The sequence below is a fragment of the Dendropsophus ebraccatus genome, chromosome 15 (assembly GCF_027789765.1).
Source record: "Dendropsophus ebraccatus isolate aDenEbr1 chromosome 15, aDenEbr1.pat, whole genome shotgun sequence".
In the NCBI taxonomy this organism is placed as follows: domain Eukaryota; kingdom Metazoa; phylum Chordata; class Amphibia; order Anura; family Hylidae; genus Dendropsophus; species Dendropsophus ebraccatus.
The window spans coordinates 54,505,494-54,577,582 of NC_091468.1; the positions used below are offsets into that span (position 1 = coordinate 54,505,494).

The 72,089-nt window shown below is 42.4% G+C and overlaps 2 protein-coding genes across 2 annotated transcripts; both read right to left on the reverse strand.

Annotated features, from left to right (window-relative positions):
- Positions 1–2,273: 2,273 nt before the first annotated feature.
- PLEK (pleckstrin) lies at positions 2,274–34,378 on the reverse strand. The gene is made up of 9 exons (XM_069954537.1): positions 34,268–34,378; positions 20,497–20,649; positions 19,492–19,673; positions 16,239–16,330; positions 12,791–12,975; positions 11,479–11,580; positions 4,951–5,034; positions 3,669–3,732; positions 2,274–3,384 (listed from the first exon to the last, which is right to left on the reverse strand). The coding sequence occupies exons 1-9, from the start codon at positions 34,313–34,315 to the stop codon at positions 3,245–3,247; spliced, it is 1,050 nt and encodes a 349-aa protein (XP_069810638.1). The 5' UTR covers positions 34,316–34,378; the 3' UTR covers positions 2,274–3,244.
- A 14,532-nt stretch (positions 34,379–48,910) lies between these two features.
- CNRIP1 (cannabinoid receptor interacting protein 1) lies at positions 48,911–67,045 on the reverse strand. The gene is made up of 3 exons (XM_069954825.1): positions 66,855–67,045; positions 61,930–62,074; positions 48,911–50,401 (listed from the first exon to the last, which is right to left on the reverse strand). The coding sequence occupies exons 1-3, from the start codon at positions 67,031–67,033 to the stop codon at positions 50,237–50,239; spliced, it is 489 nt and encodes a 162-aa protein (XP_069810926.1). The 5' UTR covers positions 67,034–67,045; the 3' UTR covers positions 48,911–50,236.
- Between the last annotated feature and the right edge of the window lie 5,044 nt (positions 67,046–72,089).

Here is a 72,089-nt window from a genome sequence, read left to right on the forward strand (position 1 = left end):
TTATTGTCCTAAAAAACAACTTTTAAACTTGCAGCCCTGTGCCAAGCTGGCGTGGCCTAGAGTGTCTGTGTTTTAGGCTGGCACAACCTCTCTGTCCCTCCTCCCCGCCCTCTTCATCATTAGGAATGCCCCTGGCAGATTGTCTCCTTTTCAACAGTTGTGAGAATACGGCACATGGGCTGGATCGTTAAGGCACCTGTGCAGTGTTCATTGCAGAAGAATAGGAAAAATCCTGCCAGTGGCATTCCTAATGATGGGGAGGAGGGACGGAGGGGTGGTGCAAAGTTAGGGCACCCACGCTTTAGGCTACGGCAGTTTTACACAAGGCTGCAGGTTTAAAAGTAGTTTTTTAGGACAATAACTGCATCACCTGCTCAATGGACCCCAGATCTTGATTAAAAGCAGCTATCCGAAGGTACAAGCGGTTTGGGGGGGGGGGCAGATTGTGGGTACAGAGTCACTTTAAAGCCTCTCAGAAGATATTGTTTCTCTTTGTGGAGATCCAGCTGGGGTGTGGTGGAGAGAGGTGGGGCATGGCAGGAGGGCCCGGTTGGAGAAAAAGGACATTCTTAGCATGCATTGCAAAGACTACTGTGAAATGTAGCCTGACAGTAGTGCAAGGGAAGAAGAGGAAAAAGTGATGTGGAGCAGGCAGAAAACTGCATTAGAGGAGCGGGACTACTGTAAAACCACATAAAGTGAGTGTCAGGGGGAAACATAGGTAAGAACCCTGCATTGTTTGGAAGTTGTTTTTTTTTTTTTTTTTTTTAACAAAGGCGGTCCAGTGGTCCCCTTTAGGCTTCTTTCTCTGTTTTGAGTGGGAACATCTCTATTTTTGGATGCATTCATACCACGATTGCGCCTTCTAAAGCACCCTGCGAAAATAGGGAGCCAACATATCTGCGCACAGAATGGCATGGACTCCACTTACTTCTACGGCTCCATCATAGTAGCTAGTTACTAGATTCATATATATATATAATTACTTATAATAGTTTTCACTTGGACTCAAACGTGTGGTTTGCTATGCAGGTCGAAATGAAAACCTGTATATACAGTATGTGGGAAATGACCGACCCAAGTCACTAGTGAACTACATTCAGGCTATAGAAGTTAATGAGACCAGTGCCACTCCATGCACAGATACACTGGCACTAGGGATGGTCCGAACCTGGTTCGGACGGGGTTCGGACAAACCCTCCAGAATGATTACCGCTGTCTGCCCACTCCGTGCAGCGGGAGGATCCAGCGGGAGGAACGCCTGGAAAACTGGGATATAGCCATAGGCTGTATCCCAGTTTTCCAGGCGGTCCTCACGCTGTATCCGCCTGCTGCACGGAGCGGGCAGACAGCGGGAATCCGATGCCAAGTGTTCGGGTTCGGACCATCCCTAACTGGCACTTAATTTTAAGAGGGTGCTGACATATCCAGGCCTTGGAAGGCACAAAGGTAGTGAGAACTCTGCCTTATATTCAGCTATGACTATGAAGAAAAGTTTTTCTCCATATTAAAAACCATGGTATAACAAATGATCATGTTCCATCTTTGTTTTTATCACTTTTTTCCTAGTGTTGTGCTCCTATGTTTTGTTGCCATCAAGTTTCTCACCTCTCCCTGTAACCCTGGCCTTCCTGTATGGAGCGGACAAATCTGTGGCTTGTACAAACCATACCTTTATCATGTAGTTTGAGAGTCTGAGTTGCCTGACATCACTAATGGATGGGGTCCTTCTAAAGGCCCCTTTACATAGGTAGATTATGGGCAAGGAGCTTTTCTAGAAAAACGCCTTCAGCTGATAATCAGCCCATGTAAAAGTGTCAGCCATCAGCCAGGGAGCTGGAAAATGGCTACCTGTCCACTGATCACATCTTTTGTGTGGCTTTAAAAATTTATCGTTGTTCCTCTGTATATAGTATTTAAATGGCTGCACAAATGATAGTGATCATTTGTGCGGCCCATTCGTACGGTTAGTAAGATACCATGAAGTAACTGACCCATTAATAATATTTAGTTATGTCTTCTAGCTTTGGAGGACCTGCCATGTCCATGAATAACACAGACTGCCAATTCATTGTAACAAACATTGTGAAATACTAAATTTCTCTAGTGGGAGACTGAATTCTTAACATATTGCAGTCGATCACTAGGAATCTGACTTTTGTAAATAAAAAAAAATATTTATAAACTACTTGAAGCTCATAAAGATACTTCTTGGCTACAAATACAGAACTGTCGCATACGGATAAAATGTACAATACTACTAGTATGCCGCTTTATGTCAATTTTATTTGCTGTATTCTGTGTCTTTATTGCTTTTTTGTGAGCAATGTCTAGGTAATAAGTGTAAAATTATATTAACAACATTTGCACAGAATTTATTATTATGTTTTCCTTCAACATATACCAAGAGCATGTATTATACTGCTCATAAAGTACTTTACATTTAAATTAAATGGTAACAAATTTTTCATCAATAGATCAAGTGAATATAACAAAAAATACAGGGGGACATTTATCAAGAAAGCCCCGCCCTCTCTTAGTAAAGCCGTCTGGACTTTTTCTGAGCGCAGTCATTGCCCTGGAAAAGCTGTAGATTTTTGCTTGGTTTACGCCTGTTTCCAGGTGTAAACCTTGATAAAATAGGCGCGGAGGAAGGCCAAGCCACTTTGCTCGCCTGAAAGGCGGCTGGGGCACACAGGAGAAGTCAACAATCTGCGCCCTCTCTTTGGCATGCGCCAGGGACACAACCTTAATAAATCTCCCCCAAAAATCTTAATGAAAAAAAAAAAGCATTTTTCCCATTTAAAATTCTAGTTTACTTCTTTTCCCTCCTAAACTCACACTAAATAAGTAAGGGCCCTTTTACACAGAAAGATTATTTGACAGATTATCTGCCAAAGATTTGAAGCCAAAACCAGGAACAGACTATAAACAGTGATCAGGTCATACAGGAAAGCCTGAGATTTCTCCTCTTTTCAAATCCAGTCCTGGCTTTGGCTTCAAATCTTTGGCAGATAATCTTTCTGTGTAAAAGGGCCCTAAGAGATCAGGTTACAGCTACCAAAAGAAGTCTGTGGAGAAGGAAGAGGGAGAAGCAGTTAATAAATACTTGAAATACATTTTAAATTAATTTATCTCTTTCCTTTATATGCTAATTAATCTAACATCTCTAATAGTGATGATATGCATTTATTCCAGTGGTTTAATAGAGAATGTAGTCTCCATCGTTGGTCTTTGAGACACATTACTTTCCGATTTTGGAGACAGTCTGAATAGCTTTAATCCACTCTTTTCGCTCATCTGCTGACGCAGCCTGTAGCAAGTAATGAATTTCAGATGCTGTGATGATTTCAAAAAGATTTCCATCAACATCTTGTTTCCTCCCTGGAAAAAGCAATGGTAAAAGAAAGGACATGTTATCCAAAATAGCAGCTTTAAAAGTGCACTCAATTTTTAGTGCACTTTGTCTGTTGTAGCGTTTTGTGTCTGTTTTGACACTACTTCTTTTGTATTTTTGGTGCAAATTTTCACTTAATAGAAAAACATAGTAATAGAAGATAAAAGGCAATAAAAAAAACACTTTCTTCAGAGCCCTGTTTTGTCAAAGCATTTTATACCTGGGTCTTTTTATATCTTATGCCCCAATTTAGACCTCACCAACTTCTTACCTTCTTCTACTGCAGTCACAACACAGCCCCGCAGATGTATAGATCCCAGTGGTTCTTCATCTCCCTGTAAAGAAACATTACACTGCTTAACGGGAAATGTATGCTATATCCATGTGGACAGGCAGCTATAGGGTTTTCAACCCTGTACATTTCTATTAAACAGTGCCACCCTTCTCCCTGCTGCAATGGGGTTAATCTTTTCTGCCATGTGAGGCCAAAACTGAAACGGCAAAGTAGGAAAGGTTTGTATCCAAAAAAATTGCAGCGAACAGTAGCAGCAAAGTGTACTGTATACTTCTATATAATGGTAATCAAGTTGCCAAATATTTACTGAATTCCGAGTCCTGACTGCCTTGCGATCCAGTAGCTATTTGTACATCATTGAGTCGATGGAAGTGGGTATAGCTGAAGATGCTGGACAGTATGATTATGGCAACTCCATGGAACATACGGCCCATCAAGGACTCTGTCATCTGCCGCCTAAGGCAAGATATAAGTCTTTGTTGTAAGAGATAAAGCCCTATGACCAGAGCTAGGCCTGCCTGTACCCGGCATGGGATGGGATGGCCTGGGACATTTTAGATTTTTGAGATCCTCTTTACTATATACTTTATTATAAAAATAATTCTCTCTGATCAAGTAACTTTGTCTATATAAAAAATAACCAGCTATAATTCAGTCTCCCTATCATCAAGAGAAAAGTATAAATTGTGTGGTTTATGATATTATCTAGGGAATTTTAGTTAAAAAAAAATTGTATAATATCATAAACTCTGCCTCCTGGGCTTCGTGTCGAGAATATTCCATGAGGTTTATCTCGGACATATGCCATTGTATAGGCCTACTGAGACTGGGAATGGATAGTTAATGGGTGCCAAACTGCTCCAAAATAAGGTTTATGAGTAGAGATGAGCGAACCCGAACGATCGGCATTTGATTAGCCGGGGCTGCTGAACTTGGATAAAGCTCTAAGGTTGTTTGGAAAACATGGATACAGCCAATGACTATATCCATGTTTTCCACACAACCTTAGGGTTTTATCCAACTTCAGCAGCCACCGCTAATCAAATGCTGAAAGTTCGGGTTCGGATCGACTCGAGCATGCTCCAGGTTCGCTCATCTCTATTTGTGAGGTGTTCCTGGGTGGATTGTGGGAGAGTTCTATAAATGGGGAGTTGTATGTCGGGAGGTATGCTTTTTGTTTGATGCTTTTGAGTATTTGCATTATCACTGGAGGCAAAGTAAATCTATAGAGAAAAAAAAATCCAAAAAGTAATCTTACAGAGGCAGGATCATAGTAGTGCAGGTAGGCAGGATCTTCTCTGAGAACAAATTTCCTTACTTTCCAGTTTTTCCTTCTATGCCCCTGTGAGTTTGTAAGAAATTTGGTTAAAATGTTTAGAAGAAGAAAATAATTATAATGACGTCACAGAATTACTGGAAATGTAATTGTTCTCCTAATATGTCCAGTGCGAGTCAGAAGGAGCTGCCCAATAGCAAGAATCACTCAGCCACCTGTGTAAAGAAGAATCTGTACTACTGAGCATGTGTGACCACTGGAACTGACCACACCATATGTGTTCTTATGTGGAATCAAAGGAGCACAAGGAGGCGCCATAACCGTAAAACACAAATATCTATCTAGTTCAAATTTAAGTAAACTTATTTTGTTATTTTGGCTATGTTGCCACTTTGGGAACATATCGGGCAAAGGCGGCCATTTCTTATATAGACGACCACTAATCATGATCTTTATTAGCAGCCATTTATATAATGAGATGGCTGCCTTCCCCCACTATGTTCCTAACATATCTGCATCAGTACATTTACACTAAGCTCACACCTGCTTTTAATGCAGTTTACACTATAGACCTAAAGAGGTTATCCCACAAAATTGAAATAAATTAAAGGTGAACTATGACCAGGTTAGATGAATCTAACCTACTGATAGCCTCCTATTTCACACAGGGCGCTGAGGATGAAGGTATGTCTCTTACCTTCATCCTCGGCGCTGTTCCTGTGCATTTTTAATGTGAACCTCTGTCGGGTAAAGCCATTTGGAGCACTGCTCCGCCCCGGCTGGCCTGCATCGTCTAATGATTATCAGCGGAGTGGGCCAGATTGGCACTCTGGCGGCACTCCGAATGGCCTTACTGGACAGAGGACTATGTTAAAATTGCAAAGGAATGGCGCCAAAGATTAAAGTAAGAGAAATACCTTTTATCTTCTGCGTCCTGTGTGCGATAGGAAGCTATCAGAAGGTTAGGAAAGGTTAACCCTTTCATAACCTGGGGTCATTGATGCCTCAATGCCCAGGTCGTGTTTGGACATCAGCTTATGGAATCATAATAATCCCATAAGCTGATGTCCGTATCTCTGCCCCCTCTCCAGTGTCCCCTGCCGCTGTTACTATCTTGTCTTTCCTCCCAACCCCCGATGGCTTCCATAGACAGGAAGCCTGAGGCTTCTGGTTTCCATGGCTACCAACGGGGCTTTGCGATCACTTCGCAGAGCCCCGATGGACACCGGAGAGAATTCTTCCTCTGTAGAAGGAGAATTCTCTATCTGGAGCCCTATAGATGCTGCAGTCGTGCTGACCGCAGTATCTGTAGGGTTAACTGTCAGCACCGGAGCGGCGGGTCCCCGGCTATCACTGATAGCCGGGACCCGCCACGGATGACACAGGCGCAGCTCTTGTGCCTGCGTCATCCTGGATCGTTAATTAACGTCGCTGCAGCGTTGGGCATAGGCTGCAGCGACGTTAATTAACTGCGGCGGCGGGAGGAGGTTAACCTGCTGATAGTTCCCCTTTAAGCTCTTAAGTAATATACACCACTACTCTAAGGCTACGTTCACACAGAGCAAAAGGGGCGGATTACGCGAGGAAATATTTCCGCCTGAAATCAACTGCTGCTGAATTCCAAGCAGAATGCAAGCAGAATCCCTACGTATTCAGCTAGGAAAGTGTTCAGCTCGTAATCAGCTCTTGACAAATTCAGCGCGGAATACTCGAGGAATCCGCGCTGAATCCGCATGCATTCAGCGCTAAAATTCAGCGAGTATTTGGCGAGTAAACTAGACTATACCAGAATATAGTGTACTAGAGAAAACAGGATGGGTACCACCAGGTAAAAGAAAAATAATATGTAGAGCTGGGTGCAGACCACTACCCTAGGCACAATGCAATGTGTGAAAAAAAGAAGGACAGAGAGAAACTAGGGTAACTGAATCAGGCGCACACCAAAATAATTAGAAAAAAAAAATAACACTTTATTGAATACCAGCTAAACAAACAAATAAAAACATCTAAAATCCCCGTGAACGGGGAAACAAACTGCAGTACCTGTAAATAAAGGTAGGACTGCACTGCTACAATTATCTGGGCCAAAAAAATGCCCAACAAGCATGGGACTCAAAAGGGAAAAAGAAAAAAGTGTATATACAACCGTGTAGTCAAGGGATCATAGAAAAAATATGTCAAAGTATCACAGAACAATCATAAGAGTCATACCCTTGAAATATATCAGGTCCCCATGTAGCAGAAAGAAATACCCCACGCGTATCACCGCTACATTGCGGCTTCGTCAGGAGTCAATGCAATAACAGGGAGAGCCAGTATATATACCTGTGATCCATTCAATTCCCCATGATTGACATGGCGCCACGTGCTTAAACTTCTGGTCACGTGGTTCGCGCAGCCGCAGACTCCATTTCCGCCCGCCACTCACCCCGGCACCACTGCGTCACCACGTCGCGCACCGGATTGGTTGGGAGCGCGGCGAGTGCAGACGCAGACGTCAGTTCCGCCTGCCTCATTCCCTGGCGCCATGTCAATCATGGGGAATTGAATGGATCACAGGTATATATACCGGCTCTCCCTGTTATTGCATTGACTCCTGACGAAGCCGCAATGTAGCGGCGATACGCGTGGGGTATTTCTTTCTGCTACATGGGGACCTGATATATTTCAAGGGTATGACTCTTATGATTGTTCTGTGATACTTTGACATATTTTTTCTATGATCCCTTGACTACACGGTTGTATATACACTTTTTTCTTTTTCCCTTTTGAGTCCCATGCTTGTTGGGCATTTTTTTGGCCCAGATAATTGTAGCAGTGCAGTCCTACCTTTATTCACAGGTACTGCAGTTTGTTTCCCCGTTCACGGGGATTTTAGATGTTTTTATTTGTTTGTTTAGCTGGTATTCAATAAAGTGTTATTTTTTTTTTTCTAATTATTTTGGTGTGCGCCTGATTCAGTTACCCTAGTTTCTCTCTGTCCTTCTTTTTTTCACACATATACCAGAATATATACTAGAATCCTCCTCCCCCCCCCCCCTTTTTTCCCCATTTCCGCGCTGATTCAGGGCGTAATTTCCGCTTGTATTATGCTTGTATTCCGCACTGAAACAGAAAATTAGAGCCCCCAGCTGCTTTTGCTCTGTGTGAACGAGCCCTAACACTATCCATGAGAAAACAGTCGCTCTCCAGTGTCATTTTTACCCTTCTTATTTCTTTCCCTCCCTGCAACTCTGATCACTTTCTGCGGGTGGTGTCAATGTGATTAAAGCGACTCTACCCACAATCTGCCCCACAGAAAGCACTTGTACCTTCAGATAGCTGCTTTTAATCCAAGATCTGTCCTGGGGTCCGCTCGGCAGATGATGCAGTTATTGTCCTAAAAAACAACTTTAAAACTTGCAGCCCTGTATCAAATTGGTGTGGCATGGAGTGTCTGTGCATTAGACTTGCACCGCCCTTCTGTCCCTCCCCGCCCTCTTCACCATTAGCAATTCCCCAGGCATGTCTGAACACTGCACATGGGCTGGATCGTTAAGGCACCTGTGCAGTGTTCTGACAAGTGATGAATAGAGAAAATCTTGCCCAGGAGCGTTCCTATGAGGAGGAGGGACAGAGAAGCGGTGCAGGCCTAGGGCACAGGTACTCTAGGCCACGCCAATTTGACACAGGGCTACAAGTTTAACCTCTTAAGGACATATGACGTACCGGTACGTCATATGTCCGCACTTGCACTTCAAAGCAGGGCCGCGCGGCGATCCCGGGTGCCGCGAGTAGCCCGGGACCGCTGCTATTAGCGGGCACGGTCTGATCGCCGCGCCCGCTAATTAGCTAATCGGAGGCAGCTGTCAAAGTTGACAGCTGCCTCCGATTACCGGAGGCAACGTTTCCCTGGTGTCTAGTGGGGGAGATCGCTCCTCCGGGACCTCGTCCTCGGCTCGGCACTCGTTCGTTTTCGGCTGCAGCAGCCGAAAGCAAACGAGTGCCGATCTCATGGATCTCTGCAGCATATCTATGCTGCAGAGATCTCAATGAGAGATCACAGTGTATATACTAGAAGTCCCCCAGGGGGGCTTCTATTATATGTGTAAAAAAAAAAAATAAAGTGTTGTTTATAGTAAAAAGCCCCCTCCCCTAATAAAAGTCTGAATCACCCCCCTTTTCCCAGGTTTTAAATAAAAGTAAACAAATAAATAAATAAACATGTTTGGTATCGCCGCGTGCGTAATCGCCCGAACTATTAATTAATCACATTCCTGATCTCGTACGGTAAACGGCGTCAGCGCAAAAAAATCCCAAAGTGCAAAATTGCGCATTTTTGGTCGCATCAAATCCAGAAAAAATGTAATAAAAAGCGATCAAAAAGACGTATATGGGCAATCAAGGTACCGATAGAAAGATCACATCATGGCGCAAAAAATTACACCTCGCACAGCCCCATAGACCAAAGGATAAAAGCGCTATAAGCCTGGGAATGGAGCGATTTTAAGGAACGTATATTGGTTAACAACGGTTTGAATTTTTTACAGGCCATCAGATACAATATAAGTTATACATGTTATATATCGTTTTAATCGTAACAACTTGAGGAACATGCATAACAAGTCAGTTTTACCCCAGGGCGAATGGCGTAAAAACACATTTCCCCCAAATAAAAGAAATGCGTTTTTTTTTTCAATTTCACCACACTTTGAATTTTTTTCTGGTTTCGCAGTGTACTTTATGCAAAAATTCAGCCTGTAATTGCAAAGTACAATTAGTGACGCAAAAAATAAGGGGTCATGTGGGTTTCTAGGTGGAAAAATGCAAGTGCTATGACCTTTTAAACACAAGGAGGAAAAACTGAAAACGTAAAAACGAAAATGGGCCATGTCCTTAAAGGGTTAAAAGTTGATTTTTAGCACAACAACTGCATCACCTGCCGAACGGACCCCAGGACAGATCTTGGATTAAATGCAGCTATGAGAAGGTACAAGTGGTTTGGGGGAGGGGGACAGATTGTGGGTACAGAGTCAGTTTAAGTGACCAGGAGACTGCTGTATTTCCCAAGAAGCATTGCAGCTTCTCTCTCTATACATATTTTCTCTTTTTTGAAGTTCTATGTTGTCTTTTTCTCTCTTTACATCTCCAGACTTGTTGAGCAAAGTATATCATATAGGAACAGCAAGGGGCAGTATCTTTGTGTTAATTAATTGTATTTCCAAAGCCAGGCTTTAATCTAAGCCCTAATGGATACATTGGCACTATACAAATAAAAGCATTATTAGGAGCTTCCCTTTTGATAAGACATAGAGGTGTAAGCGGCGGTCTATCAGGGGAATACAGCAGTATAAATATTATTATAAAATGTCACAGAAAGAGGAAGTGAATGTGTGCGACAGCGGAGGGTCCCTCGTCCCCCTGAGGAAACGCCTCTCTATCATTATCTGTGAAACCATGAGTCACTTCTGGTGTTGGGTGAACCACATGGTGATTATCAAGAAAACGTCCAAAGGTCAAGCAACTAAACGATGCACTCATATATATATATATATATATATATATATATATATATATATATATATATATGATATTAACATTGCTAAATTTGAACAAATCTACACCAGAATTGTTTATACTACTTGTTTTCAAAATAAAAAAAAAATTATTCTGTATATATTAGAATAGCTATTAAACAATGGTAAAAGGGTAAATATAATATGCAGATGCCTGGGCTTTAAACAGAGCCCTCTACCCCTTACTAACCATGTGTCAGGTGCTGAAAACTAAGTGCTCTACTACACGGGACGATTATTGTGAAAATCGTTATATCGTTTGAATTTAAATTATAATTGTTCCATTTGAATGTGGGCAACAATCGAAAAATCGCTTATGTGGCGTTGATGGCATCTTTTGAGCTGAACCTAAAATCATTGCTAATCATTCACTGTAATTCCACATTTGTTCGCTGATCGTTCACTAATCATTCAGTGTAATCCAAATTGTTTATTCATTTGCTGGGATCAGATGGAGCAAACGATCGTAGTATCGATCATAGTAACAGACAGGTCCTGTCTCAGAAAGCACAGAGAGCACTGTGTCAGACTGAAAAGAAAACAATTTCCTGTAGGACATACAGCAGCTGATAAGTATAGGAAGACTTGAGATTTTTAAATAGAAGTAAATTACAAATCTATATAATTTTTTGAAACCAGTTGATGTGAAAGGAAAATAATTTTCGCTGGACAACCCCTTTCGGGGTTGTCGTTCTCCCGCACCTGCCTGAAACTTTTGCATAGTACTTTGATGCTGATTTCACACATGGCAGTTTTTGGGAAAAAGAGCTAGTGTCGCCAAATTCAGCAAAACATTTTTGTAGACCAGTGCTTTGTGCTAAGGAGCTGTTATACTAAAATAGTATCAATGATCCCTCCTCAAGCACTAAGGTGGTGGCTAGGCTACAGAAGGTCTGGCAACCAAGGCTAGCATCTGCTTCTAAAATAAGTGGATAATGTGCTATCTCAAACATACCTGCTTCAACAAACAGCCTTGCTTCACAATAATTCCTCGAAATTGTTCTTTGACAATTTCATCATCGCTAGAGTTGTCTTCACAAAAGAATCCACTGTCTGGCTGTATAGGGGAAACCACAGAAGATACTGAGAATATCACTTAAAAAAATTACTTAATGTACCAATAGTTTTTGACATGAACAGACCGGCTTGGGGATGTCAGCGCCATGGTCCTCTTTTTGAAACACCGTCTGGTTCCCGACATGGCGACGGTCTATTACCAAGCACTGAAGGCAGGTCGGTCCCCTGTATGACGATCTCCCCTCCCCCTCTGTGATGCAGCTCCATTAAAATCAATGGAGACGCGTCTTAGAGGGAAGGGCAGATCGTCACACTGGGGGCCGCCTTCATGGCTTCATGCCCAGTCGATGCTCGGTAATAGACCGGCAACATGTGCGGGAACCGGGCAGCGGGTCAAAAAAAGGACAGCAGCATTGGCACCCTGCTCCAGTCTGTTCATTAAAAAAATCTAGTGGTATATTCGCTTGAAAAAGTACTGTCACATACTGGTTTGAATGAGACTTACGTTACATTTTTAGATTTTTAGGACTATTTCAGAAAGTCAGTAGTATACACAAAATTGTAATAGGTTATATATTGTATGGTTCAGATAGAATTCAGTTTTCATTGATTACATTGAACCTTTTTGACCAGATTTTTATGTTGTTTAGTTGCTTAGTAATACAACAAAGGGATATACTTGCCCATTCTGACAAAAAAATAAATATATACAGTATGTGAATGGATAGATAGATAGATAGATAGATAGATAGATAGATAGATAGATAGATAGATACTCAATGTACTGAGTTTGGTCCTGCAATACTACTTTTCCCCGGCAGTAGGCAGCACTTTAAAAGCTGGAAACACATCAATCAGCTGATCATTGGGGGTGTCTATGTCTATGTCTTCATTTTTAGGCTATGTTCACACACAGTATTTTTGCTCATTATTTTGCCACCAAAACCAGGAGTGGATTGAAAACACAGAAAGGCTCTGTTCACACACACTGTTGAAATTGAGTGGCTGGCCACCATTTAATAACATATAACAGCCGTTGTTTTAGAATAAGCAATTATTTGCCATTAAATGACGGCCATCTACTTAATTTCAACAGCGTGTGTTGTGTTTTTAATACACTCCTGGTTTTGGTTACGAAATACCGAGCAAAAATACTGTGTGGGAACATGGCCTAAAAAGGGATTTTAGTATTGGAGCCAGGAACAGGATGCCTATTGGCATATAAGAAAACATGAGTTATAACCACTTACAAAGTAATATAAGGCCTCAGTACTATCGAGAAATGTTGTTTCCGCTAAGCCTTCGGCAGCGCTCTTTGATACATCTCCGGCAGGCTGCAGGTGACCTTCAGTGAGTAAAGCAGAAGCCAAGACAAGTCCCTCTTGGCGGTTTCTGACTGATCTGCTAGCTTCTAACCAATCGATAACACAAGTACCTGTAATGACACGGGAGATACCGGCACATTAATACGAAATACATACGAGTCTACAGTATAAACTATATGAGACCATCGGGGCAAGACACTATATCATCTAGTGGAAAAGGCTGACAAACAGCTGCTTAAAAAAGCACTCAGTCCAACATATGTTTTACACTAGAAAATGTACCCGACACTGCCCGGGTATAAAGTGTCAGTGTGTATAAGGGGTCCTGTATACCTGTAGTATAGAGTTGGTGGAGGTGCTGTATACCTGTAGTATAGAGTTGGTGGAGGTCTTGTATACCTGAAGTATATAGTTCGGGGGTCCTGTATACCTGTAGTGTATAGTTTGAGGGTCCTGTATACCTTTAGTATATAGTTGGTGGAGTTCCTGTATACCTGTAGTGTATAGTTTTGGGGTCCTATATACCTGTAGTGTATAGTTTGGGGTTCTGTATACCTGTAGTATAGAGTTGGTGGAGGTGCTGTGGCAGTGTTATCCAGTCACAATATGATGGTATTGGTCAGGTCTGGTATGGCAGTGTTATCCAGTCACAGTATGGTGGTATTGGTCAGGTGTGTTATGGCAGATTCATCCAGTAACAGTATGGCGGTATTGGAAAGGTCTGGTATAGCAGTGTTATCCAGTCACAGTATGGCGGTATTGGTCAGGTCTGGTATGGCAGATTCATCCAGTCACAGTATGGCGGTATTGGTAAGGTCTGGTATAGCGGTGTTATCTAGTCACAGTATGGCGGTATTGGTCAGGTCTGGTATGGCGGTGTTATTCAGTCACAGTGTGTCAGTATTGGTCAGGTCTGGTATGGCGGTGTTCTCCAGTCACAGTATGGCGGTATTGGTCAGGTCTGGTGTGGCGGTGTTACCCAGTCACAGTATGGTGGTATTGGTCAGGTCTGGTATGGCAGTGTTATCCAGTCACAGTATGGTGGTATTGGTCAGGCGTGTTATGGCATTGTTATCCAGTCACAGTATGGCGGTATTGGTCAGGTCTGGTGTGGCAGTGTTATCCAGTCACAGTATGGTGGTATTGGTCAGGTCTGGTATGGCAGTGTTATCCAGTCACAGTATTGTGGTATTGGTCAGGTGTGTTATGACAGTGTTATACAGTCACAGTATGGCAGTATTGGTCAGGTCTGGTATGGCGGTGTTATCCAGTCACAGTATGGCGGTATTGGTCAGGCTTGATGCTAATTGGTGAGTGAGGATGGGGCATCTTCAGGTTTAGTGCTTAGGGCAGCAGCAGCTGGTAATACTGTCCTGTATACATGTACTGTATAGTAGGAGTAGGGGGTCCTGTATACCTGTAATGTCCTGTATACATGTACTGTATAGATTGAGTAGGGGGTCCTGTATACATGTACTGTATAGATGGAGTAGGGGGTCCTGTATACATGTACAGTATAGTAGGAGTAGGGGGTCCTGTATACCTGTACTGTATAGATGGAGTAGGGGGTCTACCACTTATTTCTGTGGATCTGTTGTGAGGCAGCTTCCCTAGCAACCACAACTCCCTGTGAAAATGAAAGTAGTAATCCTATAGGCTCCCAACTGCCGTTTTCTCTGGGCAGCTGCAGCTATTTATGTGTGAGCAGTAAGGAGATTTTCCAATTCATCTCTATGGGGCGCCGCTCTTCCCCCTCCCCCTCCCCTCCTGTACATCTGGCGGGGACGGGACCTTCGCTGTAACCTGCCCGGGAACCCAATGTATCTGTGGGCCAAATTTGGGGTCAAACGGTTCAGGCGTTTGGAAGTCTATGTGGGACAGACAGACAGACAGACTTTGATTTTTATGATATAGATAGATGGTACAAATACACAAAACAATACAATAATAAAGCATGATCATAGTTAAGTAAATATCTTCTGACTCCCAAGTGTGGCAAATTGAATCATTGGCTTAGTTACCCATTTCCAGAATCTATTGACCATAATTTATAATTTTGGAAAAAAAAAGCATAAGAAACTATGCACATCACACAATAAGTAATGTAAAAATATGAATTTCATTAGACATAAAAAGCTGAAACCAGCGCTGTATACAAAAATAAAACTACTGAAGAGGGATTAGAATCCATCCCACCCTCAAGCCAGGTACACTCACAGACAGACACCATACAATATATTGGTCTGCTGTCCCTACTCCCACCAAAAAAGACAATACAAAAAATGTCCCTAAATGGCAAACAAGTTATTCAGAAGGTATAAACGTGTGAACAATGAACATGTAATAAGCACTATGCCCAGTAAATGATAATACCACGATATTGGAGAAGGAGTGGTCCCTGCACCAAGCCCTGCCCCTTACATTCCATTATCTATCTGCTGACTTCCTCAGGGGTTCATCAGTTCATCAGTTTTTCTGACCTAGTTCTCTGCACTCTCTTACAATTAGTAAATGTGCACTCATTTTGTTTTTTGATTTTCATAATTTACATTTTTACGACTTTAAAGAAAGGCATTCAGATTTAAATGTCTTCTATCTAACAGAATATTTATAGTAAATAATCCCCTGCTATGTTGATATATCTTCTTTATTCTAGATCAACCTCTATATAGATATAATCTAAGGTTTATACATAGTTATCTGATAAAGTCAGTTGTGTATGGGCAAATAGACAACTCACCTTTTGTGAAGAGGACGTGACATAAAGCTTTTGGCTGACAGGATATGATGTTGTAATGTATGTTGCAATATCATTACTATCCAGTTTGATTGTTTTACTATCAAGGGTTAGTAATATGTTATGTTAAGTACAACCTAAGGCTAAGTTCACACTACGTAAAATTTCAGTTTTGCAACCACTGCCGTTATTTAATGAAATTGTCGATCACATTTATCTTAATGGAATCCCGGCCGGAGTGTATACATGCTGTATACATCCGAGATACATCTGAGATTCTTTGCGGCCACAGAAAACACTGACATGTCAGTTTTGTGCGCCCGCTATTCATTGAATAGCGGCTGCACAACACTGACAGTTCAGACAATGTAAAGTGCGGCTCCGTCGGGGTATTGGGATGCGGGCACACCGGTATGCAATTCTAAAAAAAATAAAGTTCATCTGGCCGGTACCGCAGTACCGTCCGGGATAACCTTCACTGACCACAGAACGGCCACTATCTTACATAGTATAAACCTGGCCTAATACAATACTCATATCTAATACAATACAATCTAATATAATAGACTCATATCTAAAAAAAATAAGCGCAGCCCTATTCTAGGTTATCTGTATCCCCACCTCATATTTACATACCTGTAAAACAGTTATTGAACACTTTTTTGTCCTTCTCCAACTTAATTTCTTTAATTCCTTGGTTTGGATCTTTCATGGTGTTACATAACTCACTATGAATAGGAAGATGATTTGATTAGGAAAAAAAAATAACTTATCACCCCTTCTGCCCCAGAAAACAATTCACTTTATATTATATATCTTATATTCTTATTTATCTTATATAATATATTATATTATCTGCGGATCCAGATCAACACCTGTAAAGATTATGAACAATTTCTAATCATTTCATGTCTACAGCGCCTGAGCATGTCCATATGTTTCCGTGGTAACAGACAACCAACAGGCCATGTATGTAGTCTGATCCTGAAGTCACACGTTTTTCCCTTCCTCATCTTTTTCAATATATATTTTAAAAAAAATGCAGGTAGTATTGCTGCAGGGTCAGATGACACAATCACAAAAGATTAGGGCCACTTTCACATAATGTATTTTTTTCAATATATAACAACCGTTGTTGCAGATTGCAACAAAGGCCGCTGTTTATTGACACTGCTTTACATTAGTTTCTACACAACAAAAGCTGCAGTGTATACACACCGTATACCCAGCGGCCGCCATGCTATGTGGCCGCACAAAAAACTGACATGTCTATTTTGTGCGGCCGCTATTCAGTTAACAGCGGTCGCATGTAATAGACTGAGCAAACAATGTAAAGTACGGCTCCCGGACGTACTTTACATTGCCTGCTATGGCTATTTGAGAACAGGCATACCCGAATATGCCCATATTCCAGTTAAGATGAAGTGATGTTCACCCAGCCGATACTGCAGTATTGGCCGGGTAAACATCTTAGACAGCGGCCATTCTGTGGCCCTTGTTTTCACATCATGTGAACATGGCCTAAGATTGTAAACCCTATAACTAGCTGTATTTCAAGCAGTACTGTCATGTGCAGTTAACTTTTAACATTTTCTCACTCTCAAGACCCACTGTGTTCCCTATATACAGCTGTGGGAAAAGCGTCAGAGCGCTTCACTCCTCAACTGTCGATCAAATCTGACTCATTTGCTTCATAATAGTCTTAGGACTGAGTCGGGTGCTCCTGCCAGTTCCTGTGGACCTATGTGTTTCCATGGTTACAGAAAAAAATCTGCTGTTCTTGCACGCTGAGGCACAGTGTCCTGTTCACAATGCCAAGTCTGTGAGTGTTAACCTCAGCGTTATTTACTATGTTCTTCATATCACCCAAAGGAAATGTCTCATGTTCAGTAGCAAATACATTCTCACCCTCAGAGCTAAGCCAACAGAGTGTAAACTACCTCCTCAATATGTAGGTGTCAAACCACGTGTTAAAGGGGTATTCTGCTTAAACTAGCAACTTTTCATATGTTGCTGCCCATGGTGAAACTAACAATTCATTCCATATATGTTATTATCTATTCAGTCTCCTTCCCCCAGTTCTGAGCTGCTGCTTTCTCCTGAAGACACAAAAAACTGTTTGAGCTTTTCTGTCTCACCCCCCTCCCTTCTGAGAAGACTGATGTAAACAAGTCCCTGACTGGCTTTATTTGCTAATTTGTAGCATCTTTGTAATGTCAGGAGGGTTAATCTGAGATCAAATTGCTGATGATTGTTGTCATCAGCTGATTGTTGTCTCTATTACACAGAGCGATAATTGAACGAATTGGCCGATTTAACGGATTATCGATCTGTGTAATAGGGTCTTTATTCATGCAACATTAATAATCAGTGGGTGGGATTATTATAAGTACAAGGAGCTAGTAAGTATAATAGAGACAACAATCAGCCGATGTAACGATCATCAGCTGGCCGTTTCTTTAGGCCCTGACCTAAAATCATTGGCCACTGACCACGCATATGCGATGGGGTGACCCGCTGGGGGTAGTAGTTGTTGGTAGTGGTAGGTAGGACCCGGGTTGCCACTTGCCAGATGTTATGGTCACGGTTATGGCACGAGGGGAGGTGACTAACCCACGGGAACCTGACCATGCGGGACCCCAGCAATTCTTCGTTGCCCTTAGTCAAGGCACCAATAACTAGACCAATGCCAGGGTTCAGAAACAACAGGAGTTGTGTTTTTATTAACACGGAATTTGTCAATAACAACAGTCTCTGGATGCAACGAGTGATAGGCAAACTTGTATACAACTGAGGAGTCTTAACGGAGGATGGGAGTAGTAGTTCCCTGAGAATGATGCTGGGTATGACGATACCGAGGAGAATACTTGCTGTTATTGATGAGATGAAGATAGCGACTTGAGATCTGTACCCAGATCTTGAGGTGAAGTAAGGGTCTTGAGGATGAGACTGGTCTGGACTGGACCGGAATACGTCTCAGAGGTAGTTAGGTGGATCACACTGAATTTCGGCCTTCTCCCTGAGAAGCAGCAGAGAACACGTCCTTCCCTCTTGAAAGTAGAGGGAGAACACACACTAGAGGGGGGGAAGTGACTAACTGACCCCGGCCAAAAGCTCGACGGCTATAGGGGTTGCTATGGCAGCCGGGAAAGTCACGTGATACTAGGCCGTTTGCATCACCACACCATGTGACCAACATATGAAAATCAATAAACATAGCAGAATAGGGATTATACAAGACGTAATACCAGACTTGAACATTGGGGGGGCAACATAACACAGCCCTTTGCAGTGGCCACTAACCCTTCCAGCACCATACTAAATAGGATATAGGTAAAGAGAAAAACCTTTTGTGCTGGGACACTGCACATACATGTAATAGCAATGTGCGGCCGACAGCTGATGATTCAACAAACATTTTACACCAGCTCTCCAAGCTGCCAGTCGCCTCTTGCGCTCTTTATCCATCCCAGCACCGCACACTGCGGCTTCAGAGCAGCCTGTCTGAGCTGTGATCTGTGATTGACTGAGAAGCCTGTCAGCTCAGACAGGCTGCTCTAAAGCTGCAGCGCACAGGAGTGCAGAGTGCAGGAGGAGACCGGAAACGTGATAAGGTAATGTAAACTGTTTGGGCAAAGGCTGCACGGACATCACAAACGATGTCTGTGCAGCCCTTGCTAAACGATTATCAGGGCTGTGTAAAAGGCCCAATAAACGAGCACCGATCTAGCAGATTGCACCTGTTTACAGCATTGATCGGGCCGTCATCAGATCCTGAGTCTAGCATACCCATAGTCATCTCTGGCCAACAGAATGTAAACTTATGGGGATATAACATATAGAGTAAAGTAGAAGAGCCTTGTATATGCATAGTATAGCTTCACCTTACCTTAAATTAATTGTATCTGGTAATCTGATTGATTTTCTGGTGGATTTCCTTGCAAACCTCTGACCATCCGCAATGCATTTCGCTGCTCTCTTTATGTCCTTAACCCAAGCGTCGCGCTCTTCTTGGTGAGATGCTTGGAAATAGTGATCCTGAACTTTGGCCGTGGTGAGCTTAAACACAAACTACACAGAAGAAGCAATTATCTTTGTTAATAAAACTGAACGTTGCCTTTAGTGTGATTATCGGTGTCTCTTCAGTGTTAGGGTATGTTCATGTCTCGTTTTTAGCCGCACGTTGGGCTACACGGCAGAAATCAGCGAAAAAAAGAATGCTGCCGTGTAGCCCGACGTGCGGCCGACGGCCACATTGACTTTAATGAGCAGGACGGAGTCATTATGTGACTGTGCAGGACGTACACGGCTTTTGTGCAGGACTCAAAAGCGTGGTCGACTACGTTTTTGAGTCCTGCACAAAAGCCGCGTACGTCCCGCAAATGAGCAGAACACAGTCACGTAATGACTCCGTCCTGCTCATTAAAGTCAATGTGGCCGTCGGGCTGCACGGCAGCATCCTTTTTTCTCTTATTTCTGCCGTGTAGCCCGACGTGCGGCTAAAAACTAGATATGAACATACCCTTAGGGATATCTACGTCCATCATAAGACTTCTATAGAGTAATACTGCAACATTCAAAAATTTCTGTTCTTTATTTTATTTTATTTTTGTTGATGTTGTGTTTCCCTTTTCCATAGTGATACTTATGTTTGCTATTTTTCTGTATCATTTATGTGATACTCAGATATGTATGAATCCTTTGCATTGTTCATATACTTTGATTCATATATTACAAAAAATTTAAAAAAAAATAATATTGGGGAAAAAAATACTGCAACATTGCATTGTTTTAGGGTTTCATACATAGTGATAATAAACATCCAGCCATCCAGCCAGTATCTAAACCAACCCAGATATAAGTACCACCATGTAATATGAACACTGAAACTCACCATTCTTTTACCAAAATCCTGACAGTGATTTGTGACAACCGCTCCTTTTAGCGGTATCATCCCCTTTGGGCTGCTGTCACTTTTCTTCTTGTAGAATTCAATGCCGTCCTCCAGCAGTGTTACCCACATAGGCTTCCAGTTATTAAACATGGCCTAAAATGGGAGATCAAGAATTGACCAACATTGTGAATTCAACTTTTTACATGTTTTCTACTACTGTACATATAACTGAACAAGATCATAGTTTTCATCATTGGTGTCATTATATGGATAGAATTCAGTCAAAAACTTGTGTCATATGTATGGAGTCCCTGTCAGGCGTTTAACTTCTAAGATCAGGGCTAGAGAGCAGACATCAGTGATATTTGAACAGTATCCCTCAGTGATCTGCTATACAGAATCCTATCAACAGGGGCGGATTAACTTTACCATAGGCCCCGGGCTGCTCACCAAGCCTAGGCCCCCCACCCCACTGTAACTATGGCCGCACTAGCGTGGTGCTCATACTACAGTATAGATAATGTCATAATGCCCTGATTTGTCCAAAATTCCAGTGAAAAAGCAGCGATTTTTTGAAAATCGTGGCAGAACAATGCCAGAAAACAATAGACCCCTGAAAACGGACCTATTATAATCCGCTACTGCCTATCAATGAAACAACCACCATAACATTGCCCCTGATAAATGTATGTGCATACAGGAAACACGTAGGGCATAGTTAACCTCTAACACATACCCCCTGTCTCTTATGTTGAAGCTTGATCTCAGCCCTAAGGCTGAACCCCCCCCCCCCCCCCAACTGTCCCTACCTTCTTGCCTCAAACGGCCCTAGGTAGCCGTGGACAACCACGAAGGAAGCGGTCCCTGCTCTGGTATAATTGTAACACAGAACAAAACAGACAAACAAACACAAAAGGAGAGTCAACAAGCCAAAGTCAGAACCAAACGGGCAATGCAGTACAAAATCAGTAAACAATCGGATAGTCAAAGGTCAGGCGGTAGGTCGGGTAACAAGTCGAGCAAGCAGAGGAATTAGGAACTGGGATCGCAGGAATAGTTAGGGGGAGCTGGGATCAGGAAATGAACCTAAATAGCCAATGCTGAGAGACTGGCTCAGCTTTCTTTTATGAGGATCAAGAGCCCGGACCAGATCCCCATTGGACCGACGCTCTGATCCTCAAGGTTCCAGACAAGCAGAGGAAAAAGAAAATCAAAAAGACACTGCTCAGCTGCAGCAATCAAGTCTAGCAGAGCTCAGTGTAACTCCTGCATTGCCGGTAGCTAAGAAGTAATCGGGTGTGTCACACAAAAGCAAAAACCAGGCCCAGTTCACACCAGGCTACTGCACATTCCTGACACTGGACATCAATTGCTCCCCTAAATTGGCCAGATGTGTAGGGCGACAGGTTGTGGGGTATTATAGGGTTCAATGAGGTTCTGGGCTGGGCTGAGAAGATGCTGGGTACCAGCATGGAGGGGGGGTGGGAAGCTTTCCCCTGATATGCATTGCATGGAAAAATATACAGAGTGCACTGCTAAGCATCACTACACAGTAGGCAGTGGTAGAGACCCTCTCTGGTACCACCACCATGTAAGTGAGCAAGGAGGCTAGAAATGTGCCAGAAAAAAATTATTTGCCTGTTGATTGATTGTACATGAGTTTATATAGTGTGGTGTGGCAGCCATGTGCATTAGTTCCGTATGTATATGCTCACTTGTCTTTGATTGTGTTCATTTGTCTTCCAATTTCTGTCTGTACCAATAGCATTTAGATATATGGTCCATGTATTATATGTATTAGGCTGCGTTCACACTACGTATATTTCAGTCAGTATTGCAACCAAAACCAGGAGTGGATTAAAGACACAGAAAGGCTATGTTCACACAAATTGAGTGGATGGCCGCCATATAAATGTCCCCCTATGGCTTTAATAAACCTAAGGGAAATGTAATACATATGGCCGCCCATGTAATACATGAACTGTTCAAGTTTGCCATAGTGGGAATGACTGCTTGAGAGTGGCATCCTCCATGACATCTATGTAACTTCAGAGGGCATATAGACAGGGCATGCCTAGATAGACCCTCTTATGGTTAAAGAGGTTGTTCACCTTAAACTAACTTGTCCCCTACCCACAGGATAGGGGTCAAGTAAGAGATTGTGGGAGGTCCGACCTCTGTACCTGGCGCTGATCTCCAGAATGGCCCCCTGCCTTCTTTGTTATGAATACAGCCGCAGGTTCGAAACGTGACTCACGCTCTTTTTATTCCTATTGAGCCGCCAGAAAGAGCTGAGTGCTGTAGGCCCCCTTAATCTCTTACTTGTCCCCTAGCCTTTGGAGTAGTTTAATTCGGACAACCTCTTTAAGGCTGAACGACAATTTAATTTCCGAATTCCCCAAGCGAGGCGGTCTACATGATGCACATGATGTAATGGTTGCGTGTTGCACAATCTCTTTCTTCCTGAGTCACTCTTGCCGTCCTAATGTCACAGTCATGATCAAGCATGACACTGTTTTTCAATGACTGTGTCTACTGAGTAAGGCTGGGTTCAGGTTCACACTATCGTTTTTTTTTTCATCCGTTTTAACAAATAATGGATGGAAAAACGGATACATTTAATCCGTTATTCCATTGACTTCCATTATAAAAAGAAAAGGATCAAAACGTACACAAAAATTCGATAGTCTGTGTTTTTATAACCAGATGTGCTTTGATCCGTTTTTTTCTTTCTTATGGGAGTCTATGGAAAAACGGAATAAAATGGATGCACCCAAATGTATCCGTTTTTTCATCTGTTTCTTGTAAAAATGGATGAAAAAAAAACGGATTGCAAAAATGTAGTGTGAACCCAGCCTAACTGTTGGGAGGTAAGAATTTTCATCTAGCCCTCAACTTTCAATAGATGGAATAGCTGGAAGCTGAGCCCTGCTTGCAAATATCAGAACATAACTTGTATGTATAGCGCAGGAACAATATTTGGGGGCTGGGGTCGGTGCTGGAAGCTGACTGTCAATCAAGCAAGCAGGTATAGGGATGGTAGACGTAGCCGGCAGGTGTTACAGTCCTTAGCACTGCAGTATGAATGCCTCAATGACACTTTGTGCTGAAGAATAAAAGCATTTTTCTACTTTATGGAAGCACAGACAGATATATGAAAGGTACCCAGTGTCTTCTTGCTTTAACAGCTGTCAGCAGTTCGGAACAAGATTTGCATATTTACTTTATTACCACAGTTGTTAAAGGGGTTGTCCCATTTAGAAAAACCTGCTTTTATTTACCCAATAAAGTAATTCTACGTTTTCTAGAGGGGCTCATCTGTTCAGGACCCTTATAACCTGTTGAGAGTGCTTCTAAAGAGTGTCTCTTACTTTGGAGGACCCACCCTGTCCTGCATTATACAGACTGGCTATTAATTTGGATAACACTTGTTGCTAGATTTCCCAACGTATTTCCCCACATAGTACAGCAGATCATCAGGGGTCTCAGCAGAGGAACACTGTGATGATTATGTTAAAAGGATCCTTCTAAGAAGTTGAGATTTTCTAATGGGATAATCCCATGGGATAGCCAGGGGTGTAACAAATATATGCAGAATTCTGTTTTATGGTATTGCTTGCTAACAAATTCTACTTAATTCCCGGTAGCCCTTTTCATTATGATATACACGAACTCGAGGTTACTCATATGTATACAGCTCACCCAGTTCTGATCATTTAGGGTTATCATGTAAAATGAACCCGAGTGGGTGCAGTTCTTTTTCCCAAAATAAATTAGAGAACAACAAAAAGGAAGTTAAAAGAGGAAACTCATCCGATAGTGTTTCTTTCACATTTTCCCTGTGAATGTAGAACAACAGTTTTTGCTCTTTACACTGATAAGACTGGAAGCAATGGCTTAGGGCTCTATTACTCTGAACGAATATTAGCCTATTACCGACCATTCAGACTGATAATCCTTCTGTATAATAGGACCCGGTTGAAAGGCAATGTGTTGCTCCATGTGATAGGACTTCAATGGGCCACCCAAATGATTAAAGGGTCATTTGGGCTGCCCTTCCCGCTGCTCCCCACTCACTGTCTGTGCATGTAATAGCAGAGTGCAGCTAGCAGGGTACGATGGGGAAGCAAGTGCTGAGCTGATAGGTCTGCACTCACTTCTCTGGCGCATTGGGCCATGTAATTCGGCCCTTACAGAATAATATCGTATTTCTGTGACCTTAAATTATAGTTTGACCTCCATGTACCTGCCCCATGCCCATGTATCCCTGACAGCCTCTGGGACAGACAGCACCGCAGCAAGTGATTGGCTGAGCGGCCTGTCTGTCCTGACATAGGTCCATCTTGGAAGTGGAGACTGGGATCGATTTGGGGTACCCATAAGAGGATGCACTTGCAATGATATAGATAATTTTTACTCTAAATGTTTTCTTAATTCCTTAATAAAAATATAAAAAACCTTTTACAGGGCCTTTGGTAAGGGCCGAAAAAGAGTGTGAAATGACCCCAGTATGTATTCCATACTAGCTGATGATGTAGCAGAGCTGACATGTGCATGGTGTAGCAGAGCTGAGGCACGCATGATGTAGCTATGTGCTGCATAACTGGCATAAGTACATCCATAACACTTACAATAAACAGAGCTGTGACACAAAGACAGTTACATATGCCTGCATTCACTGACAGATAGCAGAGACAGAACTATAGTGTTTTTTATTACAGAAATCTAGGACATATGTAAGGTCTATGGAACTTTCACTAGTGAACAGGTGCAGATATCTCCTGGGTTACCAAGTCAATACACAGCAAACCCGGCCCGCAGAGAGGTGTCTACAAAGGGAGGGGGGAAGAGGGCGCTGAGCGTGGTCAGAGTGGACCCAGAGAAGATGATTTTAGATATCCAGAATGGGTAAATATGAGAAAAAGTAGGGAAAGGGTGTATGATAGGTTATACATATATATTAGACATAAGGTGGTACTGGAAAGGGGGATCATTTAGAATATTATTTTTGTTACCCAGATAACCCCTTTAATGTGTATGGAGAAAGAGGATGTTGTGGTTTGTAGGCTTTTTGGAGGTTCATCTTGTTAACTTAATTCTTTAGAAACAACCCCGCCCATTTGTCAGCTTCTGCTACAATGTAGCAGATCAATGTACGCAATGTAAAGATCTTTTGGTGCTTTCAAAACTCCTTATTTTTTCCTGTGTCAAAAAAATTGAAATGACCGATAGTTATTTTAAAATGACAGGGAAACTGACTATTGGCCAAAGGCATATTGTTTCCTAAAACCCCAGGAAGCTGCCCCCATGAAGGCACACCCCCTTGTCTGGCTCCACATATAAGTATCTAAAAATATTTAAAACTTGTTATAATTGCTGTGAAAATCTTGTAAGGAGTTCACACTGTGTTTTTGCAGTCTGTTTAACGTATACAATTTATTTTTTTTTAAAATTGATAAAATTGTGTGAAATATGTTTGGATCAGTTTTTACACTGAAAAAAAAAGATCAAAAGGGATGCATTTTTTTTCTTTTTTACAAGCTGAAGCTACATAATAAGCAAGCTGAAGCTACATAATAAGCAAGCTGAAGCTACATAATAAGTTGTTATGGTGCATAAAAATAAAGATAAAGACTTTTTAACCATACACAGTGGTGCCTTGGATTATGAGCATATTTCTTTCCGGGATCGCGCTTGTAATCCAAATCCACTCTTAAACCAAAGCTAATTTTTCCATAAGAATAGAAATGCAGGCAATTGATTCCATGCCCCAAAAATAATGATTTATTATTCTGAATAACATGTAAAACAGATGAAACAAACATTCAGAAACAACAGAATATGTGATATTATAAGTTACTGTACAGTAACAGAGAGGATGGGAAACATAATGGCTGACAGAGACTGCAGGGAGCAGGAAGGAATGAGCAGGGCAGATGTGGGCACATACATGCAGCGCTCTCTGTCCGGGGAGAGATACAGCTATGGAGAGATTACCTCCACAGTCCTGTCCTCTGATGTAAGCCCCAGCCTGAAGTGGATCTGCTATGAGTTGGAAGGTGAGGGAGACTTCCTGGGTCAGAGTACAGTGCTGTAGACCCCGCTACGCAGACTATGCTGCTCCCCAACTCGCGCTCCCACCCAGTACAGGGCGCTCTTAAACCAAAGCAATGCTCTTAAACCAAGTCACAATGTTAAAAAACTGAGCTCTTAAACCAAAACGCTCTTAAACCAAGTTACTCTTAAACCAAGGTACAACTGTATAATATTTTCTCTTTACTAAGGAAAGTCTGGTTATATTCGTCACATGATAGGTCTCAAGGGTAGGAAACGAGAGAAAAAAAATAGATTGGTGATCTCTCCCAATAAAAGTAAACTTTGGAATGTCTTATCACAAAAAATAGCATTTCCCAAAATGCAGCTCTAAGAATAAACTTGTAAAATAATTCAGTGAATTGGGGAAAGTTCTAAGATGTGCTAACACCATAATAGCAATTATATAAACTTCCTTATACAAAGTTCCTTATATTGGACTGGCTTTAGATGGGTTCTACAACGCCAGGGAATGTCTGACAGTAACAAGGAAGAAGTGATACTGAAGCTGTCAGTGCAGAACAATGAAGAATTGACACCCACACAATTTCACTTTCAGCCTTTTACATAGACACATAGGGGGATATTGACTAACAAATCTAAAAACACGTTTTTGTCAAAGATGTTTTGGCCTAATTTCCAATCTAATGTGTTTAGTCAAATTTATGTAAATTGTCTAATAGCATAGTAAATGTGTCTTAAAAATAATGGTCTTTTAATTAGTCTAATAAATTTACCTGGTTCGGAGCAGACCTAACGATGCGCCAATATATAATATATGCGACTTTTTAAAAAATTGCGCAGTTAATAAATTTAGCTAAAAAAGAATTCTGCCGCACTTTCGATCTAATTAACAACAAAAAATCTAATTCAAAAAGTCGCATCTAATTTGGATAGTCTTGTCTAAAAAAGCTTCATAAATTCATATTAGATTTATTTTGAGCGCAAACTAGATATATTAGACTAAAAACAGGCGCAATTAGTTTGATAAATGTCCCCCATAGTCCCCTAAGTGAATGGGGCTGCAGTGCGCATGCTTATCCTCCTCTCTGTGCATTGTCCATGGGACTTCTGATTGCCAAGTGCATGTAGCAGTAGCCCAGTGTGCAAAGTGCTGCTCCATCTTCTTAAGGGACTATTGTGGACATAATCAGTTGTGGTCTATATGGTCAGACCCACACCGCTCAGCTGGTTATTACCTGTCTTGTGGATAGAGAACAACTTTTAACCTCTTAATACCATGTGGCTCCCGGCAGCTATCAGCAGTCAGGGAATGCGGCTATTAGCTGGTGCTGGAGATCGCTGCAACACCTAATTAACCATTTAAAACTGTCAAAACTGAGAGCTGCATTTAAATGGCTTGAAAAAGCCATCAACTAGGGTCAAGTAGTGGGATCGCTCCCTCCCGTGATGTGATTACGAATGGGCGATCTGGCAGTGGCTCATTGCCGCAATGTTGCTAATCTCAGCTTGGCACTCGATTACTATGGGCTCAAGCACATCTCCTAGATCAATGCAGTACATATGCAGTGCATTGCAAATAAAAGTCCTCTACGGGGACTACAATTTACAGTAAAATAAATAAATCATATATAAAAACCCTTCCCATATTAAAAGTTTAAATCACCCCCCTTTTTCCATTTTATAAAAAAATTTAAAAAAATATGTGTGATATCAACGCATGCGAAATCGCCAGAACTATTAATTTATCACCTTCCTGATCTTACACAGTAAACAGTGTAAGCGCCAAAAAAATCCAAAGTGCAAAATTGCAGATTTTTGGTCCCATCACATCCACAAAACGTTGAATTAAAAGTTATCAAAAAGTCACATTTACGCAAGTAAGGTACCGATAGAAAGAACAGATCATGGTGCAAAAATTGACACCTCATATAGCTCCATAGACCAAAAAATAAAAGTATTATAAAGTAGGCAATAGAGCAATTGTAAACACTTTTTTTTTTAAGGTTTTAATTTTTTAACCCCTTAGCGACCCATGACGTACCTGGTACGTCATGGTGCCGCGGGGGGAGTTCAGAGAGGGGCCCCGGTCTGAACGGCACCGCTCCCGGCTGCAGATTGCAGCCGGGCAGTGCCTCTACTAGCCGACACGGGTCCCATTGCCGCACCGGCTAATTAAGCACTCCAATGCAGCTGTCAAACCTGACAGCTGCACTAAAGTGCATTACACTTCATATCCCTGGTGTCTAGTGGGACGGATCTCCCCCCAGCGATGCGATCGTGGGGGGGGGGGGGGGGGGGGGAGATCCGTTCTTCTGCCCGTGCCGGTCCTCAGCGTCGCAATGATTGCTGTGGCCTATCACCGATCAAATGGATCTTTGCTGTGTATATACACAGCATTGATCTCTATGAGAGATCAGTGCTGTGCATATACAAGTCCCCCAGGGGGACTTCTAGTTCATATAAAAAAAAAAAAGTGAAAAAGTGTTTTTATTAATAAAAAAAATCCCCTCCCCTAATAAAAGTCCAAATCACCCCCCTTTTCCCATTTTATAAATATAAATTAATAAATAAACAAATAAATAAATATGTTTGGTATCGCCGCGTGCGTAATCGCCCGAAATATTCAATCATCACATTCCTGATCTCGTACGGTAAACAGCGTCAGCGCCCAAAAAAATCTAAAGTGCAAAATTGTGCATTTTTGGTCGCATAAAATCCAGAAAAAATTTAATAAAAAGTGATCAAAAAGTCGTATATGCGCAGTCAAGGTACCGATAGAAAGTAAACATCATGGCGCAAAAAATGACACCTGACACAGCCCCATAGACCCGAGGATAAAAGCGCTATAAGCCTGGGAAGGGAGCGATTTTAAGGAACATATATTTGTTAACAATGGTTCGAATTTTTTAAAAGCCATCAGATAATATAAAAGTTATACATGTTACATATCATTGTAATCGTAGCGAATTGAGGAACATGCATAACCAGTCAGTTTTACCATAGAACGAACGGTGTAAATGCAAAACTTCCCGAAATCAAAACAAATTCCTTTTGTTTTTCAATTTGACAGCGCAAATGATTTTTTTTCCGGTTTCGCAGCATATTTTATAGAAAAATAATGCCTGTCATTGCAAAGTACAATTGGTTTCACAAAAAATAAGCGCTCATATAAGTCTCTAGGTGAAAAAATGCAAGCGCTATGGACTTTTACACATAAAGTGGAAAAAGCAAAAGCGCAAAAACGAAAATTGGCTTTGACCTTAAGGGGTTAAAGGCAGTCAGATGAAAAATTATTGGAAAATTAAGTCTATTATTGCAAAATACAATTGTCGTAGCAAAAGATAAGGGCACATGTGGGCCTTCAGGTGAAAAAAATGCAAGTGCTATGGCCTTTAACCCCTTAAGGTCAAAGCCAATTTTCGTTTTTGCGCTTTTGCTTATTCCATTTTAAGTTTAAAAGTCAACAGCGCTTGCATTTTTTCACCTAGAGACGTATATGAGCGCTTATTTTTTGCGAAACCAATTGTACTTTGTAATGACAGGCATTATTTTTCCATAACATATGCTGCGAAACCGGAAAAAAATCATTTGCGCTGTCAAATTGAAAAAAAAAACTAATTTGTTTTGATTTCGGGGAGTTTTGCATTTACGCCGTTCGTCCCATGGTAAAACTGACTTGTTATGCATGTTCCTCAAGTCGTTATCTGATGGCCTGTAAAAAATTCAAACCGTTGTTAACAAATATACGTTCCTTAAAATCGCTCCATTCCCAGGCTTATAGCGCTTTTATCCTTTGGTCTATGGGGCTGTGTCAGGTGTCATTTTTTGCGCCATGATGCGTTCTTTCTATCGGTACCTTGATTGCGCATATACGACTTTTTGATCACTTTTTATTACATTTTTTCTGGATTTGATGCGACCAAAAAGGCGCAATTTTGCACTTTGGATTTTTTTTGCGCTGACGCCGTTTACCGTGCGAGATCAGGAATGTGATTAATTAATAGTTCGGGCGATTACTTGTGCGGCGATACTAAATAAGTTTATTTATTTGTTTATTTATTAATTTATATTTATAAAATGGGAAAAGGGGGGTGATTTGGACTTTTATTAGGGGAGGGGATTTTTTATTAATAAAAACACTTTTTTACTTTTTTTTTTACATGGACTAGAAGCCCCCTGGGGGGCTTGTATATACATAGCACTGATCTCTCATAGAGATCAATGCTGTGTATATACACAGCAAAGATCCATCAGATCGGTCATAGATTGCTATGGCCTGCTGCAGGCCATAGCAATCTATTGCCGAGCCGGGATCAGCGTCATTCCGACGCTGAGGCCCGGCACGGGCAGAACGGATCTCCCCCCCGCGATGCGATGAGATCCGTCCCAATAGACACCAGGGATAGTGTGCATAAAGCACTTCAATGCAGCTGTCAGGTTTGACAGCTGCATTGAAGTGCTTAATTAGCCGGCGCGGCAACGGGACCCGCGCCGGCTAACAGAGGCACTGCCCGGCTGCACGTGTCAGCCGGGATCAGCGCCGTTCAGAGCGGGGTCCCGCGGCACCATGACGTATCAGATACGTCATGGGTCGCTAAGGGGTTAAAAAACAAGGAGGAAAAAACAAAAATTGGCTGTGTCAGCACTCCAAGGGATGATTAACAGCAAAGAGGCCAATAACGGACCTCTCTGTCTGTGTCACGGCCGCGGCGGCGTCCCGTGTTCCGGGCCGCCGCCGCGACCTCCTCCTGCCCCATGCAGCCGCCGGGGTCCTTGTGCAGGGACCCGGCGCTGCTGCTAGTTCGGCCCCTGGGGGCGCCTCACCTCTCCTCCGCTCCTGTCTCCGTCTGTGCCGGCCGGCGCGCGTTTCCCCGCCTCCTAGGGCGCGCGCGCGCCGGCTGTCTCAGATTTAAAGGGCCAGTCCGCCCTTAATTGGTTAATTGCACCAATCACTCCCTATAAATCCCAGCATGCCCTGTGCCTTGTGTTGGAGCCTCTACATGCTTCCCATAGCGTTTGGCCCAGCTCCCTGTTGTTCCTGTTTCCTATCCGCTACCTGGTCCCTAGTCCCTGTTGCTGATTCCTGTCCGCTACCTGGTCCCTAGTCCTTGTTCCTGGTTCCTGCTCCCCTGTCACTTCATTGCTCCTGTGTTCAGCCTGTCACCTGCGGTTCCGTCTACAGACCTCTGCCAGCACCATCTCCTGCCTACTGCTCCTGCCACGCCTCGCCTGCCGTCACTAGAAACCAATCCAGGGGTAGCAACCTGGGGGTCGCCTGCCGCAGCAAGTCCATCCCTCCTTGCGGCGGGCTCTGGTGAAAACCAGCGGCCCCTTAGACTCCGCTCCCTGGTGAGGTTAGTGCCATCGCTGGTGACGGTCCAGTGGATCCACTGTTCCAGGCGTTCCAGGCGTCTGTCACTCATTTCCCTCGGAGTGCGCTGACAGGCAGAGAGTGGTGACTAGACGAGGGTGGGGAGCCGCCCAGATGACTACCTACCGCCTGTGCCTGTCACACGCCCAGGTGATTAAAGTGCTTTTTTCATGTGTACAGCTCCTGCTGCAGCCGCGGATAGTAGGTGCTGCAGCTGCTGCTGGATCTGTATACAGCGGTTCAGGGGTTCCATATCAGCCGGATTGGGCTGATTGGTTCCCTTTAAGCTCCATTCACTGCAAAGGAACTAAGTTGCAAAACCTGCACCCAAACTGGGGACAAGAGCGGGGCTGTCTCTGGAAAAAAAGTGGCCATGTTTTTGTAGCGCTGGACAACCCCTCCAAAGTCAATCAGTAATCGCCTGGAGGTGCATGCACAGTATATGATAATGGCTGTAATAAAAATTACGGAATAATGAACTTGCTCAATATTTACCGCCTGCTTTTGCAAAATACACGTTCACTTTTTTTTTTTTTCCCCACTCAAAATTATGGCTGTATTTTGGTATGATTTAACAGTATATGAACATAGTCTAAATAATAATTGTGAATGTTTTTCCAATGTTTTTTACACCCTGATTATTGTTCTGATTGTAGTGACTATGAGAGTCCATAACTACATCTGCAGCAGGTAAATTAGGATATTAGATAATTATTCTTAAAAATGGAACCTATGATTCCTATGGACATCTACAGTATTTGGCCATTGGTATCCAATTGGTGGGGATCCAGGTACACTTGTGACCTTTCACTTCTTACCACAGTTCTGTACATTAGACAACTATACCGCTTGCCATTGAAGTGAATGGGATGCGTATAGTACCAGGTATAGATGCTACTGAGTGTACTAATATGTAGGAACTGAACAGAGCTCAGATGAGTTTCGAGGCGCTTCTAATAAACTGATTCATAGGGGTGTCGAGAATTAGACCCCCAATAATTAGATATTGATTGTCTATGCTAAGGGTCCTATTAGACAAAGTGATTTTTAACTATCAGCGATAATGCTACGTTTACACAAAACGATAATTCGCCCGATCGTACGATTAACAATGTCGGAGTAACGATTTTTTTCTCATAACGATCAGCGTTTAGACGGTATGCTATATTGTACGGAAAATTCGTTTTGCGATCGTTTAGTGATCGTTTTGCGATCACTTAAGCCTATCTCACACATTGGTTAAATCGGCAAACGACTGTTCACACAGAACGATCTGCGAATTTTTTGCAAACAATCGACGACCATTTGAGAAGTTGTTGAAAGATCAAAATGAACGATTTCTCGCTCGTCGTTTGATCGTTCGCAGCGTTTACACGTACGATTATCGTTCAAATTCGATCGTTATCGTGCGGATTCACGCGATAATCGTTCCGTGTAAACGCAGCATAAGTGATCGCAAACGAGATCAAATAACCTGAAATCATTCACCACATTACACAGAACGATAGTTGTTAGTTACAATCATTACTACGATCGTTTACTCCATCTGATCCCTGCAAAAGAAGGAACGATTTGAAATTATGCTGCGTTTACACGGAGCGATAATTCGCCCAATCAATCGTTTAACGATTTTGAAGCAACAATTTGGTTTTTATAACGATCAGAAAAATTGTCAATGCAAATGTTTTTGCCCATCTCACACATAGGGTGAATCGGTGAAAGACTGTTTACACAAAGCGATCTGCGAATTTTTAGCCAACGACCAACAACGATTTGAGAACATGTTGAAATATTACAATAAACGATTTCTCGCTTGTTGCTTGATCGTTCTCTGTGTTTACATGAGCCTATTATCGCTCAAATGCGATCGTTATCCTGAAAATTCAAACGATAATCGTTCCGTGCAAACGGACCATAACACTAAACGATAAGTGAACAAATGCGGGATTAGAGCGAACGATTAACGATGATTTTAGGGTTAGATCTAAATCAACGATCAAAGACACACAAATGATTTTTCGATCGAAAACAGTATAATGATTCTCCACACGATAATAGGGTGATAGGGCCCAAAGGCTCAATCAATCGTCCAACCATGTCGCAAGAAGGATCGCTGTAACTTCATCATAGTCGGCAGCACCTACACTGGGTGAAGCCAATTGTGCCCATGTAAAAGAACCCCAAGGATAAGACACTAATAGAAAAAGTTTGGAGAATCCCTTTAAATAGTTCTATTCTAGTCTCTTTATAAGGTAGAATAGGATAATATGGTCCGAAACATTTCTGTTATAAAGCCAGAATTCACATTGTCAGTAATAGGTTCCTTTCTACATAGTAACGTACCTTCTTCACCAGATAACCCTCTCGAATCTTCTGTGGCTCTCTCTCCATCTTTTCGTCGTCCTGCGATGATGAGGAGGATGATGTGAAATGACTGTTTCAGAGGTTGTGACAGAATTAATGTTGGTCACTATCTGCTTCCGTGCAGCTTTCACAACACTAGAGACCAATCACACTGTGTGCTGATGGTTTCCTCATTTAGCAGTCACATAGGGGAAGCACGGCCGTTTTTCCTGTAACCAAGATGTTTAATAACCAGTGATGAATGACGCTGTTTGTCCTGTGCGCTATATGATAGAGGCTGGTTATGTCCAGAAACATCTGCGTCTGGGAAACCTGGACTTTTCCTGGACGGTGCTTTCCCTTTATGTATAAACTGATGCTGGATACTGAAGAGAGTCAACCGTTTAATAAGAAACCGACATGTTTCAGACCTGAATATAATTCTTTATCAGGCCATGTATACTTTACAATGACAGAAGTGAGTATAAAGAGATGCTAATATGGCATCAGGGTCACATAGAGCAGTTTTTCCAGGTGCACGTTACCACACATAAGCTATCTCCAAGTACAGTGGTATCTCGGTTCTGAAACTGCTCGGAACTCAAACAGTAATTTCAAGGAAAGTTTGCTTTGGTTCTCAAACACTTTTCAGGCCCCCAGTCTTGAAGTACAGTAATACCGCAGCATTCGAATAAAAATTAACCTAGAAGTAACGTTCAGAATTTAAACTTTGCTCGGTATCTGAACGTTTTTGCGGGTGTGGATGGTGGGTTGTACCTGGTGAGTTTATCACTGGTGAGGCTTCACTTACAGTACAGTACTGTATAAGATTGCTGGAGTGCATATACAGTACAGTAGTAGTACAGTCAGTGCACCACCATCTCCCATCCTGTACTGTATAAGACTGCTGGAGGGCATATACAGTACAGTAGTAGTACAGTCAGTGCACCACCATCTCCCATCCTGTACTGTATAAGATTGCTGGAGTGCATATACAGTACAGTAGTAGTACAGTCAGTGCACCACCATCTCCCATCCTGTACTGTATAACACTGCTGGAGTGCATATACAGTACAGTAGTAGTACAGTCAGTGCACCACCATTTCCCATCCTGTACTGTATAAAACCTACCATAACACCATCTGCTAGGTGCAACTCCGCTACCATAGTGGAAATTGCTGTTTTGTAGCTCTATAAATACAAACAATATAAATAAGGGTAATAGAAATAATGACAATTATTAAAAGATTTTTAAGGATTTAGGGCAGTGGTCCCCAATGCCATCTTATTGTATTTATCTATCCATTCTCATCCTTATTAACAAAAAGAACTGAGAATAATACACTATGGACTCTATAGCTACAAAAGACTCCCTGATAACTACAATATGCTGTAGCTGGAATAGAACAATGGGAGGTATGGCATGGTTATGTAAGTCAGGCTATAGTGCAATAACTATATGTGCATTCTATAAGGGAAACAGATCTGTTTCTCTTATGGTTCTACTAGGCATTGCTCCCACCTAGCCAGAATCCTGCTCCACACTGATGAGGGGCAACACTCCGAAACAGCTGTATGTGGATGGATACCTGGCCTTGGTTTTTCCCTTGTCATTACATTGACTTATAGGGCCACTTAATATGGTGGTTTTGGTGGTTTCTGTACAGGAGCTGCCCCTTGGCTGGGCCCTTCCCGGAGGGATATCTGGCTAGTCCTGTTTTTCGAGACTCTTTAATGAGGCTCCACGGGCTCTTCTTTTGCATATATATGTGCGTGCTATTATAAATATTGGAAAAAACAAAGGGCGACAGCGCTCCATGGCGAGGATCAGAAGGGCAGGGTGAAAAAGGGATAGGGGTGCACGGCAACCCTCACCTGATGTGGTTGTGCAAAGGGAGGCACAACACTCTGCAGCGTATATATCAAGGACCGCAGCCACTCCCGATATCCAACAGGAAACAATGATGCAAACAACCTCCAACTCCAGACTACACGGATTATGGGGCGCAGGTCCAACTTGAGATCGAGGCACAGTGAGTAATAAAAATATATTTTATTGTGGAGACTCAACGCGTTTCGGAACCGCATCGGTTCCTTTCTCAAGAGTCATGATACTGATAAAACAGAACAGCACTATATATCACAAACCAAGATGACATCAAAAGGGGAGGAGGACTCAGAACCTCCCACTTCAATCAACACAGACACCTGTAACACCAATAAAGAAAGGCATATAGCTATATACTACATTGCATTGAAATACAATAATATATAAAAAGAGTATATAAAACGAATATGTATATAAATAAAAATAATATGTGTAGAAAATGTATAAAAAAAATGTATAAAAAAAAAAAAAAATTAAAAATCCAGTACGATTCCCTATTAATGAGCTGCTTGTATCTATTGGGAACATTCTCTCCTATACGTTCCAAAATAGTGAGTCTCAAACTACTAGGGTCAGAATTATGCTTAAGAAAAAAGTGTCGAGAGACACTATGCAATAAAAATGAATTTTTAATATTAGCTCGATGCTTGTTCATGCGGCACCGCACCGTCTGAATGGTGCGTCCCACATACTGCAGGTGACATGGGCATTCTAGGAGATAAATAACATACTGTGATGAACAAGAATACATTTCACGGACAAAAAATATCTCATTGGTGACTATAGAGGTAAATGTTGATGCTGGGGTATCTGTTATCCAATTGCAGCATAAGCACCTCGCTACATTGCAGCGTACGGTGCCCACAGATCTAGTTTTTGTATTATTATTTTTGTTTGTATTATTACTATTTTCCATATCTGAAGTAATTTTACGGAGTTTGCTAGGTGCTAGATGGCTACGTAATGTTTTAGTTCTACGGAAAATAACATTAGGTTGTTTGGGAAGAATTGATTTTAGAATAGGATCACTGAGAATAATACCCCAATGTTTCGTTAAGACCCTTTTAATTTCCTGTGTACAACAATTATATTCTGTAACCATAGAAATGCCATATTTATTGAGATCTTCAGAAGTAGTTTCATGTTTGTGGTTATTAGTCATCTTATCTAAAATCTTTTTTTGTGTGGTACATTTATTTTTACTGTAAGCATTGGATAGTAATCGTTTGGGATAGCCTTTGTTGGTGAAACGATCATATAAAATTTTTGATTGTTCCTGGTAATCAGTATCCAAAGTACAATTTTTTCTTATACGTTGGTATTGCCCGTATGGTATATTTTTTAGCCAATTCGGAAGATGGCAACTCTTATAATCTAGGAAGCTGTTAACGTCCACTTTTTAAAAAAAATTAGAGGTGATGATACTGTTAGATGGAATATCTTTCTTAAAGGAGAAGTCCGGCCAAAATAAATTTTTGATATGTTGTTACTTATGAAAAGTTATACAAATTTCTAATGTACATTAATTATGGGAAATGCACATATACTGCTATTTCCCTTAATTTAGTAGATCAGGAAGTGTTAGAAATATCTCTGAAGAAGTGACGTCACGACCCAGGGTGTAATTCCTATGGAGTGTCCAGCAGGGGGCGCTCTCTATATAGAAGTCTATGGGACTTTATTGTTTCTATGGGTTTCTATGTAATGTAATGTAATGTAATGTAGTGTACAGTGCTTTATTGAATGAATACATCTATGGAATACTTTGGGGAGCAAGTGTCCTTGCTCCCCAAAGTATTGCATAAATGTATTCATTCAATACATTCAATACACAGTAAGCCCGCCGATCCGCCGCATTTCCGCCGATCCGCCACACGCTGATCCGCCGCATTCCCGCCGATCCGGACCATATACATTGAACTACAGCTCCCATCATCTGCTTCTAGTATGAACAGGTGATGGGAGCTGTAGCTGGGTAAGGGATATGACATGCCGCCGGGCGCTGGGGGGAGCCGCTCAGTACACAGGAGCGCTCCCCCCCCCTCCTCCTCCTTCCGTGATAACTTCCGCCTATACCAATGCTGACTCCCTGCCTGGCCGCTGCTCTCCGCTCACATATACCGGCTCCCGGCATCAGCGCGGACACCAGGATGCATCGGGAGCCGGTATGTATGGGGGGGAGAGCGGAGAGCGGCGGCCAGGCAGGGAGTCAGCATTGGTATAGGCGGAAGTTATCCCGGAAGGAGGAGGAGGAGGAGGGGGGAGAGCTCCTGTGTACTGAGCGGCTCCCCCCTGCGCCCGGCGGCATGTCATATCCATTACCCAACTACAGCTCCCATCACCTGTTCATACTAGAAGCAGATGATGGGAGCTGTAGTTCAATGTATATGGTCCGGATCGGCGGGAATGCGGCGGATCAGCGTGTGGCGGATCGGCGGGAATGCGGCGGATCGGCGGGCTTACTGTGTATTGAATGTATTGAATGAATACATTTATGCAATACTTTGGGGAGCAAGGACACTTGCTCCCCAAAGTATTCCATAGATGTATTCATTCAATAAAGCACTGTACACTACATTACATTACATTACATAGAAACCCATAGAAACAATAAAGTCCCATAGACTTCTATATAGAGAGCGCCCCCTGCTGGACACTCCATAGGAATTACACCCTGGGACGTGACGTCACTTCTTCAGAGATATTTCTAACACTTCCTGATCTACTAAATTAAGGGAAATAGCTCTATATGTGCATTTCCCATAATTAATGTACATTAGAAATTTGTATAACTTTTCATAAGTAACAACATATCAAAAATTAATTTTGGCCGGACTTCTCCTTTAATTAAAAGATCCAAAAACTCTATACTAGTGTCACTATAGTTAAGGGTAAATTTAATGCCCCATTCATTCTGGTTTAGAAGATGCACAAACAGAAGCGCATCATCATTAGTCTCCGTCCACACCATGAATAAATCGTCGATATAACGACGGTAAAAAAACACAAATTTACTGTACAATTCAGAGACTTGGGACTGTGCGATATGCTCTGCCTCAAAACGACCCATGAAAAGGTTGGCAAAACTTGGGGAGAAACGAGAGCCCATCGCACAGCGATTTTTTTTTTTTTTTTTTTTTTAAAGTTTTTTTTTTTTTTTTTTTAATACATTTTTTTTATACATTTTCTACACATATTATTTTTATTTATATACATATTCGTTTTATATACTCTTTTTATATATTATTGTATTTCAATGCAATGTAGTATATAGCTATATGCCTTTCTTTATTGGTGTTACAGGTGTCTGTGTTGATTGAAGTGGGAGGTTCTGAGTCCTCCTCCCCTTTTGATGTCATCTTGGTTTGTGATATATAGTGCTGTTCTGTTTTATCAGTATCATGACTCTTGAGAAAGGAACCGGTGCGGTTCCGAAACGCGTTGAGTCTCCACAATAAAATATATTTTTATTACTCACTGTGCCTCGATCTCAAGTTGGACCTGCGCCCCATAATCCGTGTAGTCTGGAGTTGGAGGTTGTTTGCATCATTATAAATATTGGGGGAGATTTATCAAACATGGTGTAAAGTGAAGCTGGCTCAGTCGCCCCTAGCAACCAATCAGATTCCACCTTTCATTCCTCACAGACTCTTTGGAAAATGAAAGGTGGAATCTGATTGGTTGCTAGGGACAACTGAGCCAGTTTCACTTTACACCATGATTCATAAATTTCCCCCATTATTATTAATAAAATTGTGCGTAATTTGCAACAGTAACTGCTTCTTGGCACAGGTACCTGTCATGGCTGCCTACTAGATCACTAGGGCTGGGTTCACACTGCAAGTTTTGCATTCCATTTAACGGATTAGTTTTAAATGGTTATTTTTAACACAAGGAAAAATGTGGCCAATGTGGTTTTTGTGTATGCTAAAAAAAAATATATACATTCAATCCGTTTTTTTTTTTTTATAATGGAAGTCAATAAGAAAACAGATCCAAATGGATGCACAGAATTTTTGCATCCATTATATTTCATAATACAGATTAGTATTAACTGCAAAAACACAGTGAACGGCTGTTGTTTAACATTTTTTATGGGCGGAATTAATGAACATGATCATTGATTCTGGCCGTAGATAGTATTAAACAATGGCCGTTCACGTGGTTATACAGCATGGAAACATAGCCTTAAGGAAAAATCCCATGAAAATAAAATCATAATAAAGAATGTATACTTACCTGTCAGAATGCCCTGCAGTGCCGCTCTCACCGTTCTCTGACAGCCGCTGGATGCCATTTTCTCCCAGCCTCCTAGTACGTTGCAACCCGGCTGATGGACTGCCCTTTCAGCCGGTGGACTAGTGTTTTTTGGCTTCGTAAAATAATATGTGGCCAAAAGTAAAAAAAAAAAAAAAAAAAAGCACAAATTGACCCACAAAATATGAGAAGGAAGAAAACATATGCCGAAAGTTGAAATTCAGGCAGTCAGTAAAGTGTTAACACAGCAGGTGATTGTGTTCTTCTGTATTGTTTTAGCTCCTACGCAGTGCCCAGTTTTCTATTAGGCAATTTCTTTAGGTATGTTACTATAACTAATGTTCTGTTTGTATAACAAAGACCTTTCTATTCTGTCATTTGAAAAGAACGAAATCAATCATACAATTACTAGTAGAAACCACAAAATTAAATATAAAAGGAGTAAAGTATTGCTTGGACAATGCAACATTTATCAGTGTACATTGAGTGTGACTCATAGGAAACAGAGGCCTAATGGAATTACACGTGGTCGTGCTGCTTCCCTATTCGGATATAGACTGGATATTTAATATTAGGTCACTCTAAAAATAGTTACGACAGACAAAAATATAGCAAAAATGTAACATTTTCAATATGACCTAATTTCCTATTTCTCATTGATTTACGTCTTTTACACTTGGTGCGCTGTAATAGTTTACTTGAAGGGGTGTTCTCACCATAGAAATTTATGACATGTCCACAGCTGAGTCTTAGTGGTTGGAACCAATTTTAGCGACACCCACCATTCAGATATTACTGACATAAGAGTGACATAACGGTCAGTCACTGCTCGCTCTGCTACAGGGGGCCACACCTGCAGCGGTCCTGATACAGACGGCTTTCTCAAGTGTAATGTGTATTCTAACATGAATTACATTAGACATCATGGGAAGCTCAGTATATGTAATTGTGCTGGGACCAGGGCTTGAGTAGCCCTGCAGTTCCAATTTATTACCAAAATATAAAAATTAATTATATATATATTATATATATATATATATATATATATATAGATATAGATATATTCATTCTTTTATAGTTATATTACAAAATTATTTACCTTTAAATTATTTTTACACCTGTACTCAATAATAGACACTGATGGTCAATTCCCCATAGGTTTTAATAAAGCGCATATTAGGCTGTGTGCACACTCCTTTTTTTTTTTTTTAAAGAACGGACGCTTATTCAATGCAATGCTGCCTGCTGTGTACCATTGTTATTTTTATTATCTTTAGAATGGGCGTTAAAATAATGAACATGCCTATTATTTATTAAGCCTATTTATTATTTAGAAACAATAGCTGTTCACTCAATGTAAAGTACGGCCTGTGGCCGTACTTTACATTGTAGTGAATGGTTATTTGATTTGCAGGCACACCCGACGGTACCCCCAAGTTAATTGTAAAAAAATAATGTTTGTGAGGTATCGGCTGCAGAAACGAGCCGAACACTGCTGGCAGCCGGCAGTATAACACCGTCCCTTGCTATGCACGATGTGTGAACATAGCCTTACACTAAAAAATACAGCCGCACTTTGCTTTTATTTTACTGTGTGTGAACATAACCGAAACGTTTTTAACGTGGATACATAAATGCTAACCAAAAGCGTCAAATATCTCACTTCAGCCACATAAAGGGGTTACCCAAGAATTAAAAAAATATGGCTGCTTTTTTTCAAAAACAATACCAAACCTTTCCTCTGGTTGTAGGTGGTATTAAACCTCAGTATCCAGTACTAGAATGGACGTGAGCTACAATACCATATACAAACCTAGGACAAGAGTGGTGCTGTGTCTGGAAGAGAGCAGTACTGTTTTTCTACGGCCATGTTCACACAATGCACAAACAACGGCCGTTGTTTGGCACTCAAAAACAACGGCCTTTATTGTACTGACAATTGCACTGAAATCAATGCAGAACAGTCGGAAATAAATGACACGTCAATTATTACCACAGCCATAGCAAACAACGGCCAATGTTCAATACATTATGTGAATGTATTGATAAAAAAAATTGATGCTGCTGCAGTGAGCCCCCAAAAAGTAAGTCATTCACCAATTATACCTTTTTTATTTTTTTTTTTTTACGAAAATGCCTACTGTGATTTCACCCTAAGGCTATGTTCACACACTGTTTAACAATGGGCGTTGTTATACTGGCTGAACACCATCAGGCATTCGGTACAGCGTGAGAACAGAGCGGGTGGCATTGCACTGATTTCAATACAATGCTGCCCAGGCTGAAATGAACGTCCGCTGGTTTTATTGAAACCAGTGGCCGTTTTTTTTTTTTTTTTAAACAGTAGTGTGTGTGAACATACCCTAATAGAGATGGGGGAAAAACTAAAGTATCAATCATACTGACAGATATATGATCTTAGAACTGGCTATTGCCTTAGGTTATCGCTCTCAGCTGTATATACAGTATAGAACATTTGTTTTTGCACAGCACAAGCTGATGTGGTATTGTGGCCTGTGACTATTGTTGTGTCCGATGTAACTCTCCATAAGGGTGGACTGACCTTTTCATGTTTCATTTTATGATAGACGTGTTCATGTGTGCCCAAACCCAAATGCTCTGCATTCTCTCCTGGAGAAGTTGGATGCAGCCTTAGGCCATGTTCCCACTTAGTAAGACACCGGCTCTCCCGTGACCCAGCCGGAGTCAGAGAAGATCATCTCGGCTGGTATTGCAGTACCTGCAGGATGATGTTCACTGCTGCTGAACTCCCAGCTGCACACCATGAAGCATGCGGCCGTAGCCGCACGATCCATTGTGTGCTTTGACATGTCTCCTGCGGAAGCTTTTCAATGAATAGCGGCCTCAGAGAACGGACATGTCAGTTTTTTGCGGTGCCGCTAGGGATCCCGGCTGGAGTGTATACTATGGGGGAGATTTATCAAACATGGTGTAAAGTGAAACTGGCTCAGTTGCTCCTAGCAACCAATCAGATTCCACCTTTCATTTTCCAAAGAGTCTGTGAGGAATGAAAGGTGGAATCTGATTGGTTGCTTGGTAGCCAGTTTCACTTTACACCGTGTTTGATAAATCTCCCTCTAAATGTATACACTCTGGCCGGGATTCTGTGCTTTCATATACGTGTGTGCTGTATTAATCACGGCCATTGTTGCAAATTGCAACAACGGTCATGATTTCTACAACACATACGTTGTGAGAACGTAGCCTTATGGTGCGTTTACACGGAACGATTATCATTCGAATTTTACGATAACGATCGCATTTGAGCGATAATCAGCTCGTGTATACACAGCGAACGATCAAGCGGCGAGCGCGAAATCGTTCATTGTGATCTTTCAACATGTTCTCAAATCGTCGTTGGTCATTCGCTGAAAATTCGCAGATCGCTTCGTCTAAACAGTCTGTCACAGATTCACCCTATGTGTGAGATGGGCTTAAGCGGTCTTAAAACGATCGCAACAACAATTTTTTCTAACGATTTATCTCTTCGTCTAAACGCTGATCAGATTCCACCTTTCATTTTCTAAAGTGTTTTTGAGGAATGAAAGGTGGAATCTGATTGGTTGCTAGGGGCAACTGAGCCAGTTTCACTTTACACCATGTCTGATAAATCTCCCCCAATATTTATTATCATTAGACAATTTCCATAGAGCATAAATAGTGAGCGGTGGGCAGTGAAATACAACTGGCAATACTACTGTTAGGACAGGTCAGGATACACACAGATGAGGCAGAGACAAGTACAATCCTGTCCCACGCCCACTGGCCCTGCCTACTTGTCTCAACGTGTCCTAGGCAACACGGGGCAACTTGGAGCCATTCCCTACGTTAAAGGGGTTGTCCAGCAAAAATATTTTTCTTTAAAATCAACTGATTTGTAATTTACTTCAACTTAAAAATCTCAAGTTTTCTCATACTTATCAGCTGCTGTATGTCCTGCAGGAAGTGGTGTATTCTTTCCAGTCTGACATTGAGCTCTTTGCTGACATCTCTGTCCAGAGCAGTAGCAAATCCCATAGAAAACCTTTCCTGCTCTCAACATTTTTTCTTGGCCAGAGATGTCAGCAGAGAGCGCTGTGTCAGACTGAAAAGAAAACACCACTTCCTGCAGGACATACAGCAGCTGATAAGTATGGAGAGACTTGAGATTTTTCAATAGAAGTAATCTATATAGAAATCTATATAACTTTCTGAAACCAGTTGATATGAAAGAAAAAGATGAAAGCTGAACTGGCCAAATCATCTAATGTATACGGTGGCTTCACAAAGCTCCCGTCATCCTTTGATGAAAATTCATGCATGTTGTATTTCATCTGTCTGATCCTTTCTGTTATCAGGGATATAGTGCAAGTGCTGAATGCAAGAAATGGCTGAAAGTACGTCTGCAATTTCAAACTTTTTTTAAATTTGAAAAAAAAAAAAAATAGAAAAAAAAATAAACAGTTTGTACTGTAAATTTACTACTGATAAAATGTTTGAAGATAGCCTCAAACTGATGGTATAGTTAGTGCATGCCTTCCTGCTCTTTATATATCACTATGAATAGTGAGTATAAGGCTATGTTCACACTACGTAAAAGCCGATGGCAACAACGGCCGTACTTTTCACGTTGTGGAACATTGCCTCTGCTTCTGTGGGATCCCGGCTGGAGCGTACACACATCGTATACGCTCTGGCCGGTATCTCGTGCGGCGCCGCAAAGAACTGACATGTCAGTTTTCTGCAGCTTCACACAATGAAGCGAGCGGCTCCGGCCGCTTGCTTCATTGTGAGCTGCGGGAGGTTCTAATGCGGGCGCGCGCTGATGCGCCCGCATCAGAACACTACGGCCAGAAAGATCACCCGGCCGCAACTTAAGTACCGGCAGGGATGATCCGGGCAGAGACCGGCCATTCAGATTTTTTTTAAGCCAAAGCCAGGAACAGACTATAAACAGGCAACAGGTCATAAAGGAAAGACTGAGCTTTCTCTTCTTCACAAATCCATTCCTGGCTTTGGTTTCCAAAATCTGTCAGATAAATCTGTCTGTGTAAACGCACCCTAAGGCTATGTTCACACTATGTATATTTTTGTAATAATCACGGCCATTGTTGCACTGTGCAACAAAGGCCATAGTTTTACGAAAATATACGTTACCTTGCCGTCTATGGGATCCCGGTCGGAGCGTGTACACATAGTATACGCTCCGGCCAGGATCCCTAGAGGCGCCACAAACAACTGACGTATCAGTTTTCTGTGGCTGCTATTCATTGAATAACAGCGTAGAAAACCCTGTCAGTGCACACAGTGGAGCGAGCAGCTCCGGCTGTACGCTCCATAGTGTGCAGTGGGGAGTTCTGATACTCTGCGGCGCTAAAGATCATCAGGATGATCTTTTCTGAGACCAGTCTTTCTGTGACCCGGCTAGATCACAGAACAGCCGGTCTCTTACTGTGTGTGAATATAGCCTAAGAGTAAGAAATCCCTACAATTCCTTACTTGTATTATCTGCTCAATTAGGGTATGTGCACACTAAGGAATTCAGATGGAACCTCCGTCGCAGAATTCCCAGCTCGCGCCCGCTTGTGGACTGATCAAGTTCATTCTTTGGACAAAGGAAGGAATCCACCTATGCATATAATGGAGTCTATGACATGGGCGGAGACGTGCGCGCTCGCTGCAGTCCGTGAGCGGGCGCGAGCTGGGAATTCCGCAACGGAGGTTCCGTCCGAATTCCTCAATGTGCACATACCCTTAGAGTGCTGATTGTTTCAGACGTACATGATTACAATAGCATGAAAAAAACCACAACACTTAAAATAACCACACCAACACATTTTGCAAAACCTATTAATGTAACTTTACTAAAACAGAAAAAAAATCACAGATATAAAGGGAAACTATCATCTGTTTTATATTTATTCACCTTCGGTACATCACTGCACAGGGGTAGATGATATGACTATTACTATAGCAGTCGATGGTTGAAATCTTTAGAACCACTGTATGTGCTAAAGCGTTGCTGTCAAATACAATAACTTTGCTATCGTGAGATTTAAGGTCCCCATACACTTTATTCTTTTGTCTGCCGTACACGCTGCTCGTGGCAGGTTCAGTCGCTTCAGTATAATGTGTATGGGGCTGCCCCGACTCGCCCACTTTCAAATAACATTGGTGGAGATAAGGGTCGGAATGATGAAAAATGACTTCCCGACCCTTTGTTCTGGGAGAAATAAGCCACAGCCAGAGCTCTTTGGCTGCAGCTTACCCTCCCCATAGAGAATACAGGATGGCTTGGCCATGGACGGGGGAGATAACTGACAACTGACATGGCTTGGCCATCAGTTACTGAAGGTGTATGACCACCTATAGCTAGGTGAAGCATGCGGCTTCCAGGTTGCCTGCAAGATCCGACTGATTCACTCAGACTATAATGAAATGTGTCAGTCAGATCTGATTGACAGCCAGCGAGGGAAGTGCGCTGCAACCAACTATATCTTTTGATCGCAACGGTCTTCGTGGTAAGAACCAATGCGATCTTTAACTTTAAAGTGTCACTGTCATTAAAATTTTTATTAAATTAGTAAATTAGTACAGGCGATTTTAAGAAACTTTGTAATTGGGTTTATTAGGCGAAAAATTTATTTTTTATCATGAAAAAGCAGTTTGAAGCTCTTCCCCCTTGTCTTCATGGTTCTCTATGGAGAGGGGAGGGGTGGATGGAGATGAGGCACCAAAATAGGACAACAAAGAGTTAATTTACAACTACATCACTAGGCTATCTCCTCTGAAGTCAGCACTGACCTCTCTGACCTCTGAATACCGGCTTTCACACAGCTCCCACTGTGAAATCCTTTGTTCTCTGCTGGCCATTAATCTTCCTCCTCCCCCCTCCCCTCTCCATAGGTTACACAGGGCTCGACTGATGTCAAAGAGTTCAGATTTCCTGATAATGAGCAGTGAATGAGAGAGAGGAGGGAGGGGGGACCTGGGGAAAGGCTTTTTGAATGCAGATAATGGCATATTTGCCTAATAAACCCAATTACAAAGTTTCTTAAAATCACCTGCACTATTGATTTTTGCAAAAAGGAAAAGAAAAAACGAAAAAAAACCCACAGTGACACTTTAACTACATGCCAAAAGTAAATGTATCTGACAGTAACGCTATCAACGCAAATGACACAATAATATTTCTAGCACCAAAGCAGAACAACACAGAACTGCAGCAAATGAAACAAAAAAACAATGACCTAGATTCTACGAAACGGACATGATATTCATCAATGCAACCTAAAAAAGAAAGGCACAAAGTAAAAACCTAGTAATGATAGTTTCCCTTTAAACACTTGATAAACAAAGGCAATGACAGCTATTCTCACAGTCTGCAAATATCACCTACCAGGAATTCAATTCCTAAAATACTAATGGCCTAAAGCCGAGGAGCAATGACATTATAGACACAACAGTATATACAAAAATAATACATAGTCACTAATACTATTGTAAACATAAATAGGGTATAAACATAGACTCAGGTCACAAGGAATACTTCATATAGTTTCTTCTGACCTAGGAACTTCGGCTCCATCCCAGGTGAAGAATTGACCTCTAGACTTTAGCTCATCTTTAGGTAAATTACCAACGTCTTCCTATTGTCTTGTGAGGTGTCAGTGATATGTTTTACAAGTGCAGCAAGGAATGAAGGATATGGTACATGGCTATGTTGGTCATTTACATATGGTGCGGGTGAAGGCATGAAGGTCTAATAGTGCAGACCCTGACCCTACTTGTCCCTGTGCTTCTTAAGTAGTAAGTCACTAGTAAGTAAGTCGTCAGTCGCCCTCTTCTGTAAACTATGTTGGATATTACCAAGTTTTTCCAGACTCCTAAACAGAAAATCTGCCTAGTTGTCACATATACTTTCCATTCAAAATGGCCGTCCAAGGTTCTGGAAAGACTTGTCGAAAAGCCGTGGTGGCCATATTGGATAGAAGGCCGTATTATGGCTCTAAGAGGGTGATGTGTATTTCCTACTGTATATCAGTGGAATCTGATTGGTTGCTAGGGGCAACTGAGCCAGTTTCACTTTACACCATGTCTGATAAATCTCCCTCTATATGCGTTTTTATCGTTATAGGACTAATGCTTTTAAAGGGGTACTCCGGAGCCTCAAGATTTTTTTTTTTTTTGCTAATACATTGTGTTATAATTGCTTTGTAATATAACTTTAGTTATAGTTTTTAATGTACATGTATACTACGCTATACACAGCAGGCTCCCGCTTTCCCCCATGTTTCTGACACAAACCTTGGTGGTAGGAGAGGGGGCCAATTCACCCTTAGGGCCAGTTTACACGGAGTAAAATCACCGAGGAATCCCAGCCGCCTTTGTGACACTGTTTCTCTATGGGAAGGCTCGCGCACCTCTGCTTTCCGCGGCTGTTTGCTCAAAGAATTGACATGTCAATTCTTTGAGCGGAGAGCGTCGGAAGTGGAGGCGCACGAGCCTTCCCATAGAGAAACAGTGTCACACTGAAGCAGCTGGGATTCTACGGCGGAGAGTTGCACCACGGAATTCAGCCGATTGTACTTTGTGTGAACTGGCCCTAACTCTTGCCACTAAAAGGAAGTATATATGTGTACATTAAAAAAAAAAACTATACATTCCCTCCAGTTATTACAAGACTACAATCCCCATCATGCCCGGAGAGCCAAAGTTTGGGCTGTCCAGCCACAATGGTAATTGTAATTTTGTAACTGCTACAGGGATGCAGGTTGGATACCCATGCCTTAAAGTGTCAGAGTCATTAAGAAAAAAAAACTATTTGATATGTCATAAAGCCCTGTTTGATCAAGGTTACCGACCCTCACCTATCGCTAGAGTTGGTGTCGAGAAGCACTCAGCTAAGTTCTTCTCTTTCTGTCTCTCAGTTTCTATAGAAGGTCTATTGGTCCCATCTCGTTTAGAAAGAGGAGACGGTGAGAGATGCGCTTAGCCGAGTGCTTCTTCCCGCTCGTTCAAGCAATTGTGGAAGCCAATATTTTTTTTAAATACTATTAACACGTAAAAGGGCTACTCCAATCTCATAATGTTACAGTGTATTTCTTGTTCTGGTAGTGACGTGACCCCTTGGACAAAGGGAGCAAAGTCCATTCATCTTTCTCTCGCCCACCCACTGTTCATTGAACTGCAACACCCCAATGTGGCTACATAGCATATTACTGTACAGCGGGTGTATAGAAATGCTCATATGCACTGATAAAGTGTGAAGAAGCCATAGTACCCCTTTTTAAGGTCTGGTGGGGGTACCGTCAGTCAGCCCCCCCTGTTGATCAGAAAGTGTTGGCATACACGCAAACATTTATAATAGTAATAAAACCCCATAATAAAGTACATATTGCATACACACAGCTGGGGTGACCATTGTGTGCCCTGGATAATATTCACAAGACTTCAGCTGATCAGTTCACCCTGGACCAATGACACGGCTATTCGACAACATATCGATGCTCATGATTTAAGGTCAGATTGTTTAGTAGCTCACATTGTTTTCCCATAGGGAAACACTGATGTCATAAGTATCCAGTGTCTCCATAATATTAGCAGTCCATAGTAAACTAACAAGCAGTATCCTTGTTTTCCTCTTACAAATGGTCACCACCACTGGTGTAGGGGTTTGGTTTATCTCAAGTAAACATTAGCAATGATTTTTATTTATTATTTTAGGCTCATAATGTATTATTTACACGTTGCTTTGTGGTTATTAGGCTCTTTGTGCTGGTCAAGCTGCGTCTTCATCAGAGGATTGTCTAGCTTTGGAGGCTTCAGTGGAACATCTCTTTGTTGATCCACATCAGGCTGCGGGTCTCGTTGGGCTTGCACTCATATTCAATACTGCTGAAGCTGTTGCCCCATTGGCAATGATCTCTTTTATGGTAGTTGTAAAACTTCACTTGCCATACGGTCTCAAAACTTCCGATGTCTTCAAACTGTGAAGATAGTAAAAGATAAAAAGATTATAAGGATTTCTCCAAAGAGTTAACAATTGTAGTGCACGGTAGAAAACTATGCACTATGATATCCAGATCATGTATTGTATCTAGCATGATTATTAATGGTTTTACCTATGGTCCATAATAATTTAAGTAAAGTAAGATTTAGATAAAGTGTAGGGCGTCTTAAATAACTTTGCTTTTATTGTCTTATTTCTTAAAGGGGAACAATCAGCAGGTTAGACACACGTAACTTGCTGATAGATGCCTATTCCACAGGAGGGGCCAAGAATGAAGTTATGTGTCTTACCTTCATTCTCGGCACCGTTTCTGAGCAGTTAGTCGCTTATTCCTTGGTCCGGTAAGACCGTTAGGTGCTCTGCCCCCACAGTGCAAATCCTGCCCACCCCCGGCCAGCCCGCTCCATTGATTATCATTATAAGGGGCGGGCCAGCTGGTGGCGGATCGGCACTATGGGGGCGGGGCAGTGCTCCTAACGGTGCCCCAGTGCTCCTAATGGTCTTACCAGAACGAGGAGTAAAAGACTAACTGCTCAGGAACAGCGCAGAGGATGAAGGTAAGAGACATACCTGCATCATCTGCACCTCCTGCGCAATAGGGAGATATCAGCAGGTTTGTTTAACCCGCTGATAGTTCCTCTTTAATGGATATAATGGCACTTTTTTTAATATACTTGTTAGAGGCAACACTTCTCCCACATTGGATCGGTGTTCAGGGTTCCAGACCTATGTGGTTCACCTCCAGACCATGGACCATTAATAATCCAGTAGATAGTCGTCAGCACCCAAGGAGTGAGTTGCTTGTGTTCTATAATATTTATCATCAATGTAAAGTAAATGTATCACTATGCCAATATGTTTTAAAGCAACGTTTCAGGCTGTACAGGTCATTCCTCAGGGTGTAGTGTAAAAGGAATCTCACATTCTGGAGTGATGGAGAGGCATCTGTTGGGGCTGTGAGAAGCTGAAGACAACGGTCATATAAAAAAAAAAGTATGAAACCATCATAGTCCAGAGACTGTTCAGGTTATGTTCTGTAAAGTTCAAGTATATAATTAACTGCAATAACTATGTTGTACTATCTGATCTGCCATCATTTGTTTAAGGGCAAACGTATCACTTTAACCACCCTCTTAGAAGAAAATCTCCCCCAGCTAGTCCTGTTAGTGTGGTCAGGACCATGGTGACTTCTCAGGTAATAATACAATCCTCTATTGCTATCATGGAAACTCAATCTCCTACTAATTACAGCTAAGATAACTATAATTGAAGTAATTTCCAGTCCTTGGTTTATTTCCATATGTTTGAAGTTTGCGAGGAACAGAAATAGTAATCTCCTACGTTCTATATACTGATATGAGTATAAGGAGAATGAGAGTGTACAAGGGAAATGCATCTCATGTTAGGTTTGTCCAATAAAGATTTTTTTCTCTTTCTTTCTACTCGTAGTATGTGCTTATATAATTTAAATGGCTCCAGTTCTGATGCACACGGTTCATCCATGTACTAGATTCATTCATTCATTTGAATGGCCAGCGTATAATACCATATTTTTCTGGCTGTTGCTTCTTCTAGCAATAATGGCAGATCGCAGGGTTAAAGGAAAAGTCCGGTGAAAATTTTTATTAAAGTATTGTATTGCCCCCCAAAAGTTATACAAATCACCAATATACAATTTTTATGGTAAATGCTTATAAAGTGCTTTTTTTTCTCTGCACTTACTACTGCATCGAGGCTTCACTTCCTGGATAACATGGTGATGTCACTTCCTGGATAACATGGTGATGTCACTTCCTGGATAACATGGTGATGTCACTTTCTGGATAACATGGTGATGTCACCACCCGACTCCCAGAGCTGTGCGGGCTGTGGCTGCTGGAGAGGATGATGGCAGAGGGATGCTCAGTGTCCCTCCAGTGCCCTGTGTCCCTCAGTGTCCCCCGGCCATCATCCTCTCCAGCAGCCACAGCCCGCACAGCTCTGGGAGTCGGGTGGTGACATCACCATGTTATCCAGAAAGTGATATCACCATTTTATCCAGGAAGTGAAGCCTTTCATGCAGTAGTAAGTGTATATTGGTGATTTGTATAACTTTTGTGGGGCGATCTAATAATAATAAATAAAAATTTTCACCGGACTTCCCCTCTAATAGGAGCCAATATTGCAGCAGAACTTTAATTCCTGTGCCGTACCCGAAGCTTTATTCATAATACAGAAGGCGGTGGCCCGATACAGAGATTGGCAGGAGTTCAGAGGTCACCCCCTCGATCTCCTACTTTTCCCCTATTGTGCATAGGGGAAAGTTAATTTTCCTGAAATACCCTTTTAAGGGGTTAAATGCGACTCCTTTAAAGCTAGGTGAGGACAATGGACACATAATACCAAAACAGATTACGTTACTACAACCTTGTTATTACATAATACAACACATTCATGATCTGATTTACTCGGCTCATGCAGGCGCCATCAGTATCTCCTGTGATGGGCAAAAATTTATAAAAAATGTTATGAGCCACAAACCTTATTGTGCTCTCCAGATCCCTGTTCCATCCATTAAATCTCCCCTATTTAACAATGCATTCTCACAAAATGTTATGTTGTTTGGCTACAGTGCATTGCCATTACCCACACTGGCTAGTACTTGGCTACAGTGCATTGCCATTACACACACTGGCTAGTACTTGGCTATAGTATACTGCCATTACACACACTGGCTAGTACTTGGCTACAGTATACTGCCATTACCCACACTGGCTACTACTTGGCTATAGTATACTGCCATTACCCACACTGGCTACTACTTGGCTATAGTATACTGCCATTACCCACACTGGCTACTACTTGGCTATAGTATACTGCCATTACCCACACTGGCTACTACTTGGCTACAATACACTGCCATTACCCACACTGGCTAGTGCTTGGCTACGATACACTGCCATTACCCACACTGGTTAGTACTTGGCTACAGTACATTGCCATTACCCACATTGGCTAGTGCTTGGCTATAGTATTCTGCCATTACCCACACTGGCTAGTACTTGGCTATAGTATACTGCCATTACCCACACGGGCTAGTACTTGGCTATAGTATACTGCCATTACCAACACTGGTTAGTACTTGGCTACAGTACGTTGCCATTACCCACATTGGCTAGTGCTTAGCTATAGTATACTGCCATTACCCACACTGGCTAGTACTTGCCTACAGTATACTGCCATTACCCACACGGGCTAGGACTTGGCTACAGTACATTGCCATTACCCACACTGGCTAGTACTTGCCTACAGTATACTGCCATTACCCACACGGGCTAGGACTTGGCTACAGTACATTGCCATTACCCACACTGGCTAGGACTTGGCTACAGTACATTGCCATTACCCACACTGGCTAGTACTTGGCTACAGTACATTGCCATTACCCACACTGGCTAGTACTTGGCTACAGTATACTGCCATTACCCACACGGGCTAGTACTTGGCTACAGTACATTGCCATTACCCACACTGGCTAGTACTTGGCTACAGTACATTGCCATTACCCACATTGGCTAGTGCTTAGCTATAGTATACTGCCATTACCCACACGGGCTAGGACTTGGCTACAGTACATTGCCATTACCCACACGGGCTAGTACTTGGCTACAGTACATTCCCATTACCCACACTGGCTAGCACTTGGCTACAGTACATTGCCATTACCCACACGGGCTAGTACTTGGCTACAGTACATTCCCATTACCCACACTGGCTAGCACTTGGCTACAGTACATTGCCATTACCAACACTGGCTAGTACTTGGCTATAGTATACTGCCATTACCCACACTGGCTAGTACTTGACTACAGTACATTGCCATTACCCACAATGGCTAGCACTTGGCTACAGAGGAAATAACTAAAATATCCACTGAAGAAGAATGACATGGAATTGCACACCTCTTATTAGCACATTTTTTTTATCCAAGATTTTCACACACGACATATGGAGACTAACAAATCCCTCATCGCTAATTAAGCTAAAAAAAACCTCCCAGATGGTGAGAACCCCGCAGTAGGCTGTGGTTGGAGACTGTGAACATGTACGGCAAACGGAAACTTCTAAAAGCTTCATATAGTCTGGTTTACTGATAGGCAGTCAGACCATTGTGCATATGAAGCATACAAATCATGTGCACTTTAATATTACTAAAACTATTTAAAGGGAATGTGTCATCTGAGTTTTTATGTTAAACAAATTTTCTTAAGAATTTTAGATTTTTTTTTTTAATTTTCATTTTACTATCTGTAATATAAAATAATCCTGAAATTCATTTTGACCACTAGGCTTAAAGGGGCTACCAAGCATTAGAAAAACATGGCCACTTTCTTCCAGAGACCACATAACTCTTGTCTCCAGTTCAGGTGCGGTTTGCAATAAAGCTCCATTCACTTCAATGGAACTGACTTGCAAAACCTGCACCCAAACTGGAGACAAGAGGGGTGCTGTCTGTGGAAGAAAGTGGCCATGTTTTTTTAACGTCGGATAACCCCTTTAAAAGGAAAGGCCCTATTACACGGAATGATTATAGCCCGTATTCGGCCGATAATAGTGCCGTGTAATAGAAGGCAACGATCAGCCGACATGTTGGCTGATCGTTGCTGTAGTTTGTCTTTCAACATGTTGATAGACAAACGACTGTGATAGCAGCGATATGCTGCCGTCGCTCCGTAGAATAGGAGCGGCGGTAGCAGACCGCCACTATCCTCTATGGGCTGCCCGGACGATTTAGCGATCACCTGGGCAGCCCCCCCAAGGAACAAAATACTTCCTGTCCTGTCTTTGATGATAAGCAGGGGTCTGCTGGAAAATGATTTGTACAGTATTGCTGCAAAACGGGACACCGGTGGATCGCTAAGACAATAGCCTCTCTGCTTACTTCTCCCTGTGGAATGACCTTTGCACAGGTCACAGAGGTTACAGAGCATGCTTACAAGTGTGTCCCATACAAAGAATTCTTCAGCACGGATAGAGGCGCCACGCAAGCCTCCCATAGACTGTCATTATGACACTGAGGCTGGCGGCATTGGTCATTCCTCCTCTTTTGCTAAGTGTGAACGTAGTATTCCCTGTGATTGCTGAGAATTTAAAGTTCCCTTTACTTCCTTTCCCTTACCACCTTATTCCCCTAATCATGAAAGAAGAAGGGGGACATAAACCCGCACCCCACAACCTCTCAGTTCTCTCCTTGGCACCTATAGTATCCACCCTACTTAGTAATCTAGATTGATGCTACCTCTCTATAACATACCAGGGACAACAGATGCATTATGGGAAATAAGGCGAGTGACACAGAAAGGCAATGTCCAGACTGTTTCGCCAACAAATAGAAACAATAGATATGTTTTTAGTTAAAGGAATTGACAAATGAGAAGATAGTAAGACAAGGTATAAACACAGCCGCCGCTCACGCCACAATGAAGGCGCCTTTTGTTATCACATCGTTGTAAACCATTCTGCGCCCTATCTGTGTTATAAAGATCTTAATGAAGCATTTCAGGCCTGGACATAGCCTCATTCATGTAGCTGTACTAATATAGGCCTCTATTTATTGGAATTCTTCCAGATCTGGATAGAGTCAGGCTCCTGCCAAATGTTCTATTTTTCTAAAAAACATCCTTTCCTCCAGTACTACTAGTCCTTATCCCGCATCTACTAAAATACAACATAAGGAACACTATAATAATAACACTAGACAATGCAGAAAATGGAAATATCTCTTGCAGATACAGGAAGCCTACATAGCAGAAGATTAACGGAAAATTTCCTGTGCTAAATACCTAGAGCAAAAATTGGCTTATACAGTGGTACCTTGGTTTAAGAGTAACTTGGATTGAGAGCGTTTGGCGAGAAGAGCTCCACAGTTTTCCAAAATTGTAACTTGGTTTAAGAGCATTGCTTTGGTTTTAGAGGTCACCATACTGGATGGGACGGGAGTGGGGGAGGGGCATAGTCTGCATAGCGGTCTACAGCACTGTACTCTGAACCAGGAAGACAGAGAGCGCTGCATTTATGTGCCAACATCTGCCCTGCTTATTCCTTCATGCTCCCTGCAGTCTCTGTCAGCCTTTGTGTTTCCCATCCTCCCCACTCCTGCTATAATGAGCCTGCACTTACACTCAGCTATACACACTGCTGCTATAATGTGCCTGCACTTACACTCAGCTATACTCACTGCTGCTATGTGCCTGCACTTACACTCAGCTATACAGACTGCTGCTATAATGTGCCTGCACTTACACTCAGCCATTCACACTGTTGTATAGAAAAGTTTCTGTCACTGTCCTCCTGCACAGCTCTGATTCTCACTTCCTGACTGTTCCATGCTGAGCACACACCCCTTCCCCATTGCTGTCATGTGACCACACAGACCCCTGACACCAACCCAGCTTCTCTATTCCAGCCTGTTGTACTATGCTACTGCTTTATGGAAATCCACATACTGCTACTGTTTTTTTTTTCAGGTTAGTGCCGGGATTAAGGTGGATTAAAAGCAGCTATCCGAAGGTACAAGTGGTTTGGGGGGTCAGATTGTGGGTACAGAGTCGCTTTAAGGACTGGAGTACCCCTTTAACCCTACTGTACATCACAACTTTATGAAATAGTATGTTTGTATGCATACAGTAGATGTGGTCTTTGTCACTATGTCCTATATGCCACTTTACTTATCTGCACAACAGTTTCTTAACAAAGCAGCTTAGCAGTTCTTCTGTCCAGCCGTTGTGTCTTCCGTCCACTGCCTCCTCCGGAATGATTGATAGCCGGAGGAGGCGGGGCCTGAAGACACAGAGGCTGGACAGAAGAGCTGGAGAAGAGGATGCCTGATCACAGCAGCAACACACTAGGTAAGTATGCACAGCTGTGTGATCTGGAAGCTGACAGCATGGATATATACATATCTGTGCTATCAGTTTCCATGGCTGCACAAATGATACATGGATCATTCATGAACCTAGCCACTCGATTTCTCGCAAAGGCACTGCATCTTGCCGATTAAACCATTAACTTATTGAAGCTATTCTTAGATTGTCTTATCATGAGCTGTTGTACTTTAGATAAGTGGTAAATTTTTGCTGATATCCTTATAATTTTCTTGTGAAAAACACCCACATTTAAAGCAGAAGACCGACGTGGGACAAAAAAATTATGCTGGGCTGGGGGAGCATAAAAAATAGGTTACATTCACCTGTCCTGGTGCCCGCACAGTGCCATGTCCCGCTGCTGGATCCCTTCTTAGCCCCCTTCCCACTACGTCATGACCCGGTTGACAGATGCCTCGCTCAGCCAGTCAGTGACAGCCACAGTAACAGGAAGCGAAAAGTTGTACAACAGCACAAACCCAGTATAGTTGAGGTGGGTGCCCGTCTCTCCACCCTGGCCCAGGGTGGTGAAAAATCCAGCAATGAAGTAGGAGACAGCACGTCCAGGGATAAAGTTGAAAAAAACGTATTTAATGACACACCAGTGCGCGACGTTTCGGCTGAATAAGCCTTTCTCAAGCAGTGATACAATACAATGCAAGCTAGGTAGTATTTATACACAAGTGAAGTGAATATCAATCAAGTAATTAGTGTCATATAATCATAGCAAATGTACAAATTCAATACAATCGTGAAAACATAATTCATAAATACACACTCAACTGAGTAAAGTGAACATACATACATGTTATACATGAAGTTGATCATGGCACAAATAAGGATCAACCGGTGTAACGTGTACACACAGTGTTAATTGGCACAAAAACCACAGATGTGCAGAGTACCCCAAATAATTAATAAACAAAAAGGAGGAGCAAATACCCATCAACATACCAGGTGGCGGGATTCCGGACCAGAGCGCCAAATGCGGAAGTCGCCCCGACATGGCGTCACATCAGCGCGACTCGAGCCGAATCACGTGACCAAGCCTGCATCACGTGACCCGAGTGACGGGTCGGCAAAGGCATCACGTGACCTAAGCCTACATCACATGATCGGAATCGCCATACCCGCGAGTGCGCATGCGTATGAGCCCGTCGGAACTAGATCCACATCTAGCAGCATTCTAGCCCAAAGTAGCCATATTGAAAATGGGCAAAAACGCCCAAAAGGGAAAATATACATAAACTGATCAAGAGTATATAAAGAAACTGGACTGGAGCTACCAAAATCAAATAAAATAAAATAAATTATCTAATGACTAAGGAAGGGAAAGGATATAAATCAAAATATTCTATCTATAAACTTATAAATAATAAATAAATTAATTAATTAATTAATTAATGGGTAAGAACCTGGGATGGGCTGGAGGAGACTATGCATGGGTCATATATATGTGATGACCGTGGGCTATATCAAGGGGGTATGCGGACCCGAGTCCAACACCCAGTACTGGGACAGACCAATCTGTCATAGACAATATGGTCGCCCCTAACTGGGGTACCCAACCCCAAACGCCCAATACAGTGCTATCTAGGGGGGTAAAATGGTCTCCAGGATCCACCCCTCAGTCCACGTGGTTTGTCAACACTAACCCGCTCCCCCTCTAGAGTAGCCCTTATCCCTGGCAATCAAGAAAAAACATAATGCATGAATGGTAAAGGATTTTATTAATCAAGATAGAATATTGATCAGTTCATGTAGTAACAGTCCCCAGTCTAGTGTACAGAAAAAATGTAAATAAACCACACTAGTTAAGTAAATGGCGAAAAGAATAAAAAGTAAATAAATAAAAAATGCCCGTCATTAAAAATCCCAGCATGTGATGTTTTCATCCTGCCTTTTTCAGATCCAGCAGTCTTTCCTTGGAGGATGAAAACATCACATGCCGGGATTTTTAATGACGGGCATTTTTTATTTATTTACTTTTTATTCTTTTCGCCATTTACTTAACTAGTGTGGTTTATTTACATTTTTTCTGTACACTAGACTGGGGACTGTTACTACATGAACTGATCAATATTCTATCTTGATTAATAAAATCCTTTACCATTCATGCATTATGTTTTTTCTTGATTGCCAGGGATAAGGGCTACTCTAGAGGGGGAGCGGGTTAGTGTTGACAAACCACGTGGACTGAGGGGTGGATCCTGGAGACCATTTTACCCCCCTAGATAGCACTGTATTGGGCGTTTGGGGTTGGGTACCCCAGTTAGGGGCGACCATATTGTCTATAACAGATTGGTCTGTCCCTGTACTGGGTGTTGGACTCGGGTCCGCATACCCCCTTGATATAGCCCACGGTCATCACATATATATGACCCATGCATAGTCTCCTCCAGCCCATCCCAGGTTCTTAACCATTAATTAATTTATTTATTTATTTATTATTTATAAGTTTATAGATAGAATATTTTGATTTATATCCTTTCCCTTCCTTAGTCATTAGATAATTTATTTTATTTGATTTGATTTTGGTAGCTCCAGTCCAGTTTCTTTATATACTCTTGATCAGTTTATGTATATTTTCCCTTTTGGGCGTTTTTGCCCATTTTCAATATGGCTACTTTGGGCTAGAATGCTGCTAGATGTGGATCTAGTTCCGACGGGCTCATACGCATGCGCACTCGCGGGTATGGCGATTCCGATCATGTGATGTAGGCTTAGGTCACGTGATGCGTTCGCCGACCCGTCACTCAGGTCACGTGATGCAGGCTTGGTCACGTGATTCGGCTCGAGTCGCGCTGATGTGACGCCATGTCGGGGCGACTTCCGCATTCGGCGCTCTGGTCCGGGATCCCGCCACCTGGTATGTTGATGGGTATTTGCTCCTCCTTTTTGTTTATTAATTATTTGGGGTACTCTGCACATCTGTGGTTTTTGTGCCAATTAAAGGACAACTCCCGCGGGACCCCAAAAAAAAAAAAAACACAGACACACACAGACACCATACTCACCATCTCTCCGGTGACGATCGCCACTCGATTCGCCCGCCGTCCGCCTCTCCGTCGCCGCCGTCCGCCATCCAGCGATGTCTCCAACTTCCGGGTCCAGGGGATGGAAAAGGCTGCCAGTGCGCTTGCGCACCGGCAGCCTTTTCATTGGCTGGAGCGCATCACATGGCTTCCAGCAAGCTCAGCCAATCAGGGCTGAGCAAGCTGGAAGCCATGTGATGCGCTCCAGCCAATGAAAAGGCTGCTGGTGCGCATGTGCACCAGCAGCCTTTTCATCCCCATTCACTTTGCATGAAGACGCCGAGGAGGAAGAAGACCCGGACCGCCCCTCGGCTCTGACGTCGTCGTCACCAGATGCCGCCCCGGAGAAGAGGACCGTGACGATCGTAATAGGTAATGTATACATTCCTTAACTTCCGGGGTGGGGGGTCGGGGGTCCGAAAGTGGGGGAAGGGGGCCAGGCCGGGTATTTAACCACATTACAAAGTTATATAACTTTGTAATGTGTGTTAAATGAGCAAAAAAAAATTTTTGTGGGAGTTGTCCTTTAACACTGTGTGTACACGTTACACCGGTTGATCCTTATTTGTGCCATGATCAACTTCATGTATTACATGTATGTATGTTCACTTTACTCAGTTGAGTGTGTATTTATGAATTATGTATTCACGATTGTATTGAATTTGTATATTTGCTATGATTATATGACACTAATTACTTGATTGATATTCACTTCACTTGTGTATAAATACTACCTAGCTTGCATTGTATTGTATCACTGCTTGAGAAAGGCTTATTCAGCCAAAACGTCGCGCACTGGTGAGCCACAGTAACAGTCACTGTTTGCTGAGCGGGCTAAATCCCACCCGCTAGTGATGTTCAAACTGGGTCATGATGTACCCGGAAATCGGGAGAAGAGGACACGGTGATGCGGTACAGTGTGGGCATGGGGACAGGTGAGCGTATTGTCTTCTTTATTTTCCCGCCACCCCCTGCCCATAATGATTTTTTGCCCCCATTAGGCATTAGGTGGGTGGTCAGTAAACGTGAGTACGAGTATCTGCTCTACTCCTCTACTACTCTCAGCTACACTATCCCGTCAGAGTACAGTGCTACATTGGACAGGGCTCTCAAGACGCTCCTCTACTCTTTCTTCCAGTTCACAGACTACCACTTCTCCGGTCTCCTACCTGCACCTGCAGTTGTTGAAGCTATACTTTTTATGTACTACACTAAAGCACTAAGTAAACGGACGTTATTCTGGTTAAGTCACTGGACTCAGTCTATCATTTTGCACCAGCACACCAGCGTACACTTGGACTATCAAAACAGGCACCTCATACTATATCCAGACGGGTAATTGGGGCGGGGCCTAATTTAAGACTGGCGTAAGACTGCTGTTTTGGAGGAATTGCTGCAAAATGGTCCTATTTTACAGCAATTGTGCAATTTTCTATAGAATTACGTTCAAAACGCAACAAAAACACCATGTGTGAATATTACCTCAACAATAAGCAACCAATCACAGGCTGCCATCATCAGAAAATACCAAAACATTTCCACAAATTTCTAAGAAAGACTGTTTGTACCTGGATCATGACTTGGAGTGGTTGCCTCTCCCCACTTTTGGTGTGGGTCACCCCCTCTGTGTCATAGAAGGCGGTGTAACAAGCCATCTGGGGGTCTCTGGATTTCTCTTCTAGAGGAATGATCAGCCCCCCTAAATTAATATGCCTGAAAGAAAGTAAAAAATAAATAAATCAATAAACAAAAAGTTGATTCAATCATAATACACAATGTAATAAGACAAGCATTCCTACACTGAATACATTTAGGTAACTATGGGATATTGGATACTTGTTTGCTGAGGGTTTAGCTTTCATTTATAGGTTTTGGGGCCCCTATTTGTCAAGCAAATACTTGGCACGACATGACTGAACTGTGCCATGATAATCCTGCCTGTATTATTACCAGCATATGGTTCCCAGCAGCAATCAATCAATGCAGGATTTTACAACCCATTAGTTCCTTAGTTTGGTAACAGGTGGGACTACACTGATCTGCTCTGAAATGTATAATGCTTCAATGAAATTTAAAGGGGTTGCCAGGGGATTAAAGATTTTTTCGTATAAAGCTGGTGGTATGTGGAAAAATAAAACAGAAGTGATACTCACCTACCCCGATCCTCCACAGTTGTTACTCCAACACTCTTAGTCCGCACTCATCATCACTTCTTTCTGGTTTCTATGACATTTTGTCCCTGTAGAAACCGCCCTACTCAGCCATTCACTGGCCACAGTGGTGTCCCATCTCCTTAGTGGGTAGCTCTCGCTGGGGTGGTGCGTCATTGGAACCAGGAACTAGCAGTATAGAACAAGCACTAGCAGCATCAGAGCTGCAAGTGAGGGGGATCAGGGATCGGTAAGTATCAATTATTTTAAATTTTTACATTTCTGCATTTTAATTTATTCATTGTATAATTTAATTTATATAACCTGCAATGTATTTATATATTTAAATATATCTGTTGGCGCTATACAAATAAATATTAGAAACATGGAAACATAGAAGATTGTCGGCAGAAAAAGACCACTGGGTCCATCTAGTCCGCCCTTTTAGTATTTTCTTTCTTATTATCTTAGGATAGATATATGTCTATCCCAGGCTATTGTCTATTATTATTTACACCAACCCCAGCCTTGTATAAAAAAAAAACCTGGATGTGCTGCACCCCATCCCACTCCTGTAGCCCGCCAGGTGTCCTCCATTTTACGGGTACGTCATGACCCACGTTGAACATCACAAGCGGGTGGGACTTAGCCTGCTCCACCAATCAGTGCCTGCTGTGATGTCCCGCCCCTGACTGGCTGAGCGGGGCATCTCTCAACCGGGTTGTGACATATCCAGAGGGAAGCTCAGAAGACAGCCAGCTGGGAACCAGGAGCAGGACATGGTGCTGCTCGGGCACCAGGACAGCTGAACATGACTTCTTTTTGATGTTCTCCCACCCCCAGCCTGGAATAATTTTTTTGGCCTGGCGCCGCACTTCCCCTTTAAGAGTAAACACATATTTTACAGACAATTGCAACTGTAACTAATTTGTCATCCGTAACTAAATAATAATAAAAAAGAACTTGCTGTTTAGTACAAGGATACACTTGTCCCAGAACCCTGGAAAGATCTATAATTACTGTCTAGAATTAACTTCTTCAAAGAACAACAAACAAAGAATAATGAATATTTTCCTAGAAAGTGCACCCAGCAATGTCCTAGGGGAACGATGAGGGTTTGTAAGCCGCTCGATTATCATTCACACTTCGCTCAGCTCGCAAAATATACTTAATAAAATTATTTTTTTAAATACACTAAAAATGACCGCATCTATTCATCACTATATACCACTAGCTAGTGCCTATTGCTATTATGACATTGCCGATCCTGGCTGCTGTCCTCCATACAATAGCCATACCCTTTCTGACTGCAAATCTGAAAATCCCCATAACATCTGTGCAAGATACGTGGCTTGTGATAAATGTCGCCAAAGCTCTTTCTGTCCTCAAAGAAGGAGAGATCCTCACAGGGGCGGAGCTAAAGTTATATGCAATGATCAGGCTGGGTTCACACCAGTGTCAGGGCTCCTTTCAGTCTGTACTGTTTAAAGTGAATCTGTGAGCCCCTGACTGCCTACTGAGCTGACAACACCACTGGATAGATATCGGTGAGAGCATTCAGAATATACATTTTTTGCTTGAGTCTGTGTTTTTATTTCCATTAAAAAACACCTTTGTTTGGGCTGTGAATGGTGTCAAAGAGGCGGAGCCTAATATTCCCTGAGCTCTAGAACTGCTACACCTCACTGTGCTGTATGCCTGCCCCCTGTATAATCAGCCATCTACACTCTGTATACAGCACAGTGAGGTCAAGCAGTCCTAGGGCCCAGGGAATAATAGGCTCCGCCTCCTTGACACCATTCACAACCCAAATAAAAGTGTTTTTTTTTATGAGAATAAAAACAGACAATAAAGGTATGTTCTGAATGCTTTCATTGATATCTATCCTGCAGTGCCATCAACCTGGTGGACGTCCAGAGGGTTACAGATTCACTTTTAATACCCAAACAAAAAACGCAGCCTGCAGTATTTTTTTGTGTCTTTAAGATCCTACAAAGCTACAAATACCAGACAAAAATCTGACAGACCCCATTAAAGTCAATGAGATTTGTTGGCATCTGTCATGCAGAGGACCTTCTGGCTCTGTTCATGCCTCCTGAATGGAATCTGTGATAAAGCCCTGGAATGGAGCTCCAATGCAAGTGTGAACATAGCCTTACCTTTTTACCCCTATTTGAGCGTTACAATGCAGTTAAAGCACCACAAATTTACTGTGATTTGCACAAACCAAAATCCACAAATTTGACGCAATTTTCTGCAAATCACAGAGACCTGTCTCAGGGCCCAACTGGGCATCCACCTGTTCCCTTATGGGCCAGTCTGGGCCTGCTCCTAAACATGATCACCCCATGTAAATGAACACGTACAGTACCTAAAAGTATTTCTAGAAATACAATCATCATGCCTTGACAGCAGTGTCTTGTAGCTTTGCCACAGCTGGAAAGCCACAAATTGGGAACACTGCTGTAATGTTATATATATGTTGCAGTGAAATGATAGAATCCAGGGATTTGATCAAATCCCAAGAACTGATGGAATGAACGCGCCATCATTTCCCTAGGGATTTGATTAAATGCCTGACCCCTTTCAGGGAAATGACGGAATGAACGTCTGAAGAGTCGCCCGGCTATGTGTTTGGCGTCGAAGGCGGACGGAGGGAGCAGAGCAGCACACCTCCCTGGCAGGCATATGGCGGCGGGGGGTGGAGGGGAACTCCCAGCAGGCATACAGCGGCGGACGAGGGGAGCAGAGCGGCACACCTCCCCGGCAGGCATATGGTGGTAGAGCAGACTGGGTAGCAGAGCGGCACGCCTCCCCGGCAGGCATATGGCGGCGGGGCGGACGGGACCGGAGGCGGACGGGGAGCGAAGCGGCACACCTCCCAGCAGACGTACAGCATTGGGGGGACAGGGAGCAGAGCGGACGGGCTGGGGGAGAAGGAGGCGTGTCGCAGGGCGGGCGGACGGGGAGCGAAGCGGCACACCTCCTGGCAGCCGTACAGTGGCGGACGGGGAGCAGAGCTGACAGGCCGGGGGAGCAGGAGATGTGTCGCAGGGTGGGGAGGACGGGACCGAAGGCGGACGCGAAGCAAAGCTGCACACCTCCCGGCAGGCGTACAGAGGCGGGGTAGGACGGGGAGTGGAGCAGACAGGCCAGGGGTGCAGGAGGCACGTGGCAGGGGAAAACAGCGGAACGCGGAGCAGAGAGGCAGCCGAGGAGGACGAGGAGCAGAGCGGACTGGCCGGGGGAGCAGAGAGGCGATACGGTAAGCAAATTCTTTGTCGCGGGGGGAAATGATAGAGTTCATTCCATCATTTCCCTGAAAGCGGTCAGTGATTTTATCAATTCCCTAGGGAAATGATGGAACGGCGCGGTAATTTTATCATTTCCCAGGATTTGATTGAATCCCTGATTCTATCATTTCACTGCAATATATATATATATATATATATATATATATATATATATATATATATACACACACATCCAAGGGTACATACACAGACAATAAACCAACATGTATCTCCCTAAATCTCACATCTTACGGACCTTCATCCTGATCCTACATCCACGTAATGGCCTATTGGAACCGACAGATTAATGGACTCAAAATAGATGTGAACTGAAAGGCCTAGGGCCCACCCTAAAATTACATGCAAACGTTACCTCTTACCCTTTAGTGACCTTCCAACCACTATAGTGCCACTATGATTTCAGGATTTGTACAGAACCTTTACTAAGGTAGAAAACACAAAGACATCTGTCAGTGCCATCCAAGGGCCCACCTGGGGATTCCCCGGTTTCCCTGCGGGCCAGGCCAAGCTTACACATGATCAATGACATCATGTAAAGGAAAGGATTTGTAACCACAGATATGTTATTTCTGGCATCCTCCAGGCCCCATAACCCATAGTAATAGCCCTTTAAATCTGATGATCATTTCAATAGAATCCTCCTGATCACCGTCAGCTCCATCATAAATGGCTTTAATCTGCAAATTGAAAAAAAAACAAAAACCTCAATATTTATTTTCATAACAATATTCTGGCAACCTCAGCGCCTTCAGACAACCTGGCAAGACATTGTCATAGGCCTCAGTGCATGGCAGGAAGGATGTTACCAATACACAGGAGTAATCCCTGCTGCCTGGCTCTCAGGGATCTGCTGTTTGTGTATTCCTGGATTTTTTATTTTTTTTTATTTTTTTTTGCTGATATGACAGCTCAGGGCAAGGAGGAAGGAAGAAGAAACAGCAATAACAAGCAGAGGGGTGAGAATTAACCCCTCAGTGGCCAGCAGCCGCGCACCAGGGGGGAGAATCTCTGCAGATCTGCAGCACTTACTTGGCTCTTATCGCTCCAGGTTTAAGGACGACCTCGATCTTGTATTTGGCTCCCGTCAGTAATTTGATCGTTCTGTTCTGGCCGAATCTCTGGCCGTCCACCTTAAAATACACCGGGCCGTCATTAGGCTGGATCTTAAGGGCGACCGCGATCTTCACCAGATTAGGGATCTCCCCCATGTTAGTAGAGGACACTGACAGCTCCGGGAGGAGAAGAGGAGGAGGAGGAGGAGGGATCACAGGTTCCCTATGGGAGCAGCACAGACGGATGGAGGAGACAGCAGCAGCAGCAGGGATGGGGCTGAGCCATTCACCGGCACAGACTGCAGCAGCACAAAGCACTGACTCTCTGCTCTCTAATCCTCGGCGATTGCTGCATTATAATCCAATCTGAGGGAAGGGGGAGGGAAGGCGGCATCACCTCCCTGCCAGGAGCCTGAGAGAGAGAGGAGAGCGCCGGCAGCTGCATCTCACCAGCGGTGTCTGCACGGACATCACCATCATATATCTCCCTACAATATCTGCCTATATACCATCTATGTGCAATATCTACCTATATACCATCTATGTACATATATATCTACCATCTATGTACAATATCTACCTATATACCATCTATGTGCATATATATCTACCTATATACCATCTATGTACAATATCTACCTACCATCTATGTACAATATCTACCTATATACCATCTATGTACATATATATCTACCTATATACCATCTATGTGCAATATCTATCTACCTATATACCATCTATGTACAATACCTATATACCATCTATGTACAATATCTACCTATATACCATCTATGTACAATATCTACCTATATACCATCTATGTACAATATCTATCTACCTATATACCATCGATGTACAATATCTATCTTCCTATATACCTTCTATGTACAATATATATCTACCATCTATGTACAATATCTACCTATATACCATCTATGTACAATATCTATCTATATACCATCTATGTACAATATCTATCTATATACCATCTATGTAAAATATCTATCTACCTATATACCATCTATGTACAATATCTATCTACCTATATACCATCTATGTACAATATCTATCTATATACCATCTATGTACAATATCTTCTATCTACCTATATACCATCTATGTATAATATCTATCTATATACCATCTATGTACAACATCTATCTACCTATATACCATCTATGTACAATATCTATCTACCTATATACCATCTATGTACAATATCTTCTATCTACCTATATACCATCTATGTATAATATCTATCTATATACCATCTATGTACAATATCTATCTGCCTATATACCATCTATGTACAATATCTACCTATATACCATCTATGTACAATATCTACCTATATACCATCTATGTACAATATCAACCTATATACCATCTATGTACAATATCAACCTATATACCATCTATGTACAATATCTATCTACCTATATACCATCTATGTACAATATCTATCTACCTATATACCATCTATGTACAATATCTACCTAAATCTATCACTCCTGGGGTTACATGGATCACCCAGGGGAGGTTACACATACATCACATACATCACTTACTGCCAATATATGGGAGAACTCATGTCTCTCTGGGCATCAGCTTAATACCTGTAATAATGGTGCAGGATGCTAGAAATATCTGATGTATGTTCCATTATATCTCTCTCCATCTATCATGTATCTCCCTACAGTATCTACCTACCAATATACCATCTATGTACAATATCTATCTACCAATATACCATCTATGTACAATATCTATCTATATACCATCTATGTACAATATCTATCTACCAATATACCATCTATGTACAATATCTATCTACCAATATACCATCTATGTACAATATCTACCTACCAATATACCATCTATGTACAATATCTACCTATATACCATCTATGTACAATATCTATCTACCTATATACCATCGATGTACAATATCTATCTTCCTATATACCTTCTATGTACAATATATATCTACCATCTATGTACAATATCTACCTATATACCATCTATGTACAATATCTATCTATATACCATCTATGTACAATATCTATCTATATACCATCTATGTAAAATATCTATCTACCTATATACCATCTATGTACAATATCTATCTACCTATATACCATCTATGTACAATATCTATCTATATACCATCTATGTACAATATCTTCTATCTACCTATATACCATCTATGTATAATATCTATCTATATACCATCTATGTACAACATCTATCTACCTATATACCATCTATGTACAACATCTATCTACCTATATACCATCTATGTACAATATCTATCTACCTATATACCATCTATGTACAATATCTTCTATCTACCTATATACCATCTATGTATAATATCTATCTATATACCATCTATGTACAATATCTATCTGCCTATATACCATCTATGTACAATATCTACCTATATACCATCTATGTACAATATCTACCTATATACCATCTATGTACAATATCAACCTATATACCATCTATGTACAATATCAACCTATATACCATCTATGTACAATATCTATCTACCTATATACCATCTATGTACAATATCTATCTACCTATATACCATCTATGTACAATATCTACCTAAATCTATCACTCCTGGGGTTACATGGATCACCCAGGGGAGGTTACACATACATCACATACATCACTTACTGCCAATATATGGGAGAACTCATGTCTCTCTGGGCATCAGCTTAATACCTGTAATAATGGTGCAGGATGCTAGAAATATCTGATGTATGTTCCATTATATCTCTCTCCATCTATCATGTATCTCCCTACAGTATCTACCTACCAATATACCATCTATGTACAATATCTACCTACCAATATACCATCTATGTACAATATCTATCTACAGTATAATTATTTATCTATTATCTATCATGTTTTTACGAAAATAAGTCAGGGTCTTACATAATTTTTTTCTCTGAAAAAGGTGGCTAGCGCTTATTTTCGGGGTAGGTCTTGTTCTTGGAGTATGTCCTTACACTGTAGACCCACAATATACAGTAGTGAGCCGCCATACTGTATGTCCCACTGTTGTTCGGCTCCTATATTGTAAGTTCCCCTGTTAGGTCTCTATACTGTATACCCCCCCCCCCCAGTTGTTTATTCATACTGTATACATCCCCACTCTGCAGGCTGTCCCTATAGTGTATACTTCCCTCCCCTCTACAGTACTTCCCCCCTAGTGTATACTTCCCCCTCTGCAGGTAGTCTCCATATTGTATACCTTCCTCCCCCCTCTGTAGTTGCCCACGTACCCCCCACCTTCCCATAGTCAGTGTCCCCTAGTGGGCATCTTCTTATCCCTCCTGCCCCCCCTGCAGCTTATGATGAGAAGTGGGGGCAGAGCATAACAAGTCTGGCATCAAGTCTGATCCTCGTCCACCCAGTGTCAGGGATCTGGTCAGCTGCCTTAAAGTGAAAGTACCATCAGGTACATCGCTTTAAAGAGGATGTACCACCCGGTACATCCTCTTTAACCTGAACCCACGGATCGATCGGCGCCGGCATGGGGAAACCGGTGCCGCGGTCCATTTTTCGGACCGCCCCCCGGTTCCCGTGCACGGCGCCGTTCGATCCAGCGGTACCGGCCGGTGCTGAAGCACTGGAGGTCGGTCGGTCGGGCCGCCCCCAGTGGGAGGGAATTCCCTCCCCTGTATGACGCGGCTCCATTCATTCTAAGCGAGCCGGGTCATACAGGGGAGGGAATTCCCTCCCACTGGGGGCGGGCCAGACGACCTCCAGTGCTTCAGCACCGGCCGGTACCGCTGGATCAAACGGTGCCGTGCCGACGCCGATCGATCCATGGGTTCAGGTTAAAGAGGATGTACCGGGTGGTACATCCTCTTTAAGTTTCTTACATGAATAGACCGGCGCTGTGCATGGGAACCGGGTCTGGTTCAAAAAAAGGACAGAGGCACCGGCTTCCTTGCGCCGGCGCTGATCTTTTCATGTAAAAAAACATAAAGCAATGTACCTGATGGCACATTAGTTTTAAAGTGGGGCTTATTTCTGGAGTAGAGCTTATATTTACAGGAACCTTTCCCTAATGAGACAGCCCCATTAGGACTCCCATAAGGATGGTTTCTGATATGGGTAACACATGTCCTGGCTATGACATTTTTTTCACCATGTTACAAATTGGGTGGAAAAAAAAAAAACACGAGAACATGCTGTGGAACCGCCACTGACCCAAGCTATGCCGCTACCGGGAGCAAACAACGCCAAAGGTAAAACTGCAGTATAGGTACAGCAATTCCATTATGCCATCAACTCCCTGGTAACTATGTGTGGCCCATGGCATTTTTCAGTGTTTTTATGAAAAACATTTCTGAAGCCACCGTAAATGAGGTAATCATTACCGTATTCTCTAAATTAAAGGGGAATTCTGTCCAAAATTCTTCTAATGTATTTTGCACCCAGCACCATTACACATCCATATTCTAAAGATAAAGCGTCTACAGCATATGAATCCAGAAATAACTGGCTATAGGGCAGGGAGGAGGGAACCTTCACCTCTCCAGCTGTTGCAAAACTCCCATCATGCTTGGACAGCCAACGTATGTCCAGGCATGATGGGAATTGTAGTTTTGCAACAGCTTGAGGGCCGAAGGTTCCCTATCCCTGCTATAGGGTTTGGGAAATCAGAGGAGGTAAATCTATAAGATACGTGAATACATTGTTGTAGGTGGAATTACTGCAGTATCGGCCAGGATGGTCTTTTCTGACAGCGGCCGTTCCATGACCTGTGCGGGTCACCAAACGGCCGGTCTCTTACTACATGGGAACATGGCCTAACAGTGCTCTCCCACCTGTAATTCTACAATGCTCAGCATGCCCGGCAGACGTTGACGTATAGCCTACCAATCAATGCGGAGCCACAGGTTGGTGATCATTGATGGAGGATTTTTTTTTATTTCAAATCCAGTTTTCTCACTCCAGATAATAGTAATAAATCAGAATAGAATATAGAATTCCCTATATATATATATATATATCAGCTTCAATGATGTTTTGTGTTGACATTCAGGTCACACAGTGCAAGACTTGGGCAATACTTGGATGAATGAGGTCTACACAGGGCTGTCCCCTGGGGCTGTGTGAGAATAACCTCTGTGAGAAGAAGTCATGAGTTGCTGTTTAACCTTGAAGGGGTATTCCCCTCAAA

Excerpts from the sequence above, each read along its gene's own strand:
- PLEK (XM_069954537.1), bottom strand. The coding sequence starts at position 34,315 with ATGGAGAGAGAGCCACAGAAGATTCGAGAGGGTTATCTGGTGAAGAAG. Across the intron at positions 16,331-19,491 it reads CCAGATACAATTAATTTAAG|TGAGTTATGTAACACCATGA; the intron begins GTAAGGTGAAGC and ends TCCTATTCATAG. Across the intron at positions 5,035-11,478 it reads AAGGCTGTTTGTTGAAGCAG|GGGCATAGAAGGAAAAACTG; the intron begins GTATGTTTGAGA and ends ACAAACTCACAG.
- CNRIP1 (XM_069954825.1), bottom strand. The coding sequence starts at position 67,033 with ATGGGGGAGATCCCTAATCTGGTGAAGATCGCGGTCGCCCTTAAGATC. Across the intron at positions 62,075-66,854 it reads CCTGGAGCGATAAGAGCCAA|GCATATTAATTTAGGGGGGC; the intron begins GTAAGTGCTGCA and ends ACTTTCTTTCAG. Across the intron at positions 50,402-61,929 it reads CACTCCAAGTCATGATCCAG|TTTGAAGACATCGGAAGTTT; the intron begins GTACAAACAGTC and ends CTATCTTCACAG.